Source organism: Barbatula barbatula (assembly GCF_947034865.1).
Source record: "Barbatula barbatula genome assembly, chromosome: 16".
NCBI lineage: Eukaryota > Metazoa > Chordata > Actinopteri > Cypriniformes > Nemacheilidae > Barbatula > Barbatula barbatula.
In genome coordinates this window covers 18,319,330-18,372,733 of record NC_136779.1, presented here as the reverse complement: position 1 = coordinate 18,372,733, position 53,404 = coordinate 18,319,330, and the positions used below count along the sequence as shown (strand labels likewise).

Genomic DNA, 53,404 nt, shown 5'->3' with positions numbered 1-53,404 from the left:
ATCTTACAAATGTCTCCATTGAAGTTTCAGAAGGGAACTCGACAATATCACAAAGTTGCAATCAAAATTCAATATAATTGAGGATCTCCATAAGAAACTCAAATTATGATTATTTTCCTCAACATTCCGTTTACACCATAATCTTCACATATTTCAACAATTGCCTCCCAAGCAATTAAGTAGAAACATTCGAGAGTATGCTAGTTCTTCAATAAAACACAACTAAGAACTTCATCAAATATCCTGAGCTATGAAAGAGCACCCTCTGAGCAATAACATTTTGATCTGTTACAGTAAAATAGTTATGAATGATTACAATGAGATTATACCACACAAACAGAATGCATCTTATCTGGACACCATTTCCTTGCAAAAGCAGTAGTGTTCAAATAAATGCCACGCTGACACTACCGGGTGGTTTGCCATTGTAAATGTTTATGAAAACCTCAGAAATAGTTAAGTTCCTTTCCATCCTACACTCATGTGACCTTTACCTCATTAGATGCCCGTAGTCATACAGCGCTTAACACTTGCGGAAATAATGCTGTACTGCAGGTTGCCAACAATCATTTATTCATTTCAGTTTTACAATGCCAGAAAATAGTCAGTATGGTTGACATTTCTTGCAAACAAAGAAACATTTGTTCAAGCACTTGTAACTCAAAAACCCCATTGCAAAAGGGAAAGGGAAAAAGAATCAAAATCATGTGATGTATTGCTTAAAATGGCAAAGAGTTTAATGTGGTTGTAATTAGGCCCATTTGATTACAAGCTTGCCTATCAACATTGTGAGAGGAGAAATGATTTGAAGGAGCTGTTTTATGTCTTAAGCATGGATATCAGCCTGAGACACGTCATAAAATCTCACACCATTATTAACTGCCAGTAATTGTTGCAGAGCTATTGAAAAACTCTAGTGTCTCGCCAGATGTTCACAGACTGGCCGACCACTTTGAAACCAACTGAAAATACAGACCACATTATAATACAACTAGCGTCATCCATCAACTAACTGAAATAATTTATTTACGGGCAGGTTTCTTTCTCACACTACACAGTGCTTCGAGGAATCATTTTCAAGAAGATTTTTGTTGTTGTGATTAAACAATAGATTTGCTTGTATGGGATCAGCGACTGTCAACGTTATGCCTCAGTATATCAGATGAAGAAGGAGAGGGACAGATGTGAGACAGAGCATGTCAATTCCAATGGCCTGTCTCAGTATGATTCAAAGTGTAAATGGTCTGTGCCGGTTATCATTTCGTGTTAAAACACAAAATCAAACCCTGGGGATAAAGAGAGAGAGAGATTTCATAACTTGTGATCTTTTGGAGTCTGAGACGCATTCTATAAAGATGATTTAATCCTGGCCTGATGGAAAGCATATATTAAAATGGATTAAAATAAGTAAGAATGGTATCAAAAAAGTTATTATATGATCCCGCTGTCAGTTACCAGACACATTGATAACTTTGACATCTTCTGAAAAGTCTTGAAAGTAGTTAAATTAACATAAGTATGTGAAAATAATAGGTACATATTCTTCACCCGTGGTCACCATCCAATAAAAACACTGATCAAGAATTACACACAAAGACAGTTTACAGTACAATTACAGTACAGCTTGTAAAATATAAATCATAAAAGTACATTTATTACAAAGACCAACCCTGTTAAAAATATATCCATCCGTGTATTACACCGCTCCAGATGTACCAAGTGAAATGCATGTAAACCCTTGTCTCCACCATTAGCCCAAAGCTCAAATTCCATTTCCAATCCTTTCACCTGGTTCAGATATATCCTTTTCATGTAAACTGGGCAAGTCTGCACCGTATCGCAAGTTGCCCATGTGGTATATGCCTTAAAACAACAATGTCTATATAACTGCCTTTGGCCTGGATTTTGGGGCAGTTTTTTCCTTATTTTTTTGGAAATGTTGTCTCTCATCCGGCCTGGGGAAGGCTCTCTTCTTTAGCAACAGTGCTTGTGCAATCGCAGTTGCTCAAGACTCCAGGTCGAAAGGGACAGTTAGATGTTATAATGTCTTGACAAAGGTGTAGCTGTACTCCATTGTTAGCTTTGAAACATGATATAATAAAACCAGCCATGCATGCTATGACATACATTTCAAACAGTCTTTCCAAGTTTCTCTCATATCTACAAGGTAATATTGAGTGTAGGTGTAGAATTTGGGCTACAAATTGTCATAAGATACCTATGTGAAAGAACTATCCCTCAACCACAAGCTTCCTCAGACCGAACCTTTGCCAAGTTGCAAATTAACATTGATTTAGTAACAACAGAAGCCTTTTGTTTAAATACCTCCCCTAAAACAAAAAGACAGAGCTCAGGTTTCCGTCTTGTTATTTATCCGCACATAAAAATTTCAAAATGAAATAAAACTTTGTGCTAGGTTAGGGAGATAGATCAGATTCGCTTGGGCTTGACCGAATGCTGTTGCACAAACATTGCAGTTGCTCGCATAAAGCACTCGTGCAGACTCGATGCTGAAGAATAAGACCTTTGAAGGAAAGCAAATGTCTTCACGGACATGTTTGAATATTAGATGTTTATCAAGAGAGAAACAGAAAGACGTCCATATGGACATGAGGAGCTGGAATGTTATTCATCCTCAGACAAATAAATTACAGACGCAGACTTTGGAAACCTGACCCTGACGTCTGGAGAATCTCGAATGTAACAATAATCAAATAAATAAATTGCTGCATTTTGATTCATCTTGCTGTGGATTGTATTTTACAGAGCCAATGAATGGGAACTGCAACAGTCTACATCATCCAACCAAATGTCTGATCAGCTCCACATATGCTGGCTGGGGCTTTGCTTTTGCTGGCCCCAGATTCAAAAGATTTTATTTGAGGAAAAGAGCAAGTGGAGAAAAGGAAAAGATAGAGAAGCAGAACTCTGAATGTCTTGATTCTAGAGGTGACCACTGTTTAGATCTTTGTGGTGTGTTTGAAATAAGGTGGCCTTGTCAATGTATTAGGTCTGCCTCTATTCTCTAAAGACAAATATTATATCTGTCTTCACAATAGCAACCCCTTTCCCGATGCAGACAAAGTAGTTTAATCCACAGGTGAAAGTCATACATCATATAAACTGGCACCTCTTCCTACAAAAGCCCTTCCTGGTATTTCTATTCATTTGAAAGATCAGCTACTGAGAAATGTCATTTTGCCTGACGCTTGACCCTTTAAAGAATATTTAGTGTAATGTAATAGGAACACGTATCTGAACTAAATCTGCTAGGTGCTTTCAGCTTAATGACAAATGCAGCAGTTGTCCCTGTGCGCTCATATTTTCCAGTGATTCGATGCTGGGGGTTCATCCAAGGGTCAGACATAATTCATGAAAATCAGCAAGAGCCTGAGGCAATAGCACATACCACAGGATAATATAGTGAAATAATTCAGGTAAAACAAGAAATCATTGTATTAGTTGAGTACCTGACAAAAGAGAGCTCTGTATTGTGTAAATGTAAAACTGGTGTGTTTAGACAACTTAGAAGTCCAGTGGGTAGTTTTTTGGAGGATTTATTGACAGAAATGCAATATAATATACAATGTTGTGTTCAGAGGTGTATAAAGACCTGGCATGATGAAGCATTATGTTTTTATTATCTTAGAATGAGCTATGTCTATCTACATACACTGCGGGTCCCCTTCCGCATGGAATTCACCATGTTGTTTCTACAGTAGCCCTTAACAGACAAACTGAAACAGAGCGGATTTCGTAAATACGCTATCTCCTTCGGCAAAAAAGGGAAAAACGCAACAACTTCTTAGTTCTGTGTCAGCCTCCGTAGTGCTTAGAAAGGAGGGGGTGGGAGTGAACCACTAGTTGCAATTCGCAACCTCATCACTAGTTGCTGCTAAAATCTCGACATTGATCCTTTAACAGTAAGATTTGGTGCAATTCCAGTTTATAATAAAAACATATAGAGTTGGATAGTTAAAAAATAGAAGAAGACATCTCACTTTCTTACTTTGGTGAGAGACTAAAAAGTACATTTTTATTTTTAAATATTGCATTTAAGTTCTAAATCTACGTACAGATCTTTTGTAAAAGGTAACTAAAAATTCTATCCACATATAAACTAAATAAAATAAATCTCCTTGGTTAGGATCCTGTTGGATCCGGTATGCAATTGTTTCCACCTGGTGAAGTAAATGTGGACTGTAAAATTTTGCGGTAGTTTTCCAGTAGGTTTGCCAATAAATTACTGTAGATTTCGTTTCAAATTTTGATTTAAACATAAACTTACCTAGTTCTTATATTTTCTTTCATAAAACAAGACTAAATATCTTAGGTCCATTTTCTTGATATGAAAATGTAGCCTATTTAAAATATTTTTGCTAGAAATCAAAACAAAAACCCTTAGGACAATTGTCATTTTTTTGCAGTGTAATGCGAGACCAGTCTCTTCTTGCTCATTTTGAATCGGGTTTTAATTGTGATTCAATTCAATTTTAACTCGCAATAAAACAGTAGTTATAGGAACATTTTTAGTATTAAAAAATCTACAGTAAGTTACTGGAAAACCTGCTGCAAAACTACAGCAAAGTTTTACATTGTGGGGAAAATGATAAGCTTTTAAATGGTTCTGTATTCTACAGACCAAATTACGCAACAACATTACCTTGAAAAAGTGCACCACCACAGTGATGTTTGTCTTATATATCATATTGCAATAAGAACAGTTGTGGGTTTCACAGATGAAGTTCACAAGACGAAGGTAACCATAAGTGACAGCTGCTCAGAGATCAAAGATGTGATGCTGCAGGCCGACTGCGAAAAGAAGACACAAACACCATGAAGCCATGTGATCATTTTAGCTTTTTTGATGTCTGACAATTTGATTAAAATCTCCAAAACTTCTTTACAGTCCTAAAGTGTAATGTCTATACATGATTCTGAATTATTTATAAGCTGAATCACTCTTGACTGCTATTCCTGCTATTATTAAAATTAATTTGTTAATGAATTTTATATTATTATGAATTATAGCGTGCTACAATGTCAATATATACACAAGTAAATCTTCTGCTAAAATACATAAAGCATCTTTATAGTGGGATTTGAAAGTTTCTTACAGTGTTTCAACAGTTCCACAGTTGTGCAGAGTCCAGCTTGGGCAGTAGTATGGATGATTTATGTGGAATGAAACAGGGTTGGGGTGCAAGTGGTCAGGCCATTTGGTACATTCATGTGCAGTGTAATAGTCTTGCTGAAGGGAAAACGGCCTTCCTGTTCAGGAGCCCTTGAAGTGATTGATAACAGTGAGGACAAATGACAACAGACTATGACCAGTGACACTGTATGGATAAACAAATAAGGAGGTAATGTAGTAACTTCACAGGCCTTTGATTTATTTAAGCACCTATTTCATAACCACCACTCATAACTTATTTCAGTTACGGCTGTTATGCCTAATCGATTATCTAACTAAACAAAAATGTGCCCTGTAGTTTTAACATGACCTTGCACATTGAGGCTCTAAGGCAGCTTTACTCATTGCGCGGCTCGCGAGCCTCCTGCGGCTCGCCAAGCTTTAGTTCACGGCTCGCATGTCACGCAGGTCAATAAAGATATTTCATTTAAAAAAAATCTAGACATAACCAATTAGAGAATTCTGTGTCTGCAATAGCCTATACCAAATAATTTATATAAAAATACCCAAAACAGTGGCATGACGATATGGGAATATAGACTAGAAAATATACTCTCTCTCCCGTTACGTCCATTAACGTAATACTAACTGACTGCGCAGGTGCCGGTTTTTGGCGCTCTTTCCAGCACGTAACACTTGACGTTAGGTACTGCGATTTCCAACATTTCAGGCTAGTTAGCTTGAGTTTAACACAGACTACAAATGGATCGATTTATTATCAAACAGTGTTGTGCACCAAGTGGACAGCAACAAAGCGATGCGACGGTGACAAAACAGGGAACTAAAGATTCGGAGCATGCAACAACCGCAAATCAACAGAAAGATGACGAAGACGGAGTTTGTGGAGAGTCGGCGTCTGCTAAAAAGAGAAAGGTACGAGTCATAGAGGATGAGCATAGAAAATTTCAAGAAAAGTGGACAGATGAATTTTTATTTGTTCTCCATGGATCGAACCCTTTGTGTTTACTATGCAAGCAAACCCGCTCTGGTTTCAAGCGCAGTAATTTGGAGCGCCATTTCCGAACAACGCATCCAAACTTCCGCCTGGAAGTGAAATAAGGAAAAGAAAAATAGAACAGCTTTCTTCCTCTCTTTCTGGACAACAAAGGCTCATACACAGGACAACTTCTACAGCTGAACGTTTAACCGAGGCTTCTTTTGAGATCGCGTGGATTTTGGCTTGGGGAAAAAAAACGTTCTCAGATTCAGAAATTGTCAAAGATTGTTTTCTGGCTTCAGCAGAAATATTGTTTGCCGAGTTTGACAACAAAGATGCAATTGTAAAGCAAATTAAAGGATTGCAATTATCAGATTCCACCATAATGAGGCGGATTGAAAACATCGGCAAAGATGTGAGTGACCAACTCCGTGCAGATGTGTCAGCAGCTCCATGTTTTAGTATCGCAGTGGATGAGAGCACCGATATGACAGAAGTGTCTCAGTTGTGCGTTTGGGTGAGGTTTCCTAAAGAAAAGTCTTTCCTAGAGGAAATGCTTTGCTTGCTTCCACTTGTTGGCCAAACGAGAGGTGAGGACAGTCTGAATTTGTAGAAAGTGAAATTGTAGAACTGCAGACAAAAGACATTCTCAAAGCTGAACTCGGAGCAGGTGTTGAACAATTCTGGAATTTGGTGTCTGAAGGAGATTTTCCCACTTTGAAGCCACTTGTGCAAAAAGTCATGTCCTTCTTTGTGAGCACCTACACTTGTGAGTCAACATTCTCAACCATGAACAATATAAAGAGGAAACACAGAAACCGCCTCACTGATGAACAACTTGCATGCCTCACACGCATCGCAACAACAAGCTACAAATACAATATAAGGAAAGTTAAAGAAATGCATGCATGCTTCCGCTGATCGCAGCATTAAGGTAATCCTGATTTTTGTAATTAAAGTAAATCATCTTGTTTAATTTTCCCTCTTCTATATTTGTAACATTGCATATTGTATGTTCACGGATGCCAGATTGATAAGCAGACATTTTTTTTAAGACTGGATGAAAAGTGGCTCCCCTTTTGACTTTGTCCTGTTATTGTGGCTCTCATGACAAAAATAGTGAAGACCACTGCTCTAAGGTAAAGGTCTATTAAAGAAATCCAAAGTTTTCTTTTTGTTTGACAGATCTTGTTGAATATTCCCCACAGTATATGCATAATAAAATATACACATATGAACATTGTATCACTTGTCTGTTCATATTTTCCACAGTGCTCCTTGGTCTTTCTCTTTTCATTTTAACTCCCCTGCAAAAAAGAATGGAATCCTGATAGAAACTCGGATAAATTCTAAATGTTTCCATTAAAATACAACTATGAACTATGAACCATTATTATATCACAAAATTCCTTTGTGTGGGCATTATTTCAATGGGAGTAATCTGCCAGATTAACACCCAACCAACAGAATCCATCACATAGACTCCATTAAAGTTTCCATTAAAATCCCTTCAATTCCCATTACAAGTCAAAGTAACATACTGATCACATCACACTGCATCTCTCCAATCTGTGAACCTATAATCTACCATTTATCTTCATTGTTGGTGTATAAACTGATTTTGAGAGCAAATGTATGTTTCTAGTCCAGAGCCATCACATCTTTATATTTTTAAATAAAGAAAACTTCTCACGAGGGGGCAAAACAGCTAGTCAAAACACTAACTAACCCAAACCTTGCAACCTCAAAACTAAAGTTCTTGACGGGATCTTTTTGTACAAAACAACATGAGAAAATACATGGAGAAACAGCCGTACAAAACAAACCAGCGCAGGACAGGTGCATTGACTTACATTGTTGTAATGCGTAGCATATGAAATTTAAACTGTCATCGTAGTATTTCTTCACAATAGCAACTGATGCTCGTTCTCACATCTATTTGCATGTAAATTACAATTTTGTTTTATCCAAACAGTCTCAAATGACCTTAAAATGCAACACTGTTCTTTTGTTGCCTTGTAACCGCTGGTATTTCCCTCAGGAAGTGCAAATCTGGTTCATTAAGCAGCACAGTCAAAGCTATCTTTCTAACTAATGTTATTCTGACTCTTTATTTTTGTCTTTTCACCCACCAATTGGCATGACCATTCGCGGTATGCAAATAGAACAGACAGGCCGGATATTTCTGCAAGACTTGATCTGTCAAAAAGATAGAGTCTGATGTGCACCACACAAGAGGAGGGAGGTGAGGCAAAACACTGACGGACACTGTGTGAGCTACAGACGGACATGCTGGCACAGATGAGGCGGTTAACAGAGGTTTTCATGGCCCACGGACGTCTATGACCGAATCAGTCAAAATGGTTATTTAGCTGGAGCCAGCAATATAAAAAAAGTCCAGGGGAGGTTGGTGAGGGGCCAAAACCAACATAGTGTACGCTGTCTTCTACTTTAGATGAGCACCCTAGGCAAAAATCTCGAGAATGAGCAAGAGCTTTTGGTCCAAATCGCCATTGATACACCAGAAATGATTCTGTGTCGGATTTAATGAAAGTGTCTTCATACAGAATGATTCGCATTAGCAGAGATACAAACTTTTGTATTTTATTCAAACATTGGGGGACACAGACGTTTCGGCTAATGCCGTCTTCAGAAATGAAAGTACCACAGAGGCTGCAGTGGGTTTGTAAAGGAAAGACACATTTGTCACTGTCAGACAAAACTCTGAAAATACTGATTTACTTTTAGCAGCTTACGCTTAGGCCCTACTGTAAATGGCTGAAATGAGCACATGATTTTATCAGCTACACCACAATATTATTCAACTTTCATCCGAGTTTGCTCTTTATGTTTTTCAGGCTTTCTATATGGATTATTATTGCAACACAAGGTTAAAAAACGATCACAATGATAATATTGCCTTAGGTTCAATCGATACCTGATTATTATTAAAACAGCCTTCATGATGTAGATGCATTAATGGTCTCCAAACTTCAGAGTCTCGTACTCTACGAACACAGTTTTTCTGCTTTACAGGGATTTGCATTTAGCAGATGCTTTTATTCAATGCATTTAAGGTATACAGAATGTGTGCTATGGAAATCAAACCCACAACTTTTTTCCTGCTAATGCAATGCTCTAACTACACGAACCACATTAATACAGGACTGAGAAAAGTCAAGCTGTTTTTGGTAGTAAGCATATCCCAGTGTGAAAAGATATCCATAACTGTGGTAAGCAGTGCAGCTGGAAGTGTTTAATGGCTTGTCACCACCTCTTTCACAGGGCTTGCATTGTAATGCTGTGAACCATCAAACTGCAAGCTTCTGGTATCTCTTTCCAAAAAGTTAAATTCACAACTTAATTCAAGAATGAGGAAAGTCCAGTTATCTAACCTCTCTATGAAAAAGTATTATAGGCTTTTAGGTTCTTCCAAATCTACAGTACACACACACACACACACACATATATTTGATACTTTACACTGTGATGTGCAGAAAGTTTTATTGAATACTTTGTTTAGTACAGATACTCCTTTTGTGAATGGGACTCCTTGACCTCACCCACAGATGAAGACTTTTTGTTTGTAGAAAAAACACAATTTCTTTCACAATGTCTTTCAATACAAAACAATAAAGTTATTCTATAAAATGCGTGTTTTTGACATATAATAAAGGAAAAGCTTTAGACAATATAAGATGCTTGACAAAATGCCACAAGGCAAATTGTGACTAAACTGAAGATGAATAGCCAAATAAAATAAAACGTAGTATTGATTATTTGTGATTTTCTTTTAGTCACAACACAATTCCGAGTTACATTTGTGTCATTCTATAGTTGTTCTGTCATAGGCCCTATATTGTTATTATTTTGTACTTAAGACACATAATAAGCAGCTCCTATATGATGTTAGTAATTCTGCAAGGGGTGAATAAACAAACAAACAAATACCTCAATACATTGAAATGCGACTTTAAAGCAACGAAGCTCAATTGAATTCCTTCACACTTATGTAGCAGCGGTAAGGATGAAGGTTTAATGCGTGCAGCCTCTCGTTGGCTGGCGGCCCGGCACGTCATCATCTGTCATCGCTTCAGCCGTAACAAGAAACAAGAATATGAACTTCTAGTAATTCTCATCCTACGCTGGATTCTGCAGCCTAGGAGACGGACTCCAGTATCACTCCTCAGACGGAACCAAGCTTACCATCAAAGCATCCACAGCTCTCTTTTCCACCCTTCGTCCACTTTTAACGTGATCGTATATAGCATTGTGAAAATGGCAAAATTGTGCGTCGTGGCTCAAATTTTTCTTTATCTTAACGTCGTTAAAGTAGACTTTGTGAACTCATCCGAGCTGAACGGTGATATTCCCGCGACAGAACCGGCATTTGATAACCGCGCTCCGGACATGATGACCATTAATATGTACAGGGTTTATAATAAATACAGCAAGAAGCATCACCACCATCATCAACAAAAACAGACCGCAAACACGATCAGAAGCTTCAGAGGCTTGCCAGGTGAGTAGGCTACAATAAAAAACACTTTTAGTTTCAAATTAATCTGCATTTTAATTGAGTATTTTGGCGTTTTAAACTTTCACATAAAAGTGCGCTTTTAACTTTCAAAAAAGTGACATCATATACCATATTTAGTTAAACGTTCATCTGATGAAATCTGGCGCATACGTAGACTTTGTATTACATTTTCGTCTTGAAAACGCACATGCAACCCTAAGAGAAATGTTACATTAAATTATAAATGACTAAAAGTCAGGCATAATGCATGTTCATGTATACTTTACATTATCCCGGTTATGTTGCCAAATTTTCAGAGCTGCTAGGTTTCCACTGGAGGTGCACTACTAAAAATAGTTGCTCTTAAAAGTATTAGTGGGAAAAGCAAAAAAAAACAAGAAACCTTGAAAGCAGCTCAATAAACACTACCATGTGGTCTTATAGTGATTCGGGAGCAATGTTTGTCTTTTTATTAAACTGCCTTGTAAACCATAGAACATGGTTGGATATTAAATGAAGAATGCAGACGATGTGTTGTTTATGAGAATGTTGTCTGGAAACTTTACTGGTCAATTACATGCGCTCTGAATTATAGTTATTATTCCATTATGTTTTATACTGACAGGACCTGCAGAACTACTGAATATAGCAATAAGACTTAAATTTGACTTAATTTAATCCCTTTTCCAATGTTTAATTCCAGAGATCTCCCATCACAAGGTTTTGTTTCATTTTAACCTCACCTCTATCCCTGATTCGGAGGTGATCCTGAATTCAGCTATACATTTTCCCGACCAGCAATCCCGCCACAGGTCCTGGTCCTGCCAGCGTTCCCGCGGAACTGCGTGTCGCCTCCAGGACCTTCAGCCGCTTACCTCAGCACATCTCATCATTAAGGGCGCATCACCAAACGCTGCCATGCCATCTCAGCTGTCCAACATCACATTGTCCTCTAACAGAAAGGGGCTTTGGCAGATTACGGATATATCTTCAGCTGTCAAACAAGCCCAGGTTCAGGGTGAGCTATTGCTCACTGGTGAGTTCGACTTCGGGAGCAGATCCCAGAGATGGCAGGATCGCTTGTCTCATCACAGTTTGCCGTATATTCTTGTGTACGCTGATGACATTGCCATAAACGAACCAAACAGCGTTGCCATGACTCTACAAAGATACAGTTCATCTCCTGTGCCTGAGGAGAAAGACAATAAACCTCACTCTGCCTTCTTAAATTCAAGGATCAGGAGAGGTGTGGACCATTTCCAGAGTAACTATCTACCCGATGTCCAATACAATGATCTAAAGAAGTTATGGGATAGTCCCTTTATTGCGAAAAGGCCTAAACCTTTGCCAAAGAGCCAGGAAAACCATGAGGGGTTAAGAGGGTCCCAGGAGCTGAGCTTTGACGAGAAGACCATGAAAAAAGCAAGACGTAAGCAATGGAGCGAGCCGCGAATGTGTGCACGCCGTTACCTGAGGGTAGACTTTGCCGACATTGGTTGGAGTGAATGGATATTAGCTCCAAAGGCGTTTGATGCGTACTACTGTGCGGGAACCTGTGGCTTTCCAATTCCAAAGGTGGGGGAATGATTTAATCTCAACTACATATCGCAGATACTTAAAACAACTTAAAGTGCATTCAATCTATAGATTTTTTAAATCATTTTGTATGTTCTGACAGAATGGTTTACCAATAGAGCTAAATAACAGACACACCTTTATCTGGAATATACTGCATGTAATGCTCAAATGACAAAATGTAAAACGTTGATAAAATCGTGAATACCGATGAATGCATCATTATTGGTGCAGATAAGGTTGTAGAAAAGAAAGAAAATGTCGATTTGCATAATTGTGTGGTGTTACATTACTTGTTTGGAGCTTCTCCTTTAACCTTCTCTCTGTTCTTCTCTTAATGAAATTCAGGTTGTTCAACCGTCCAACCATGCCACCATCCAGAGTATAGTGAGAGCTGTGGGGATTGTCCCCGGAGTTCCAGAGCCGTGCTGCGTACCCGACAATATGGGTTCTCTGGCTGTGCTGTTTTTTGACACAAGCAGGAATATGGTAATGAAGGTCTACCCTAGCATGTCTGTGGAGACCTGTGCCTGTCGGTAAGCTAGTCAGGTTGCTAATGGACAGTGATCCATAGACATCAGTCCAAGACTGTATATGAACTCAAGGGTGGGAGAGAACTGTAATACTGAAGCACGTCATATTTGAACTTTATTATGTGTGCAAACAAGACCTCAAAACAGTTCTAAGATCTTTGCACACAAGCATCCTATCCTGTTTTCACTCTTTTTACCTTTGAATGAATTGTATATATCAGTAATATCAATAAGTTTTGTGGAAAATAATGGGGAAATTTGTAAATAAATCATTGTTAACTGTATACAGGGCTTTTTAGTTGGTCTGCAGCTGAGGAAGAAAATGAATAATTGCCCCATTATGTACTCTATGACTTCCTTTCTTAGTTATATTAAAGGTATATTAAGCTATTTTAAACATTATCCTGACTCGTCCTAGCTTTGCAATACCATTAAATGGGGTCCAAACATTTTAAGCTCCTAAAATGCATTCATCCATAATAAAAGTATTCCATATGTCCCCTGTGGATTAATAAATGTTTTCTGAGGTCAAATTATACATTTCTGAGAGAAAATTATCAATATTTAAGGTTTAAAGGTCCAGTGTATAAAATGTAGCGCCATCTAGCGGCGAGGCTACACAGTTCCACCTCCCTTTTGAAGCATTATTGCATGCAAGGGACCCGCGGTGTATGTACTGTACATAGAAATAGCTCATTCTAAGGTTTTTAAAACATAACATTATGTGAGGTCTTTTTACACCTCTGAAGACATAGTTATGTATATTATATTGCATTCCTGTCAATAGATCCTCCAAAAAATTACACATTATTAATCACGCAACTTATCGAGTTATCTTCAAATGTGGCACACCTAAAATCTTTTTGGTTCTTGTGTGTCACAGTACATATAGCCATTTTTATTTAATAATGGGGTATTTTCATTTTCCTGTTTTACTTGCTATTAAAGTAAAAGGGTACGCTACCAAATCTCGCATGTAAATAATAATAAACCCAACACACCACTTTTAATCATTTGTGATATGTAGGGAAATGTTCAGCATACTGCTGCCATCTAGTGTCACGTGACTTTTATGGTTGCAGCATTAGTCTTTGTTTTTTTTTCCTGTGCAGCCAATACAACCATTGAGTAGCCATAGGTAGTAATAAGCCATTTGATACATTTACAAAGGAAAGTACAGTATATAATACCAATTACCTGAAATTTGTAATTATTTATTATTTTTAACTTCATTACATAATAATTGTATGCAAAAAGGTTTCTATGTGTATATAATGCTGAATCCCGGTGGAATGTTTGTGAATACAGAAAGGGCAAAGGGCAACTTCCTTAAACTCATTAAAGTCTTTCACAACCAGATTCCAGTATCTGATTTTTTTTTGGCGGTGGGGAAAATGACAACCAAAAACACTGACGGCATTGGAATCTATAATGTTAATATTTATCATAGCTGAGGCTGATTAGCTCAAGCATGATCTTATATATACACAAACATATTAAGTGACAGATCTGCTTTTCAGACAATCCTGTCTTTTCTCAAAATCTAACCCAATTAGTTTTCAAAGTTTTTCAAACTGTTTACAGAACCCTCATTAAAAACAAGCTTCCTCGCGATAACAAAGCTCAAACTAAGACATCAGTGACCAAGATAAGAATAGCCGTGCTACTATTTTGGTTTCCAGTGTGTCTGAAGCTTAGCGCAGAGCATGGGAGTCAACTTGAGGTTCACTTGAGGAACCCCAATTTCAAAAGACCCTCCACAAGTCTTGGATCAGAAAGTCGTCTAACTTTCTAAGCAACCACAAGAACATGCAAGGATTCAAATATCTGATGCTTCTGGTGTACATCAATTTCATTGCCTCGGTTGGGATGTGTGAAGGGAAGTCTTTGGAAGATGCAGCGTTCATCCAAAAAGAACAGCAAAACATTGAGGAAGAAGACAACGACAATGACAAAGTGGAACGCTTTTTGGGATTCATGAAAGAAGATTTTTTGAAGAAGCTGAATTTATCAGGTGTGCCGCAGGAGCACAGGAAGGTTCAGCCTCCCCAGTTCATGATGGAACTTTATAACAAATATGCGTCTGATAAGACGTCCATACCTCGCTCTGATGTCATTCGAAGCTTTGTCGTACAGGGTAAGAGCATCAAAAATCTCATAACCTCAGAAGAATGGGAACCAAAGAAATGATGCTAAATTTGTATCTATAATTAATTTTTTTCAACAGATGTGACATACTCTGTTAGACACGTCAACAAAACCCAACACAGGCTGCATTTCAACATTTCCATCCCAAATCATGAAGAAATGACATTGGTGCAGCTCAGGCTATTCACTCTCTGGGATGGTGATAAAACCGTCAACAAATACTTTCACACTTCTGTTAATGTTTATTATGTAGAATATGGGCACAACTCAAATATTTTACACTTTCTGGATGGGAGACAAGTAACTGATGCCATGAACACATGGGAAGCATTTGATGTGTCCAGGGCCGCCAGGAGCTGGCAAGAATACGGACACGGAGCTGGTGAACTCCAGGTGGAAATAGAACAAGACAGCGATTCTCTTAAAGATGGATGGCTTGACATAAACCTGGGTTTAGAGGATAACGCATCGGCTGTTTTAATTGTTTTTTCAGATGACCTTGGGAACAGAAAGGAAGAGTCCATGAAAGAGGTAATGGAGATGATTATTCACGAAAAGGAGGTGGGAGTTTTGAGCAATCATATTCAGGTGAACCTGCATCCCAGGAGAAAAAGAAAGGTGAAGAACAATTACTGCCAGCGGACGTCGCTGAGGGTGAATTTCAAAGACATCGGATGGGATAAATGGATTGTTGCCCCACCTGAGTATGAGGCTTATGAGTGCAAAGGGGTGTGCGATTTTCCCCTGACGGATGATTTAACCCCTTCAAAACACGCCATCATCCAAACTCTGGTTAATCTGAGCAATCCGAAAAAGGCAAACATGGCATGCTGTGTCCCGACCAAACTCGACCCGATTACTGTTATGTACCAAGAGAGGGGTGTGATCACAGTGAGACAGCTCTATGAGGAGATGAAAGTGGCGGAGTGTGGCTGTAGGTAGTGTATGTTTGCTAAAAGATCTGTATCGCATATATTTGTTTATTATTTTTGTCCAAGTCATAGAATTAATATAAAAAATTGTATTATTAATATTATTGCTTAAAATATCCGGTGTTGCATTGTATTTATGCTGACTTTCATTTTGCATACAAATTTAGGATTTCACAACATCTGTCGATTGGGTCGAAATATTGGGGGCTTGTATGGGGTCGGGGGTGTCTATGCTCTGGATTTTTTGTGTAAATTTCAAACATATTATACAAACCCAAATGCCACTGCATTGTTAAGCGCATGGTTCTCTTGAACATGCTTGAAGTTCTATTATGGTAGCAAACATTTTTCTGTATTATTTAAATTAATATTATTTATATTCTGTATTATATTCCAACAGACTCTTTGTTACCTCCCCGACAAAAAAGATTTGTATATAATCCTTTGCCTTCACTTATGTAGGCTTTTTTAGCAAAACGCTGCTGTCCTTCTATGTAAAACCATCTCCACATTTTGTAAATCTTTATTATTAGTCACCCTTTACGTTTGTCACTGAGTTTTGCAAATATCAAAGAAAAACCATATTAAAAAGTGCTTGTCAATTTTGGGAACTCAGTGCGTACTGTAATCATTTAAAAAGTACAGTGTTTTTTTCAGTTCCTTTCAGAACCTTTCAGTACTGTGTGGTGAGCGCCCCCTGCTGGAAGAGTTTAATATATCATTGTAATTTTAAAGTGTACTATTTTATCCATTTTAAGATGGATGTTTGTCACAAGCTAAATGAGTTATTTGCAAGATTTTCAAACGATAAACATAACCTACACTTGTACCAATGATAATTCCAGTTTATTCGTCCTTGTACTGTATTGCTCTGTTAGGTGAATATTACATTTATTGTTGGATTAAAAAACAATTCAGGGGCAGACAGTAGTGTTAATACAGCAACACAATGTCCAGCTCTACACGTTTTTTCTTGCATACGTAGTATTCAAGGATCCAGACATGTTAATAAGAGATTCCTAATTCCTGATTGGCCAACATGGAATCGGCATAAGACGCATGGCATTAAAAGATAAAGTAAGATTAACATTATAGCACCAATTAGGATAGAGCAAGTTTGGGGTTACATAATTTCACGTTGTAAAAAGTGGCCATGGCCAAGTTCTAAATAATTATTTGATACATTTTCATCAAAGCTTTTATTTAGTGTATGTAGAAATATAGACACACAAATGTAAAATCTTTCAGTAGATTTAAAAATTCTTGTTTTTGTGATCCTTTTTCTGAAAATAGTTTCTAATGCGTTCATGATTATACAACCAAATCTTATTATTGGTGACTGTGAAATCTCAAGCGAACACAAGAACATTTCTGTTTCATTGTTTGTTCAGAGATGACCTATTCACCTGTATAATCATGCCAGTTGGCTTGGCATTACCTTTACATGCTTGACCTTATTTTCTTCACGTTGTACTCCTGGATTGTGGCCGTGACAGTTCAATTCGATTCTAATTTAAAGTGACAGTTCACCCAGAAATCACCCTTTTACAGTCATTTCAAACCTGTATGACTTTCTTTGTGCAGTAGCACACACAAAATATATATTTTGAAGAATGTTGGTAACCGAGCAATGGCTCTCCCCTTCACTTATACACAAAACCAGTGCAAGCCAATGGGTATGACCGTTGTCCGGTTACCAACAAATAAGAAAAAGTAGGTCATACAGGTGAGTAAATTATGACAGAAATTTAATTTTTGTGTGAACTATACCTTTAATACTAAACATATCAAAGTTTCGCAAATACATTTTAGCGCACTTCATTTTCAGAACTCTAGGGCACCATTTATTTTAAAATGTTAACTGTGGAACAAAAGCCAAAAGCTGTTGGCTTTACAACAATTTGCAACCATTTTCTGTCTTCCATTATTATTATTCCATTATTATTTACACTATTATTCAAAACTAAGAAATAATTCATTCTATAATTCATCATTTCATTACAACATTTTTGTTGTTGTTGTGTAGTTGTCAAAAACCTGGCATCCGATCCGACAAAGTACATCTTCAAACAAATAACTCTAAGAACTCAGCATGCACTTGTCTTGGATATTCTCTAACAATATTTAGAGAATTTTGTTGGGATGCAGGAGGCAACCCAAAAAGCTAAAAGCAGCGCAGAGATCCTTCACATGTCCAGTCAGAAAGCATTGGCAGCTCTACCGACTGTCGCATTCAAGGTGCACTTTGATGACCCCATGCTGACCGCTTATGTTCCGATCACGCCACCTGCACTTCTGTCACTGCCCACTGAACAGCTGATACGGCTAATCGGGAATTCTTTTAAATTGGAGGTGATGGCCAACACTGTCGTTTGCCCGAGGATTTACCATACTGAAGATCAGTAGACTGCGGCAAAACTAGGGCGCCTACCTCACAACAACATCTGGTAGAAGGATCTGGTGTACCATACATGGTTTTGTATTTTTCTGATTCCACAATCTATGAGGTATGGACAAGGCAACTCTCACTGAAGGCCGATTTAGGAAAAGAAAAGACCTTATTGTCTTCAGAGGTGTTTAGCAAGCACACCGTTGGTGCGGCAGAGGCTCTAACATACATTTTAACTCCTGAGGAAAGCTCTCATTGCTGGAGAAAGGTCAGCGGGAGGGTCGATTATGCTTGAAAGGAGTGGAGGTTTTTATATCACAGTCCCTGTTGCTAGATCTGTTAACACAGTTAGTGGGCACAACTGGGAGTTAGATGGGGTACATGAGCTATGTAGTCAGACTTCGAAAATCCTCAAGTAGATATCAAGGCAATTCGAGGAATGTCTGTTAATAGATAATGGGCAAGAAGTAGATCAAATAAAAGAAGCTTATCTTTTCATTACATCCTGATACATTATTCAAGCTAGAAGTCCAGAAAAGAGCTGAAAAGAAATCTGGAAACACCTGGAAACACGTTTCCGTTTTTGACAGGTTTCCTCAATACACCCACAATATTGATGGGGCTGAAGGATCAAATGAAGTAAAGGTCTGGCAATCGATCAAAGACATACAGGAAAGAACCTGATCTTGATCTGCGCCACAAACGTGATGGATGCTCTGAAGTCTTGCCAATGCTGCTCTCCTATATGTTTGACGTCTCATCATATATTCACCTCTGTTCTATATACAGTACAACAGTATCCAAAACATCACCTTTTATTTTCACACCCTCCATAACATCAGCGGATCACCCTACGTTTCTACTAAAGGTATTTATACAGTATTTTGACAAAAGGCACCGCCATAAAGGAAATAACCTCTGGGAAAACAAATTACACAAAGACCATTCATTTTGAAGACACAAACCTTGAAATCATTATCAGCAATTTAATTGATGTAAATGGCGATTGGTGGTGGTATGGTTCTTGCTGAAAATGAAGTCGAGGGATTTTAGGATTTATCATTTATGGCCTTTTTATGCATCAAAGCAGTGTGGAAGAAGCTGTAAACAATGATGTGCTAATGACTGACATGACATGACACACCATAACACAACAAACCTTGCCAACACCATGGTTAAAACATGACAAAGGTCGTGACCCTTCTTGAAGTGTTAGGACAAAAGTACGGCTCTGAGAAAGATATTTTATCCCGACGCTTTATTCTGAAGTCACGTGACTGGATTAGCTACTGAAGGATTTCCTAGAACAATAAAGGAACTGAAAAGAGCACGGCAATTCTTAAGTGGGACATACAAAATAGGGAATAGCGTCTAATGCTTTCGTTCCCAAAAACGCGGTTTTGAGGGAAGTTACTGGAAAATGAGTGTGTCTGAGGTTGAGCCACATATAGCAGCTCAAGCAAGTGATGGACTTAATGTTGACCAGAAAATAATCGGTTTGAGGCACCAGAGGGAAAATTCAGGGCTAGTGGCCTTATTCTTTAGCTGATCTTTTTTTACAATAAAACCAAAAACGTGTGGGTTTTTTTCCTGAACATGTTTCACACATATTAAAATGCAAAAAGAAATATAATTTTATATTATATTAGGAACATTAGCGATATGTTCCTTTGTTTGATCTGACATTTATGTGACTCATTGTCACTCCCCTGCCTAAACCTAAATTTGCTTTTTTCAAGAAATGGAAAAAAACGCTGAACTTTTTAAAAGATTGCATACTGTGTTATCACAGATTAAGAGCACTTTTTAATACTTTTTATTGGCTAGATATCTGAAAAGCCCGGGGACTAATAATAATTATGATTTATGGCAAAAAAAGGAATCCCGAAATATGGAGATACAAGGTTTCAGAAGGACAGCAGAATTATGTTATTTAACATGTTCCACCTTTTAGTGCCGCATTTTTGAGGTGGAAATTTTCCAACTCAAGTGGACAGATTTGTTTAAAGAATAGGTGTTTAAAAAGTACAAATTCGGTTTTAAATTCCCCAAGTGCATCAAAAAACACATCTCATAAATTGCGTGGCACGAATTGCATGAAAGGGCAAATACACGTAAGCAATTAGGTACAAGAGGCTGTGTTTTACTGTGAAGAAGTCGGCTGAAAGGCAATGTTAGGCACAATTCGAACCGGAGTACAAATTTTGACACAATAGCAACAAATAGCAACAGAATGTTTAATTTACGTTGCTAGGGGTGTGTAGTGATATAGAGTGAAGTGGTCTTAGCTGTTTTATCTTGAATAAAATACACATATTGACCAATCAGAATCGAGGACTAAAACCGTTTTATAAGTGAAACTAACATTTCATTTTCTAAATCCAGACTTGTAAAATTAAATCAATATATAATATTTAAATAATTGTATTAAAAGACAAATCCAAATATGAATAAATGATGTACATGACCAAAATACGGTCTTTAAATGACGTGCTTTGCATCAACATTGTATGGTCGTATGTAACTTGCATTTTCAGCTTGTTATTTTCTTACTGAAGAACTTTGGGTAATGAGATTAAGGTTTTATTGTAAGGAAAGCCTCTTATGCGTGTGTTAACAGAAACCCGACTGGAAGCAGTCTCAGTTCACAAAACTCTCTGCAGGAGGAGAGTTCAGCTGCATTAGCACTTGGAGTCACTTGACGAAATGGCTCAAGCTGTAGTTCTCCTCACATGGATGCTGATCTTCAGCAATGTGGGACACTGCGTTTTCTCCCCCACACTTATTGTGGACATGGCAAAAGTTCTCATGGACAACTACTGCTCACCAGAAAAACTCACAGGTATGGAAGAGACAATTGATGCCGCCAGCAGTAACACAGAGATCCTCAGCATCCCGGATCCGGCCACCCTTGCCAGTGTTTTGACCGAGGGGGTTAAAAACACAATCGGTGACTCCAGAGTGAAAGTCACATATGAGCCTGAATATGTTCCTGCCGTACCCCCAGCCATGCCTGACATCCCGCCTGAGCAGCTGGCCGGCATGATCAAAGCCACCGTCAAAGTTGAGGTCCTGGACGGCAACATCGCCTACCTGAAAATTCAGCACATCATCGGAGAGGAGATGGCTCAGAAGGTCGGTCCCCTCTTGCTGGGATACATCTGGGACAAAGTCCTCCCAACCTCCGCCATGATTCTTGACTTCCGCTCGGCAGTCAGCGGTGAGCTGTCTGGAATTCCGTACATTGTGTCCTATTACACTGACTCTGAACCTCTGATACACATCGATTCTGTGTACGATCGCCCCTCTGACATCACCACAGAGCTTTGGTCCATGCCCACTCTATTGGGAAAGAGGTACGGAACCTCCAAACCTTTGATGATTCTGACTAGCAAAAATACAGTCGGGGTTGCAGAGGACGTGGCTTACTGCCTTAAGAATCTCAAAAGGGCCACCATCGTTGGCGAAAACACAGCTGGGGGAACAGTGAAAATCGATAAAATCAAGGTGGGGGAAACTGACTTCTATGTGTCTGTGCCTGTTGCTAAGTCTATTAACCCCATCACTGGCAAGAGCTGGGAGATTGATGGAGTGGCACCAGATGTTGAAGTCCCTGCAGAAGACGCTCTTGAAACTGCCATGGCGATGCTTCAACTTCGTGCTGAACTCCCAGGGTTGCTTCAGGCTGCGGCGTCACTAGTTGCAGACAACTATGCCTTTCCAAGCATCGGCGCTGATGTAGCAGAGAAGCTGGTGGCTGCTGTGGGCGGTGGAGAATACAACAGGATCTCGACGAAAGATGAAATGAAAGCAAAGCTCTCAGCTGACCTCCTGAAGTTGTCGGGGGACAACTGCCTAAAGATCACCAGCAATATCCCCGCACTACCTCCAATGGTAAGACGTCCGATAAATGCTTATGAAGTTCAGGATAAAGTTCTGAATTTTACTTCTGTACATTTCCTTTTTGTTTACAGAATATCACGCCGGAGATGTTCATTGAGCTTATTAAAGTTTCATTCCACACAGACATATTGGAAAATAACATTGGTTACCTTCGCTTCGACATGTTCGGAGATTTCGAGAACGTTGCTGCCATCACTAAGATCATTGTGGAACATGTCTGGAACAAAGTGGTTGACACAGATGCTCTGATCATTGATCTGAGGTGATTATTATTTGTTTGTCAGTTTGTTTGAACTCAGCTACAAAAATGATGCAGTAATGCAAAAAAAAAAAACTCACAAACGTCATCCACCTCCGACCATTTTGCTAACAACATCAATATGTTTATCTGTTAAAATGTTCTTTTTAAGGAATAACGTTGGCGGGCCTACTTCCTCCATAGCTGGATTTTGCTCGTACTTCTTCGATAGCGACAAGCAGATCGTGCTGGACCGATTGTACGACGGACCCTCTAATACCACAAGAGACCTCCTAACCCTTACCCAACTCACAGGTATTTATCCTGCGTTTATGCTTCGTAAATTTTTATCATGTAAAAGTGGGCATCACTGCCAAGCTTACTCTGCCTAGGCAGGAGATACGGCAGCAGAAAAAGCCTGTTGGTCCTCACCAGTGGTTTGACCGCCGGTGCGGCCGAGGAGTTTGTCTTCATCATGAAGAGGTTAGGACGTGCAATGATTATCGGCGAGACAACCCGTGGAGGATGTCATCCCCCTGAGACCTTCCGTGTCGGCGAGAGCGATATGTTCCTGTCTATGCCAATCGCTCATTCAGACACTTCACAGGGCCCGTCCTGGGAGGGGGCTGGCATTGCCCCTCACATTCCGGTCCCTGCGGACGTTGCCCTCGACACAGCGAAGAACATCCTCAACAAGCATTTTTCTGGACAGAAATAAGTCGCTCATATGTTCCTAGTATGGAAGCCAAGTGATATAGGATGTGCTATTTAGGGGGATCAAATATTGTAGAGGGGCTGTTATACATGTATTGGTTATTATGATTTAACGTTTAGAACGCCACAACCAAGCCTTCTGTTTCTAGTTTGAACATTTATATTTTCTCCCTTTCATTTGTTTGTACATCTACTGTTACTTTGAATTGAATTGTAAGCAACCTAGTTGAGAAAAATGTGACAGCAATGATCTTCTCTTGAACATTATTATTGATAGTTAATAACATAAAGTAACACTCAGATGAAGCCTGTTTCAAACTTGAATACTTTGTGTACTTGTTTCCAGTGTGTGCATTAAACTGTTGTATGTTTGTATTAATATCTAAAAATGAAATGCAGTGATGCATCACATGAAACTGTAACATGTCTATAAATGTATAATAACTAAAACTTGGACTTAGGGTTGTACTGAAACCAAATGATTCTGAATAAAAACAACATTGAAGAAGTTCTTATTGTTTTCTGTCTAAAAACAGTCCTGGGAGAGTCCTTAAAATGAGCAAAAATAAGTTTACATACAGCACATGAACCAATTCCAAAAAGCCTTGTTTGATTTTCACAGACGTTTCACCTCAACTTAGAATAACTGCTTGAAACTCAACAAACTTCCAAGAACCGATATGACACAAACAAAAATCTACTCGTTCCCAATCTGGTTAGTCAACATTTTACTCACTGCCTTGTTGGTCATTCCCAAACTATTTTATACACGCCCACGTTTCTCTCCTTCTTCCCAGAAATCAGCAACAAACAACTAGTTTAGCCAGAAGATGGCAGCACATCTGCTGGTAACTAAAACAAGTATCAGTTAGTTATTTACGCACTTGGATGCTGCTCGGCTCTAATTGTTGTGACTGTTTAAGTGGCTGACACTTGGGTCTTATGAGGAAGAGAGGCCTGGGCCCCCGTGGAAAGAGTCGCCTCTGGTCCACACCTGGGGTGACCTCAATTCACTACCAAGCTTGTTAAACTAGATACAGTCTCATTCAGCTCTTAAAGGCTGCAAAGTAAACAGAGATTCTATGTTTGTTCAAATATCCCTGCGGTCAAAGCTACCTCTCTAAGCTCTAGGAGTCTACAGCGCCCCCACTCTGCAGGCTCTGTCATAACACTCTGTCATTTCAATTCGTGAAAAATGAATTGCAACACATCTACAGGCAAAATGCTAAAAAGTAGCTTTATATTAGCTTAGTTTGTGTGTTAATAACATATTTAATTTGGCCACAAAGAAGCCTAATATGCCACTGTTTATTTCTTTGAGCATTAAAATAAGGCAATGCCACAAATTAACAAAAAAAACATTATACTCACACTTTTATACAAACGTTAGACGTTACGATGTTACTTTAAGGAAAGCAATCAATTGTATTCAATTATTTAGGAGCAGCCTACAAACATCAACAATATGTAATTCAAATATAGTCTAAAGTCTCCTGTGCTGTCAGATCCAGAACCAAGCGTGTAGGCAAAATTCAACTAAGCATCCTGCAAAGGGCAGAGCCCTTGAGGTTGGAACTGTCATTGTCTCATAATGTGGTCGTCTGACATGCCATGAGAAAAAGACCTTATGTGTGTGGCGCCCCCTTCCCTCGATGCCCTTTTTTATCAGGCAAAAAACAGCCGTGTGCGATTCGCACCGAGATGTTCAAAAGAAAATGTATCTTTGCCCACTTCTGTTTGAACTCCAATAATATAAACTCCAATAGATGTCCCTATTCACGCGGTAGCCTAAACAGAAGTAATGAGTTCAATTAAACATAAACAGACTGTCTAAATACTAATAAGTCAATACGACAGAACAATGTGATTTTTTATCAACATACATAATGAATGTAACTATGATTTTCTCCCAGTTTTTACGAATAAAGCGATGAGATAAGAGCGCAAAAACACATACTCCGCCTTTTCAGAGGAATGGAAGGGAGGAACCCTTAAAGGAGCAAAAGAAAAACTGGCCCCGTTTTTCCAAAGGGGTAGAAACATGACACCGCAGCCCCTCTGCCAACACTGAGCTCGTGCTGCTTTCCAAAAGACTCGCTTTGCACATTTATTAAATATCTAACACTCGGAAAATACATCTGGCCGATACGGGGCATAAACAATTTATCATTCATGCAGAAGACGGCGTGTGTTTTTGTATATACCAAAAGATCCGAAATTCGGTCGTTTCTAGGCTCTTCACTTGTATTTTTCCTGGTCACCAGTCTTGAGGTCTAAAAAAGTTGGGGATAGTTTAAACCGAGACCAGTTTTAAAGGGAAGCGCGTGCAGATCGAGGTTGGAGTTACCCGTTTTTCTGACTGATGCGAGCAAGGGCTGCGTCAACATCCGCAAAACTCCTTCTTTGTGTGCGACTGTGCATCCTTTCCTCCGGATCTCAGCTGTTAGGCTTCGTATTGTGGATCATGTGAATGGCCGTTTGCTTCTTTTCGGATTGACGTTTTTGCAAACACAAAAGGATGGCACGTTCTACAGCACAAATGTGTCTTGGCATACTTTTCCTTGCACTTTTGTTGTTCACTTTTCGATCTGCGAAAGCCGAAGAAGATGTGGAGGAGAGGTCTTGTCAAGGCGCCTTTGACTTGTATTTTGTTCTTGACAAGTAAGTACTTATTACGACAATAATTTGATTTCCTTTCTTTTTTCATTTGGCTGAATTGATTTATGAACAAAGAATCGCATTTCTCTCTCTCTCTGTTTCTCTCTGTTTCTCTCTCTCTCTGTTTCTCTCTCTCTCCCTCTCTCTCTCTCTCCCTCCCTCTCAACATCGAGGAAAGTTATCTGTAATCTATTTGGTTTCACAGCTGGTAAAGTGTCTGGCATTCAACATAAAACTGTCGGTCAGTTATATGCAAATAAAAAAGCAACCTAATATGTAACTGCAAATGGCAGAGATGCTTTTGTGGTCTGTCGGCCTGATGTTTTCCACACTTAAAGATGCTGCCCGAATAAAGTAGGCCAGTACATTTCCACTCACATTCTTAAACTTATTCTCAAACATTCTCGTACTCCCGTATTCACCAGATTCACCAGATGGTCCTTTGTTTAGTTTTATTTGGCAGGGTTCAGTTAGAGTTCAAGAGAGTACAGGAGACAATACTGTACTCTCAACTACAATACAGTCTATGGACAATAGGCAATACCATCAACGAGTCAAAAAATTTGTTTTTCTTTTCTGCTATTTAAGCCCTGACAAAATATTATTTGTGTCATGTGTGTGTGTGTAATGATGACCAGACGGATGGTACATGTTGCGACTGCTGAATAAGCAGTTAGGATGGTCACAATTCCATTCCTTTGTGGTTTTCTCTTCCTGTCTTTTCGTATCCTCAAGGAATACCTTTGTTCAACAGGTCCAGCAAAACAACTTCCTTTCTCATTGGTATGAACAGCGATGCGTGTCATTCCTGTTCATTTGTCACTATGTGGTCTGCACACAATTTGCCGTGCCAATATTTTATGGTTCTCTAAAAACGTATGACGAAACTCACATGGACATGTTGTCTGGTTGTTTAAAGACAACATTCTGTAGAGTGCGTCTCATATGTTTTTGTTTAGTTTGTTTTTCTGGATGGTTTTGTCCGCTCTTGTAATAGACTTACCCCCTTATTGCTTAACCTTGAAACAAAGAACTGTCGCTGACAGGACGATGATAGTGTGCATGACATGGGATGTCGAGCAGTTTACTTCATGTTAAACTGAACTGACCTTTAGATCGTGCAAGAATAACCAAAAAATGAAATGCCTGACAGTGTCTGCCAGTGATCCTATCCAAGGCCACCATCCACCCAGTTCTTTTCATGATGGCATTCTTTCATGAAGACATAGCCAACCTCCTCCCGCCCCGTCTTTAAAACTTTGGAAAAACTGACATTTAGTAAAATCGCATGCACTCAAACATCTGCAACCCTGTCGGAACATTACAAGCCTTAAGTTTGCGCCATTAAAGACTACGTGCGCATGCATTTTTCAATATGTTTTTTATGAAATTAAGTAAGTCAAAAAAATTGAGTAAACAGTGTTTGTTTAGTTGTTGAAATTCACGAAGAATATAGAACAATTTGAACATCAAATGTAATTGTAGACTTGTATGCATTGCACCTTTGTTATGAAAAAGTACACCGATCTGTACTATGACTATTGGCTAACACTGAAGCCAAGAAAGCCTGACCACGATGTGTTTTGAATTCCTGATTAGTATTTCCTTTAAGCAAAACTTACTGTTGTATATTAATCATTTTGGTAAATCCCACGATATCAATAGAATATTGGCTAAACAAATTGCATAGATGACACAATAAGCCAGACATATAAAAATGATTACGCAAATCCACCTCCACATAGCCCATGATGTCTAGATTCACTTCTTTCAGTTCTGCTTTATTGTGTTACTTTCTCAGAAATAGAAGCCTGTAAATATGTATATGCTTTAGAAATACATGCTACACTTCCTTATTGAAGAATTGAATGTTCACCCCCCGAACCTGTATGACTTTATTTGTAAATGTATTTTGATGAGTGTTTAACCAAACGCCCTTGGCTCCCATTGACTGCCATTGTATGGATACAAAACCACTAAGAATTTCATGTTTTGTGTTCCAAGAAGGAATTTTGGGGTGAACAATCCATCTCATTCTGTCTGGAGAGCAAAACAGACATTGATCGTGGGCTGATTTAGTCTGTTCTACGCCAGTGTGTTATGCACAGTTTTGGTGCCTATAACTGTTGTTTAACTTAAGATAACCCAGGCATTAAGTCATCAGTTTCGAAACAGCCAAAATAACAGATGTACTTATTGAATGATCTGCAAATGTCCAGCTTCTCTCTCAAAACAATGTTGTTTCTCCCTTAATGCTCACCATTTCAACTTTACCTAGCAGTTACATTTCTGGATAAGTTTTAGGAGACATGCGTTCCTGGTTCAATGTTATCACACACCACAAATCAGTTTTTTGGATGCTAACAAGACTACTAGGAAGTTTTCATGGGGTGTAAAATGTAGTCAGCTTTGCAGAAAGCCTGTTCTCAATGGGCATGAAAACTGAAAGAAAAAGGACACGTTTGAGGAATTTTGGAAGCATATGCACAATGGCCCTGCTCAAGACTGAAGCAAAAAGTAGGTTAGTGGTTCTTAACACTTAAAGACGTTTTCAGAGTTTCTTACAAAAACCTAGAGATCACTTTTACCTGCTTTCTTGGGTTATATGGTCATACAAATAAAACACAGAGGGAGAATTCACTCATACTGTAGTTCTGTTTATTTGCATGTGTTTGTCTGTATTTCTAAAAGGGATAGTTGGAAATTCTGTCATCATTTCTTGTCATTTCAAACCCGTATGACTTTCAGTATTCTGCAGAACACAAAAGAAGATATTTTGAAAAATGTTGGTAGCCAAACAACAACAGCACCCATTCACTTCTATTGTAAGAACACTAAACCAATGCAAGTTGATGGGTACCATAGCATTCTGTTTTATGCAGGACGCAAACAAAGATATGTTGAACAATGTTGGTAAACGAACAATTCATTCATAAATTAGAAGTGAATGGGTACCAACGTTGTTTGGTTACCAACATTCTTCAAACTATCTTCTTTTGTGTCCTTCAGAAGAAAGAAAGCCATGCATTGAAATGACAACAGGGTGAATAGATGAATCTTTGGATGAACTATCCTTTTAAAGTAAGCATAATAATTTGTACTGAAAGCAAACAAGCTTCAAATCCTGATGTTGTGGGTCAGTGGTGAGTTATAGGTTGTTGAGGACGCACGCAGGTTAACATGATCTTGTGTACTTTAGTGCAAGAGCACTTGCAACCCAAGCATCTGAATAATTTCTAAAAAGTACGCTCAACTGCGCCACTCATCTGGATATATAGCCAGTTAACATTTTATTAGTTAGTCATTTGATAAATTGCTGCAGTCAACACCGTTTCTCACTATTTTACTGTCTTTAACAACTATTTGAACTGTGAATACGGCACACAAAAGTGACACATGAGTTCTACTTCAGTTTGCCACTGTTTATATACCCTGAAGGATATGAGGAACATCGAGAGATGTTCTGCTAAACTGCTCACAGCCTAGAAGATGTTTGCGTTCCCAAAACAGCAGTAAAACAGCACTGTCAGGGAAATGTCATAATAACCTTACCATGTCTCGGCCATTACAAACGAAAGGAAAAAGAAGTTTGCATGTGTAATGCTGACTTAACATAATCTTAAACCTTAAATCACGTTTTCTGCTTCGCTTTGTACTGGCAGACAGACTTTGAACGTAATCATTTATATTTTCAAAGCCCCTTTAATATGAACTGTTGACTGGGAACTGCAGTTGGCAGAAGTTTTATCAGCAATGCTTTGGTTTTGGCTGAAACACAGATCTGTTTGGGATTTGTTCAGTATTTCACTTGGGCGATTCCTTATGGACCAATACTGATCTCAGAGCAGAAAATACATTTAAGAGTTACACACTTTTCCAATTATCTCTCTTCCTAAATATTACCCCAATTTGCCTTCCTTTTATGTCTCTCGTTCCATTACACCGCAACGACTGTCACATGTCTTAACATATGTGTAGTGACCCTTGTATATAAACAGTTAGCAGATGACATCACCGTTCGCTCGTGATTCGTTTTGCTATCACTGAGGTTCATCTTCAAGATGACTTTTACGGTTGAAATCCCGCTGTAAGACATTATATGGACCTTATGTGGTTTAGGATAACCATTAAAGTTAGATCAAAGAGGGGCACCACAAAATATCGTATAAAGGATCTCACTGGAGAATAGACCGCTTCCTTTTCCAACGCTGTTTTCACAGGTGAGAAAACTGCAAGCTAGGCACCAATCCCATGATTGCTGTTACCTCAAGCAAGTCCTGCTTCCAACACAAGCAGAATTCATTGTAATGTTAGAAAATGTGAAGTTGAACTGTGGCAAGCCCTCAACGTGACCTGCATATTCGTGCCAGAATTACTTTATCTAACTCTGTTTTGCAGCTTCTCAACATTCCAGCTATACTGTATGCCAGCCCGTCTTTGTTGACTTTGTTATGACAACACTTTCCTCCTAGGCCGTTCCAAAAAGAGGTTTTTGAGAAGATCCAAGTTGACATCGAGAAAAAACAAAGCCATTGCCCTGCATGTCTCCTGAGCACACAATCAGCTTTTCAAGATGGAGACTTCAGCTTAACCAACAACACAATCCATCCAACTCTCTTGTTCTTTTGAAGCCCTTGTCAGACAAAGAGTCATTGATCATTGGCATCGGCTAATGTTATGTCTGGCTCTCAGACTAAATTAGTTACATCAGCCCGCGAGGAGCTTCATGCGACCCAGATACATTTCTGTTGCATGTTTCATGTATTAAAACGGACTCACAGACCAGAAGACTCAATCCGCTCATTTCCCATTTGTCATCCAGCACTAATGTATTAGCACAGGGTGCCCCTCTGGGACTGAAACAGGAAATGACCAGAGTCACACAGCGTTTACAGCTGACCCTCAGGGGGGGGAACAACTAAGAAGTCTAAATTAGATGGCTTGCTGTTAAGAAGCTGTTTCATCCTTTTTGGAATGACTGCTAATGAATTAGCCAGTTGTATTGATCACTTCTAGGGGTTAAAGAAGGACCTGGTGTTTATTAATCATTTTACCTCTTTCTCAGGTCAGGAAGTGTCAAGCATCACTGGCAGGAGATCTACTCTTTTGTTGAACATTTGGCTGAGAAGTTTATCAGGTACAAAGACATTACCAAAACCCTGGAAACACTTAAATCACACTGAATGGCATGTGTTTGCTGACATGATCCAGTTGCCCCAAAAAGTATTTGGACACATTTGCAGATTTAAGTCACACTTGAAAATGTCTAATTGTCGAAATATTAAAGGAACCGTTTTCCCCAAAATTAAAATATCATAATTTCTAACCCTCAAGTTTTTCTTGATACAAATCTGTATAAATGTTTGTTCTGATGAACACAGAGAAGGATATTTGGAAGAATGCTTGTAACCAAACAGTTCTTGTCCACCATTTTCTACCATAGTAGGAACGTAGAATTCGTTTTATGAAATCTTTTGTTCTGTTGAACACAAAAGAAGTTATTTTGAAGAATGTAGGAAAGGACAGTTGTGGGGCACTTTTGACTTGAATTTGGTGGTAATGGTGGCCATTACTTTGGTTACAAGCAATCTTCAAAATATTTTTCTCTCTGTTCATAGGAACCAAGAGATTTATACCGATTTGAAACAACTTGAGAGTAAAGAAAGGATGACAGAATTTTCATTTTTGAGTGAACTGTCCCTTTAAGTCAGTTGGCATATTGGCAACTCTTTCCTTTTACTTGCTTTTAATAAGCCGATACCAGTGTAATTTTAAAATGTGTAATAAAAGTTTACCTGTGAACATGTTCTACTAAGCTTGACAACCAGAAGGTGAACAAAAAGTTTTTTGTTAAATCTTGTGCTATATGAAAATGCATCCTATTGTGAGACTTGAAGAAACTGGCTGACAAATTGCCATTTCTGCTAATTCAAGGCAAATGCTAACAAAGACACTAAAATAGAAACGCTTTGATTTGTTTAAGTTTTGAATCAAAACATAATTCTAATCTTCGCTTTACAGTTTCGATACGTTTTTTTATTATTCTTCAATCTGATTTTTTATATGAAATGAAAACGTGATGCTAAACTTTTGAACAGAAGTGTTAATACTCATAGATATTTTGGCGCGGCCTACTTTTGAGAGCATGTGCATGTCACAGATCATCATGCAAAATCAATATTATAATCAAGTAAGTGTACACAGCACTAAACTGTTTTTCGTCCTGCCACAGCCCACTGTTGCGGATGTCTTTCATTGTGTTCTCAACCAGAGGAACAACAATCATGAAACTCACCGAAAACAGGTGCAGTGACATCACACTTTCTTATTCGCATTGCGCATTTTGTATTTGTCATGACTTGTTATTTGTTCATTCATTTTCTTTTCCTCAAAGGGAGTACATAAGAAAAGGCCTTAATGTTTTAAAACGAGAGATTCCAGGTGGAGATACATTTATGCATCTTGGTTTAGAACAGGTAGAAAATATGAAAAAGTCTTTAAATTTTAGTTTAATCGTGTTTTGATTGTATTCTAACAGTATTAAATATATTCATTCACAGGCAAATCAACAAATACAACGGGAAAACTTTGGTAAGCTTTCAATAAATATAAAAAAATTGTTTCCATTACAGTTTCAGTATACTATATGGCCAAAAGGATGTGGATACAGAGCTTCTGTACTGTAGACCCGTTACTAAAACAATATGACCTATTCAGACAAACACTTTCAGTGGAAGGGGTAACTCTGTTTATCACGCATCATATGCACATGACCTTACTGGTGCCTACTTAAATAGTTCAATCCCCATATTTTCAGAACAGTGAAAGCTGAGGACTGGCTCACTGTTAATAGCCAGTTTTTAAATCAAACGCTCAACAAGCACAGACAGATGGGATGTCCACATACTTATGGTGAGGTTATGTTTGAGTCATCCTCACCTGATTATTTGACCTTCACGTTGCAGGAACTGCAAGTGTCATAATTGCCTTGACCGATGGTGAACTTCAGGAACATCAGCTGGCGGACGCTCAACAGGAGGTAACTGATCAAACCATGTTCAGCTTTCTGCATTCACATATTGAAAGAAACAGCACCTTGACTATCCGGTTTTGTAATCTTTGTCATTTCTGTGCTCAATATCTAACTAGGCAGCACGAGCTCGAGCGTTGGGAGCAATTGTATATTGTGTCGGTGTTAAAGACTTCAATGAGACACAGGTGAAGAAGCCAACAATGTTCTTTTAAGTATAGTTGTGAAGCATTCAACTTATTTTAGCATCAATAAATGTCAGTGTAACATACAGTATGTTTTAAGCAGAGAATGTAAATCATTGAAAACAAGTTCTTTTTAGGGTCAAAACCAGCCAATTGAAGCGTAGGCCAGCAGTAAATAAACTTGTGTTTGTGTTGCTTAAGCTGGCCACCGTAGCAGACACCAGTAAGCATGTGTTTCCTGTCCTGGGAGGTTTCCAGGCCTTGAGAGGAATGATTGACTCGGTAAACTAAACCCTTTTTGCTACTGCATATGTGGAAGATTGATTAAAAACTGTTCTTAGAGAAGCATGCCATATTCAGCTGACTGGATTGAAATGTCATTTTGTTTATCAGATCATCAAAAAATCTTGTATCGAGATCCTGGCAGCGGAACCATCTAGTGTGTGTGCTGGAGGTATGAAAAACAACAACAAAAAGAACTGTGTTCATGTATGATACATTTATTGTATATACTGTATTTATGATTGATATATTTATTGTAAATTTGTCAGTGTTTTTTATTATTTTGGATTTTCATGCCGTATTCTAACTCAAATCTGTCTAAAGATTTGTCAGTTTCCACAATGACTGTAACACACAATCTTTGGAAAAATGTTTTGTAGTATAAGACCATCTGACAAACAGATTATTGTGGTTTTCTATTTCCCTGTTATTTGATCTCTGATTATTTCAACAGGAAGACACTGACCAATGTGCCAACAGTCCGAGAAGCGAATATTTTTGATGGAAATGACATAAAGAGATGTAATATTTGAAGATTCATCGTTGTTACTGTAAGTGAACACTGTGGGAATCTGTGTTTCAGAGTCATTTCAAGTGGTGGTGAGGGGTAACGGTTTTCGACACGCCAGAAACATAGACCAGGTCCTGTGCAGCTTTAAAATCAATGACACGTTAACGCTCAGTGAGTTTCTTTCTAACATATTTCCACAAACAGCCTAAGTACTTCTGCATAATAAAAACTACACATGGCTGCATTTATGTCAAAATAATCTCTTTTTGAACAAATTATTTTTCTGTTACCAGACGAGAAGCCTGCGAGCGTGGAAGACACTTTCTTACTGTGCCCAGCGCCTGTTATAGATGAAGTTGGAAAGTAAGTGTGCTTGTTATGAAGGTGGACAGATAGGTCTGCCATGCATTAGTCCATGTTTATGATCTCTGTCAAATGTCACATTCCGCTTCCTGCCAAACTCTCTGTTTTCCTATGAGGAGTCATAACTGCTGATGGTTCTTCGGAGTCGTTCACGTCATTGTGTTGATACAACCCACGCCCCCTGATTCTCTTTGTTCCTCATGCAGTATTTCATTCTGTCCATTTACTGCTCCCCTAGAGCAGAGAAGTTCCATATTTTCTCCCACACTGAGTTCAAGAACATTTAAGCACAAGTACATTTTACTTTAAAAGCGGTGTGCAACAACATGACACAAATGTAAGTAAAATGTACTTAAAAAATCAAGTAAATCTTGTAGTTGTTTTTTGGAGTGTCCTGTAAATTCAAAGCCCACTGTGTCAAGAGCCATTTTGTTTATAAAGTTGGCTGGTTGTTTGGAGACTATAAAGTGCAGGTGAACTAGTAAACTAAAGTTGTTAGTTCTTCTCAAGTTCTAGTTTCCTATGGAAGAACAAGTAACATCATATAGCATCCGACTGTAATATTTGATAAAGCAACAAGAGGGTGTGCGTTACACTGACTTTACTGTTGGTAAGAGCTTAAAGCTAGGATAGTTCCTCAAAAATAAAATGTTTTTTGCAGTGTTTACTCATCATGTCATTCCTAGCCTGTATGACTTTCTTCTATTTTGAGAAACAGTGGTCTATGTGTCTATAAAATAGATGTCAATGGGGTCCAATGCAGTTTGGTCACCAACGTACTTCAAAATATCATTTTTTGTGTTCTGCAGAACAAAGAAAGTCACACAGGTGTGGAATGACACCTGGATGAATAAATGATGAAAGAATGTTCATTTCGACTGAACTCTCTCTTTAAATCTCTTCGATATATCCATAGTTGCGTTGTTTTAATGATCATTTACGGTACATCTCTATTCAGATAACTTTAAATTTGGTGAAATATCCTAAAGCCTAGTCACCATTACCCCACTGGACCATCAGGTTTTCTCACTGCATCCTGCATTAAATGGTCAGCTCATTCTTTTCTTGTGTATTTGCCCTACCCCCATTCCCCCCCGGCCCCTATTTCTCTCCTTTGATCAAAGTAGTCAAGCGCCTTTGCCTTCCCTTTCATCTAGCTGGATTTACAGATGTCAAATATACAACACTTCCTCTCAGGCGATGTCTTTTAAAAAGAATGTCACACAAACATATTGGGCTTTTAACAGCGACACGGACATTTAACAATTCATTGTAGTTAAATCTTTATGGAGGCGACAGACTTTGGACCAGAAACTAATACATTTGATGTCAGGTTTCAGTATAAAGTATTTGTTTACTGTGAAAATAGTTTTCCAAAGTCGGGGAGGTCCAGTTACATGTAAACATACTTGAGTGAATAGGTGGTCTGAGGTATACGCGTTCAAGTGAACTCGGGTATGTTTCACAATTAACGAAACCCATCCCAACTCTCAGAACTAAATTACTGGGATAATTCACCTAAAATTGAAACTTCTTTCACCATTTTTTCACCCTCATGTCAGTCCAAACCCTCTTTTGTGTTCAACAGAAGAAAGACTCAGAATTAGGATTTTTGGGTGACCTTTAATGATGTACAGTCGTGAATCTGTGATACACTGACAATACAGAGCTTCTCATTGCTACTGTCTTTTTACGATGATATATTGAATATTTGTAATATACTTTGCCACACACTTAAAAGCAACAAGACTCAATAAATGCTTTTTTCTGATTCAGGAGTACTGATAAGAGTTGTGATGGTCTCTTGCGTCATTCTGCTCAAATAGTTTTGTATATTAAATAAACATATTTCTGGATCTTTTCATATTTCATACACTGTTGCGGTTTTGTGTTTCTCAGGCCACGTTTACACGATGAAAAACGGAAAAGTGTTTCTTTTGCTTTTTTGAAAAGTTTCACGTTCACACGACAACGTTATCAAAACAATCCGCGTTTACACAGATCCGCAAACAGCGCCGCCGCTCCCACCATGCGCATCACGCACTGTGCGTAGGGCACCAAGTGCTGAGGGAGCACCAAAAATAGCCTGATGAATTTTAAAAATTATAAGGCATATCTTAGCCATGTACATGTAAAAAAAAAACGGCCGAACAATCCCATATCACCCCATCCACACCACGGCAGTGCCGGTTGATCGTGCGTGCGCCTGACGCAGTTTGACAGAGGCCAGCTAGTGAAGAGCTATGTAGTGTGTAAACCTCACTATAAATCAACAGAGACGCTTTAGCCTCCTCGTTAGAGCGCTCGTCTCCCAATCGGACCGACGTCGGTTTGAAGCCCGTGTTGAGCGGGGCGAGTAACTTTAATTTCGGTGCAGCTTGCAATCTGAATTGACATTTTGCTGTTAAACATTGATATTTTTTGTTTTACTATTCTGTTTACTTAAGAAAAGTTTGCACCTTTAGGGGGGGGGGGCATCATAATGGAATTATGCTTAGGGCACCAAAATGGCTAGCAGCGGCCCTGTCCGCAAAAATGACTAAAACGCTGTATTTACGCATGCCATGAAAACAGTCTCGTGTATCACAGTCTCTTTCTTCTCACGTTATCTTGTAACACAGTATGTAAAATATGTTTCTTACTTGTGCAATAGCAGGCATAATGCTAAGTCAGCTAGTCGTCATCGTAAAATAAACCACCTTAGCTTACCAGGCTTACATTTTGTGTCGAGTGTTTATTTTGTGATAATGACTCGCCGACTGTACATTATCCCATGCTTAGATACATATACAAACATGCAAACTTGGCAGAGTGTGTTTCAGTCATTCCGTCCGACAAAAGTCTTTCGTTTCAGTCTGTTTTGGAGCCCAGAGGAATGTGGACCTAAGCTAAAGTAGATGCTCTTCATCAGGGAAGGATGAGCTTATCTGTCAAAAGAGCAAACTTGGCCTCTGTTTCATTTCGTACGCTGTTTTGTAAAGATAGAAAATTCACGGGGAATGTTAAACATTTGGAATTCAGCTTTTTTTATCGAATGTTTGGAACGCCAGACAGCTGACTGCTACAAAAGTTAACCAGCACCCTGCTGAGCTCTGTAAGAGTGCTTATTATGGCCTGGTAGTTTTTCCCCATAACAAAAGATCTGCAAACCCTTCTAATTATGAAAAGCTTTGCAAAAATGTGGCACATTTGTCTAACACTCTGTAAATCTTTTGGGCTTGTGTTTTTCACTCTTTGCAATGTTAAAAGATCCTGCTAACCAGTGACTAATGTGGGTATAAAAATTTATGTTTGGTCTTTTGCATTTTAGGGTGGTGTACCTGCAAGTCAGCATGAACGAGGGTCTGTCATTTATCACCAGCTCCGTACACATAACCACAACAGAGTGTGTAAGTCTGACTACAAACACATTCAACACACGCAGCTCATGACATCAGCAGACAGGTGAATGTTTTAGATGTCACATTTAAACGTTATTTGCGTCTGTGTATTTAATTAAATATAATGTTATTATGTAATTTTATCATTAGATTTAAAATCATTGTTTATGTAGTCTGACATGTCTAGAAGCAGTCTTCTGTCATATCAAGTAAACTACATTTCCAAAAGTCTCCGAAAAATACACAGTATATGTTGTTTTAGTACAATATAATCCGTCTATGAGGACTATAAAATTTGCAGAATATTCTATTCCATATATACTGTATGTTATTTTTTTAACATGTATTTTCTTGTGAAGCTGATTTAAGATAGTGTGACATTGTAAAATAAGCACTGTAAAAATAACTTTTGTGTAAAATTGTATTGAATGTACATTTTTTGTGTTAGTGAACTGAGTTCACACACCATCCCCCTTAGCAACGCACACACACACGGTACACCGAGGGCCAAACCGCAAGGGCTTAGCCTGTCCCCGGCCAGAAGCCTCAAATGTGTCTGTCTCTGATTTTGAAGCAGCAGACTTTTTGCTCACCCCACAAAAAAAGCTTCTTTTCGAGACATTTTAAATATTCAATGTGATCTTCCCCTTTTCTGTAATATTACACTATACTGTGGTATTCCTGTGGTATCATGGTACTTTTTAAAGGAATACCCCCCCAAAAAGTCATGAATGACATGAATTTAAAGGTTGTCCTACCCCAAAATTGGTACAGTGGTATTACCATGGAACTTTCTGTTGATAATCTCTGCCTCTCTCTTCGGTTTCTCTCTCTCAGTTTGATGGCACTATCCTCCTGATCACCCTACTGGTTTTGTTTCTGTTATTGGGTCTGTTGTTCATGTGGTGGTTCTGGCCGCTTTGCTGCACTGTAGTAAGTCTTTGCCTCATTTATCATTTGAAAAACTGCTGTCGTCTGAAAAAAACTTAATGTATCCTATAGCAGATCTTCCAGTATTGTGACAATAAGCCAGGGCCTATAGATTTGTGGTAAAGACTTAAGTGGAGTGATTTAAGGTGGAAAATTGGTCAGATGATTTGAATGAAATGTGGCTTGCTATTTTGAATATGGCATATAATATTACTTGTGTTTTGGCAATGTCTATATGCCCGCCTGACTAAATAAATATGACAAATTTCTTTCCGCAGGTGATCAGAGAACCTCCTCCTCCTCCACCACCAGAGGAGGTAACAGAAACAGTAATAGTTTCACCCATTTGAAGAAGATTTTTTCAAAACAGTTTTTTATGTATAGGTTCCATCGTCCCAATGTATAATGTGTGCACAGTAGATACTGTTAGTGAGCACCACCTGCGAATTACTTTATAACTAGAAAGTGCTCTTATGACCTATGCTGTGCTTTTGATGCTGGTGGCTTCTTAAAAAGCTTGACCAGCAGACATTGAAACATGTCAAACAATAAGTATTACAATGTATTATCATCAGGAGTCAGATGATGAAGATGGAATGCCAAAGAAGAAATGGCCGACAGTAGATGCATCATATTATGGAGGTCGAGGAGTTGGAGGAATTAAAAGAATGGAAGTGGGTATTTCTTCACAAGAACAAAAAAAACTTGCTTTTATTTTACTATAACAATTTATCAAAGGGATAGGATACTTCACCCATCATTTCTTACGAACACAGAGAAAGATATTTGGAAGAATTCTTATAACCAAACAGATCTTGACTCCCAAAGTAGGCAAAATTGCTTTATCTTTTCTTTTGTTCTGTTAAACACAAAATAATACATTTTGAAGAATGTTCTGGGGCAGCAAACAGTTCTGGGGCGCATTTGACTACCATTGTATTTTTTCCTACTATGGTAGTCAATGGGGGGGGGGGGGCTATGTATGGTTATAAGAATTCTTCCAAATACATTTCTCTATGTTCATCAGAACAAAGACATTTATACAGATTTGGAAAAACTCGAAGGTAAGTAAATGTTGACAGAATATTTTTGGGTGAAGTATGGCTTTAACTTCTACACACTACTTTCATCATTATTTGATCACAGCTCAAAATATTAATTGTTATTTCTTGATATAACTTGATTTCTAAAGACACATATTCACACACAGGAGTCCTTTGGATTACGTTTTTTTGAAGCTTCGCCATCTTAAAGAGACAGTGTTTAAATAATTTTTTGTTTGTTTTTATTTAACCGAAGTAAGTCAAACACATCTGGGATGACATCATAGTTGATCAATTTTTATAGTTGGTTAAACTTTTCCTTTAATAAACTATTACAGTAGTTCTAAGTAATTACAGTATGAGTTTTTTTATGAAAGCAATTTCAACTTTTTCTTTTTTTTTTTGAAAGGTCATGGAAACTTTTGCCATGCCTAAACCATTATTTTTTTCAAATACCTTTCGTGCACAGACTTAATCAGACAAAGCTGTTTGTGTAATACAAAGAGTAAGAGCATTGACAGATGTAAGTCAAGGGGACGGTTGTGAATTTTAGAATGTATATGATGTAGACAAGGATTCAACTGATGTAGTGTGAAAGATCCTTCCACAAAACGGTCTAACCACATATTTCCGGAAGGGAATTTAGGTTTGCAGAAGCGTGTGGAGACCGAAGCGTGCAGCACGATACTTCCAGATGTCAAACACTATCAGTTCAAACTTCTAGAAATGACCAAGAAATGAAAACATCTCAGGAAAAAATTAAAAGCATTCTTTTGGCGCTGATTAAGATTCCTTGATCTGTTTTGAGCTTTTCTCAAATAAGATAACTTGATGTTTGTGTCATATGGTCCAGGTTCGATGGGGAGGGAAAGGATCTACTGAGGAAGGTGCTAAACTCGAAAAACCGAAGAATGCTGTGATAAAGATGCCCGAGCAAGAGTTTGAGCCATTTGAACCCAAGCCCAGAAAAGCAGAGGGCAGAAAACAAGTTCAAAACAGGAAGTGGTATTCTCCCATTAGGGTAAAATTGTTTGGTCATTTTCACACCATCCCTTGTTCATTTTTAAAGCATGTTTTTTAGTGCAGTGTTAAATGACTCGATTTTTTATGTTTAGGGTAAACTTGATGCAATTCTGGCTCTTTTCCGCCGTGGTTATGACCAAGTTTCACTTATGAGACCTCAACCAGGAGATCATGTAAGTATCGAAGACTAAATCACCAAACACAATTAAATACTACAATTGATCCATTATCTCCAAAATTACACTGTGAGCATATAGCAGGCTAAGTTTTGTTCTGTGGATTTTTGACTCGTTCCACCTTCTACTTCGCCTTGACTACATCATACTTGGCCAGACATTTCTTTACCTCTTATTTGTTAACCCAGTCCAATATCGCCCCATCTGAGGCCAAACTCCTGACCTATGCCAAGAAACATCTTAGGCACAGCTCGCCACCTGCATCAAATCAGTAGTCGTAGAAAAGAAATACATTTTGAATTTAGACACTTTACAGACAGCATTTTTAAAGTAACTTTGCTTTTTCAAAGAAACCACATGGTCAAACTTGGTCATGACAAATCACAGGCTAGAGTTTTCTGTACTGTTGGAACAAGTGGTCCATCAAAATGTTTTTTTAATGGCCGATGCTGATGCCCATACTGTAGAACTGTGGTCGAATGGCCCCTAAGAGCCCGGTACAACATGTGAGGCAAATTGGTGAAACAAAGAGGCTGTTTATACTAGACCATAACTATGCCGTTTTCGTTTCCATGTAACCGCAGGCATTTTAATATTTTACTTTATTTCACTTTTACTTTCGATAACTTTGAATGCGCAGCTAAGGGAAAGAACGGCAAAATTGTGGGAGTAGTTAACTTCGGGCCTGACGCTTGCGTCCGATTAAATAATGTCTATAGGCATGAGCGGCATGTGTTCAGTATGCGCGTCTACAAAACAAGAACAAACATATCGATGGCAAATTACATGATTGTTTTGTGCTGATCAACAGTTTGTTAATGCTTCCCATCTTCCAACCAACCGTCACTTCTCTGAAGGGATTCTGGTAGTGTTTTTTACAAAGTGATGTCGCCAACTACTGGTATTGCACGCTTAATGAAGTGGTTTTTACAGTTTTCGTGTATCTGTGTAAACGCAAATCATTGGGACACCATTGTATTGTGTACGTAAAATAATTGAACAATTGTTGTGTATTATGTGCTAAGTTAGCAGCTTGTAGCTTTGCATTGAAACAGAAAAGGTCCATACATGAAATGACGTTATTCATAGGCAGCGAAACATTTCTTAATATAAATACAAACTGGCTTTACTTCTGAGTGGCCATTTTTAGAACAAAATGCTAACAACATATGGCGGCTAAATAGAAATATCAACAGATTTAAAATTATCGGACGATGCAGATAACAAAAAAATTCTAACTCTGATAACTGTGAATTTTTCCCAAAATATTCGTTTTATCTGCCAAATTTAGCAATAAAGGAAGTGTGACATTAGACCTTCTGAGTATTCGGTTTCACTCTAACTTGAAATGACACATGACGTATTCATAATCCCACACAAAACCAGATGGTTCCCGTCTTCAATTATTTTTAACCCAGTTGTTTTTAATAACCCTTTAGCGAAAGGTTGTATGTTGGGAAGTTTGTCTTGCAGTGGAATGGTTCTCGCCTCTTTACCCTGTAATGCTGTGGCCCTCTCGACTAATTTGTGGTTTGTGACGAGAGGACTTAAAAATGCCCAGACAGACTATTCTCTCACTTTCTCTTTTTTTAAGCATGGAAACAAACGATGCAGGCGTTATCCAGCATTGCTTATTCTGTAACCTTCCCTGTGGGATAATGTTAACTGATTAAACAAGCAACATCTACAGAAGTTGAAGACAAGGTCACGGCAAGTCTTTTCCAGGTTTTACCCCCTCAAGTAATGCATTTGTCCTCAATTTTTAAAATAAAACGATTCCATTCCTGCTGTAGTTTCCTGTGGCTGTACAACGCTGTGCATTCCTACTGTTCTTTTTAATACGATGAGGTTGTTTCGTTTGAATTCCTTTGGTTAGGTTTTAGCTCAGCAGTACATAAATGTGTGTGTGTGAGTGTATAGGTTTGTCTGTCTTCCATAGTGTATTATTATCTCTCCTCAGTCTGGTTTTCTCATCTGCGCTATGGCTATGCCTTCATCATGTTTCTACATTCAACCCCACAATGCACTGGGATCGGTTTTCCACAGGCTTTTTCAGCCACTCTGACGTGAATCCTAGCGGGTCAGAACTCGGGGGTTTAATTACAGTTTTTTTTTTACCACCCCCTGCCCCAACAAAACGCCCACCCCCACCCCACACACTCACTCTGGTGGAGGAGTGTGAGGTCATAAACGAAACGGTTTCAACAAAACGGCCACATCAAATGGTTGAAACATCGTTTCGAGACTCACTTCAGACTGCTTTATGGCTCCAGCTATAATTACAGATGTTTCAGTAGGTCATTTACCTAAGCCTTGTTTCTTTGTCGTTGGGAGGGCTTTGAAAACAAGCAGATTCAAAACACCTACCTCATCAGTTCATTCATGTACATTTTAAGGTGGGTAAACATGAAATGAGATATTTTACACATTTTTACTTCTGTAATGTTGTGTTATCTCATGTTTTTCGAAGACAGATCAACTTGAGTGCCTTGAGTTTATCTCTTGGGTATAGTTGGGATTGTTAAAAAGGGGTTTCTAGGGCTTGATGACATCATCCAAAAGAAAAGTGGTTACTATGGTGGAGCAAGGTATGGTGCACGGATGGTTCCAAACATTTTTGAAGGACCATGGAAGTAGAACTATTGGAGAAGATGCAAACGTTCATAGTGAGCAGTGGCTCATATAATGTTGTGTAAATAATGAAAGACATTTATGAAATGATCATATATTTATTAAATATAAGAAAATGTATATATATATTTAAATGGCTTTTGTGTTTAAAAATTGTCCAGACAGACTCGCCAGAGCAGGATTTGTAGAGGACTTTAGACTTTCCATGATGTTTAATTTACAATTCAGTGTGATTTCATCTGTGGTTTTCACAGGGCTTCAGCCAATAAATAAGTGTGTGGGTGTGGGTGTGTGCGCATGCGTACATGTGTGTGTGTGTGTGTGTGTGTGTGTGTGTGTGTGTGTGTGTGTGTGTGTGTGTGTGTGTGTGTGTGTGTGTGTGTGTGTGTGTGTGTGTGTGTGTGTGTGTGTGTGTGTGTGTGTGTGTGTGTGTGTGTGTGTGTGTGAGGGATAGAGAGAAAGAAATTAGTTGAGCAGCGAGAGAAAGTTTTGGGTGTCATCTACACAGCAACATTCTGGAAAATATGACAAATTGAATTCTTGTGTATTGGAATACATCCACGTTCAACATAGAGGGTTACCTCACTGATGTGAAACTCTCTTTTTCTTCTCGTTTTCCCCTCAGGGCCGATGCATCAACTTTACACGAGTGAAAGAGGAGGCGGCCAAAGCACCACCACGAGCTCAAAGCCCACCTCCACCCCCGCCAGACTATCGCCCAGTTCCTAGCCCTGTTACCCCACCTCCAAACAGCCCACCCCCGAGAGGACCGCCTTTGGCTCAGACTCCACCAGGTCCGCCACCTGCACGAGTTCCCCCAGGACCCCCCTGTCCCCCTCCAGCACGTCCCCCGCCCAACCTCGATGGCAGACCATGAGATAAAGATGCAGCATGCTTATCCAGTGCATCCATCAATACAGCCAAATTAATCTCTTCTCTCGCCAAAGGATAACAAAAAAAGCACATGGTATTTATCAGTCAGGTTACATTAAGATGCAGTGTGTAGTTTGTTGCTGGACAGCAAAAAATGTAATAAAAGCAAAAGTAAGTTACTGACGTGACAAAAATTCAACTACTGAGTTTTCCATAAGCAGACGAGTAAAGATTAAGACCATTTTACTTTTACAATGACTGTAATACTTCATATTATGTAGGCTGGACAGCTTAAAGGACCCCATTTGTTTTAAAAGAATATGTTCAGTTGAACATGAAAAAAAGTGTAAAAGACTGAAATGCTACGAGCTTCTGATATCAGCCAGAGGCCAACATGTCTAAAATAACCAGTATTAGATGCTATGTTATATTGTTCAGCATCCTATGCCTTATGCTTGTTTTTTGTTCACAAAAGTTGTTGGGTTGCAAGCTCTCTCAGGTGAGTCTCTGGTCGGAGACAATGTGACCAAAGAGGAATTTTGTTGCACGTCAAAATGTAAGATGTGAGAGTAATGAATGTGCAAGTAATGAATGTGCAACGGTTGGCTTTTAACCATTTTTATCATCATGAAATGTATAAGTAAGTCATTTGAGATAAAACTATTGTGTAGGATTTGTCTCAAATCATTCAGATTGCTGGAAGTTTGACAGATTTTAGAAAGTGCCGCAGTTGGTCTAGATTTGATTCCTGGGTGAAATTGCATTAAAGGAACGTCAGCAAAAACGTCTGTACAATAAATTCCACCATGATGTATAAATAGTTTTACTACATTTAAATACCTTTTGTTTACATTATTGTTACCCGAAGTTAATGGAGACATTTTGGCGTCATGGTTAAAGTGAATAGGAGAGAATACTCTTAGTGGTCATAAATATAATGACACAAAACAAAATCTCATAATGGTCTCAATTAAAATGCTCCAATGCTTTTAAAGGGGTCATATGACGCGAACACGTGTTTTATGTGTTTTGGGTGTGTTATAAGTTGCCCATGCATGTATTAGACACGTAAACTGACTATGTCAGTTTGTGGTATGATTTGACTAAGACCGCCCAAATGTATATGCAAGTAAGGTGTGCGTACGTGTCAGGACAATTGCTTTGAAACCTAATATGGTAAGATACGTTACATTTCCGTCACACACTTTTAGTATTCGACCAATCACTACGCACTGGTTAACTGGCCAATCATAGCACACCTTGCTTTTCAGAGCGATGAGCTTTGTACAAATTCTGTGCGCAAAGAGGAGATACTGCTTTTTTGAACGAACCTGCATTACATCTAAAACAAACGATAATATTAATTTTAGCCGTGTCACATGACCCCTTTAAGCAAAACATGAATCTATTTCTTTTTGATTTGGGCCTAAAATATGACCCAGACAGGTTTATTGAGATTCTGTTTATACTGTATGTTTGTTGGTTTATTTGTTGTACTGGTTGAACCTCTAAGCATATGCAAAGTCAGGTCAGTTTTAGTCATGTTTTGTTGTATTCCACACCTGTACTGTATGTTAATATTCATCTTGTTTCCTATACATTTCATCATCAAACAAATTGCAACTGCAGGGCAGTTCACAGCATCTAATTTATTATCCCCACGCCTGAACGAAGGTACTTGAATACGACAAGGTGTCCTCTGTTGAAACAGGATACTGTGTATGAAGCCAAAAATACAAAAAAAAAAAAAGAATCGGTCTCAGATAACAGCCAGTGCCTTCTGTTTGTCTGTTTGTTTTTATAACCCTTTTTATACTTCATCAAGTATGATACAGTAGCAGTGTTTGTACTTGTTTTACTGACAAAATCGGTGCATGCATTTTGTTTTCCCATTCATTTAATTTTGTCCTTAAAATGCTAAATGATACAAGTGCTCAGCTGTGAACAAGCTAAAATTTTCCCCTCACACACAAAAACCGTTCATGTCGGCTTTAAATGGACATTCAGATCTATTAATGGCAATAAATGCAGTATGATGCTATTGGCTTGTCTGTACTTTGTTTTGTTTGCTTGTGGCAATTATCTGAAACATTGTGATTTGTACTATTTCACAGAAAAAAAACGTCGATACCAGAATTATAAAATCACAATGATGTTGTTACGATGTAGTAAGTATATTAACAACAATACTGAAGCATCCATTGAAAGGCTCATAAAAGTTTACTTTTTCACACTATTAATAAAGGTTGACTTTCAAGCTTTTATCGCCCTTTGTCTAGTTATTGAGGCTTTGGTCCTTTGATTCTTCTTTTAAGAAATGTTGTTTTTCTGTGTTTTGTATATTCAATAGCTTTTTCAATGGTAATTGGTTTTATAAAAAGGAAGTCACACACCTTATAATGCAAACACACTTCATGGTTCTGTCCCACCTTGTCTTGCTTTTGTTGACCTAGTGGCAGAACCATGACAGAGCCTCATGTTTTATGTGTAGACTTATGCTCATGTCTTTGACTTGTTGAAAATTGAATTGCAAGTTGGGCGAAAAATAGTCATCAATATTTATCAGCAATCAGAATGTAGTGTATGTGAGTATGTCAGTAGGCATGCTCTTACAACCTTCATAGATGCTTCCAATGTCTTTTCTCTTTCGAAATCAACTGAGGGAGCTGTCTTTGCTATTGTCACATCTGGTTTATTCACTTAGGAATATATATAATGTAAGCTGGTTTGGATAATACATTTGTAAAAAAGTACTATAATTGATCTACCCCAAACATGAAAACTAGACTACACTGTAAAAGCACACGTACAAAAAGGCTTGTGTACCAAAAGAATACCTTAAAATACCTTTTATTTACAAATTTATTCACAAATCATGTTTTTATTGTGAATTCCAATTAATATCAACCAAACTTTTTTCAAAGTTTTGAAAAAAGTAGATATTTAAGTATATATACTTAATATAGTAACTAACAGCTTTTTTGCAAGTAAACTAAATATTATTTTTTTGATATAAAAGATTCAAAAGGTCGTAGCGGGGCAGATGGTGGAAGCATCAATCTCCTGCACCAAAAAGATTGGGTTACAAGTTACCACCCACAGAAGGAAGAGGGTCGGCAATGGGAGGTATTTTCTGCTGTGGAATTATGGGAACATGGGGTTGGACCAATCACGTGCTGTGTAGGCAGATATAACTGAGACAACACAGGTAAAAGACCAGAATGATTTAATGAATAAAGAATGACAGTACATAACAAACACAAATCTCTAGAATAGGAATGGCATTTTCACAAATTAAAATAATAGCCTATATGAGTAATAGATTCCATCAGTTTCATGGCTTGTAATGTTGTATCTTCGCTGTTGATAATTCATTATCATATTGTAGAACAGCTAGTGGATAACTGGTGAAGTTTATTTTTGTAATTGTTGCACCAAGACACCAAAAACAGCACCAGAGACTGCTGTGCCATCTCATTTTGCCTCACACATACTGAATAAGATGATAGTATGTGGGAAAGGTTGTTCTTTCTGTTAGTAATCACATTGCAAAAATAAAAAACAATACCTGCCTTTCTAAACACAAACCTCACATACGATGAAATATTTCATTCCTTATAGTTTTCGAAGGATTTATGAGCAGATATAATTTTGGATAAAAATTAAAGAGTTGTACCGGGTAACACAACAGTATAAGACATGACCACAAGGTATTAAAGCCACACTACTGAACGTTTGCCCACGGGTCCCCCGTCTGGTTTATAAGCGCAATTGTCTGTTACCAGTGTCTTAAATAGCGTGGGCAGCGCAATTGAGTGGCTCAAAGATTATGTATTTTTGTAGGCTGAAGTTAACCCGGAAGTTTGCTCTGCGCTGGTTCCCTCAACCGGAAGCTTATGCACTTTTCCCATAGACTTTTGGAAGATCGCAAAAATAAGATCTTTTACCAACCGATGTTCATGATGTTTAGACGTTTTGTCTATCAAGATGATATTTACAGATTAACACAACGTTTGCTATTTTTGAAGCCTACAATCGGCAGAAGTAAAAAGCTAACACGATGCTATAAACAGACTACACTCGATATCAACGTCACCATCACCGAGCCTCCGACAACTTTTTCAAACTTTTTAAAAACGTATTCCCTGGTAAGTAATTACTTTGGGAATGACATTTGTGCCCATGTTGCATTATTTGTGAGATTTACATGCGTGATGACGTCTAATGTCCCCGCCAAAGGAAGAAGTCGCTTTTAAAGACACAATAAAGGTTTAAAAAATCACAAAGGGGTTATAACTGGTGTGTTTTATTTCATAAATTAAAACGTGAAAATATTTAGAGGTTTGGTTAGCTACAGACCTATTTTCAGGCGATATACCAAAATCACATTCAAAAACCCCAATGACTTTGGGGCGATGGAACCGGAAGTCTTAAAATGCTTACTCGTTTTTTGGTGTACAAAAACACGTTATCTCTGAGCCACTGCATACACGTGAATTTGTTGGCAAACCTGATGAAACTGGCGAATGCAGAAACGTTTGGAATCCTTTTCGCACTTCCTCTGCAGGAAGGGAAGGGGCGGGGCTGTGTGTACCGACCCAAACACAGCACTTACAGAGTGTGGTTGTAGCCGCTATGTGGCTGCTCAGATAGCAGTGTGAGTAGAATTCATCCAGTTAAGAGTCGGTGTACCGCTAAAATAATTTTAGAGACATTGTCGAAAGGTCAAAAAAACTACAAAGTGTTGCTTTAAAGTGATATAAATGACAAATGAAGAAAGCTTCCTGGTGATTTAACAACCTAAAATTAGTTTCAGGGCACAATGGCAAACCATGATGAGGTTATTTATCTTGGTTCTTGTCCAAAATCAGAGGTTTATTTTTGCAGACGCCAATGTAATAAGGTGGCACGGCGATGATGAAACTGAGGTAAAATGTTCAAGACGGTGGTCTTACTCTCTCTCCTCCAGAGAGAGCAACAACCAGAGCTGTAAATCCCCCCCCCACCCCTCCTTCCTTGTTTATGCACGGCCTGACCGCGTCCACCAACAGTCAGAGATATTTTTCTGCTCAAAAACCCCGGGCCAATGGAATGTGCTGATTCTCAGTGTTTTTGAAGCCATTCTCACATTGCAGCCCCGTATGAACTTCCCTGACTGATTCTTGCTTGCGCCACTCCTGCACTCCTTGTTCTGACTATTTGGATAGCCTTGTCTCCAAGGGAACACACAAAGACACAGATGTTTCTTGGTTAGCCAAAGCACTTTGTCAGGACAGACAGAGTACAGAGGACAAGTATAGGTTTTTGCCATGACCAAAGTCTGACTAAAACACTTTCAATGAACTGTCACATGTTACATAGACATTTGCATAATGTCTGGGCTGTTTCATGATCTTTTGAAAATATTGAAGTCTCTGATTTTTGGGGGAATAATTCCTCTTACGCTCAATAAAAGTGTGTGTTTAAAGTATCTTTAAACACTTTAAACAGTCTGGGTAGAGGCTCGGGAGTCACCAGATTCAAGTTAAACAATACAAAATATTGGAAAACTGAATAGAGTGAATATTATTCTTTCATTTTTGGGTTATGTAAATGAGCATATAACACAATATCAAAACCATGAGGAAATGAACTGCAAGGTTGCATATTCCAATGTGTGATAGTGATAGTTCAACCAAAACTGAAAGTCCTATCATGATTTACTCACCCTCATGTCATTTCGAACCTGTATGACTTTCTTCCTTCCACAAAACACGGCCCCCATTTACTTCTGTTGTATGGAAACAAAACCAATCAAAGTGAATGGTTGCCAGTTAAAGGGATACTTCACCCAAAAATGAAAATTCTGTTATCATTTACTCACCTTTGAGTTTAAATGTATTTGTTCTGATGAACAGGGAGAAATGTATTAGGAAGAATGCTTATAACCTATGACAGATTTTGCCCCCGATTGACTCCCATAGTAGGAAAAATCAAATGATAGTCAAAAGTGCCCCAGAACTGTTTGCTGTCCAACATTCTTCTAAATGTCTTCTTTTGTGTTGTGTTCAACAGAACAAAAAAAATATACAATTGTCCTACTATGGGAGTCAATGGGGGGCAAAATCTCTGTCTGGTTATAAGCATTCTTCCAAATATCTTTCTCTGTGTTCATCAAAACAAAGACATTTATAAAGATTTGGAACAACTCGAAGGTGAGTAAATGATACATTTTTGGATGGAGTATCCCTTTAACAACATTCTTCAAAATATATTCTTCTGTTGTGGAAGAGAGAAACTCATACAGGTGAAATTACACGAGGATGAGTAAATAATGACAGAATTGAGATTTCCTTTAAGGGCAGTAGGATGTGGTCAGTCCATCGCAGCATTACCACAGTTATGTAAGCATATATTGAAATCGTTTGATAAAACTGCTAAAATAAGCTGAGTAAACAGGTTTGCATCATCTGGCAGGAAATGCATGTGAGGGTAGGGCTCTGTTGCGTGGCTTCTGGGCTATCATGCAAACGTGGCACCCTCCTCTGCCCCCTCCTCTCCTCCCGCTCTCTCTACCCCTCCTCTGCTTCCCTTTTACTGGCAGTGCCAGACCGCCGGGGCCCTGGGGGCGAGAAGTGTGGCGGGGCCTTGCTCTCATGTCACTGGACTTGGAGAGATTACGCTGACTCCTGCTGGTGAGAGGAGGCGAGGTCTGGCCTTCTCCAGATGTGAACCTCAACACCAGTCTGAGGTCAGTCCCAAGGTTTTGGGGTTTGATGGGAAAGAATGTTAGAAACAGCAAAGAAATCTGATCCCGGAACGGCAGCGTGCGTGTACATGAGACGATTTAGATTAAAGAACAAAGTGGTTTCAAAAACCAGTGTTTAAAAGCATAAGAGAAGAAAAGAAGACAATAAAATATTTTTTTATTAATTAATTTGCCATTACATTTGGAGTTATGTTTAGAAAACATATTTTATAATTAATTATCATTCACTCCGTTATTATAGACAACATCAAAGACTACAGAATAATAGTGTATGTAACATGTCAACACCAAGCGCACAACCTAGCACTTACTCATTAAAGGGCAAAAGAGGAAAATTTTGGATAGTCTGGATAGCCCACATCTAAAGGTTTCTCCCATGGGAAATCTCCTACATCTGTTTTCAGAACTTCACTTCTTCATGTCAAAACTCTTCGAGGTAATTTATGTGGTTAAAGTGAAACTCAAAAAATTATAATTTACTCATCCTCTTGTCATTTCAAACCTGTATGACTTTCTTCCGCAGAACACAAAAGAAGATATTTTGAAGAAAATTAACACATGCAGTAACTAACAGGACGAGAAAAAGCGTCTTTGCGCACAATAAGTGTTGTGCGTGGAAATGTGTGTGGTTCTGCATCTGCACTTTTAAAAATATATTTTAAAAAGAAGTATATATGCTGTTGTTTCATTATTATTATTATAATGACGTGAATGCACACAAATGGTATATAAATGACTCTCAATTGTAATCTATGTTGTAAATAGTTTTTTCAAATCCTGGGACACAATTATAAGGGTTGGGAGTGCTTAAAAAACTCGCTCCATTGGTCAGGCTGAGCTGGTGATGCTAAACTGGTTGGGATTAAAACACTCCAACTTCAGTCGGTAAATGGCCTAAATATTTGTTTTAAAATAAAAAAATGACAAAAGCTCATTGTGCTCCAAGATGTACCTTTGTTATTACCTCAAAGGTACATCTTTGTGCCAAATGTATACATATTTTCCCATTCTCAAAGGGTACCGTCCCAGTGATAGCTTTTCTTCTGACAGTGTTTGTGTCATTCGTTCATTTTGTCTGAGTTTAAACCTATAGGAGGAAGACCAGCGTGTGGCGCACAGTACATAGAATGCATTTAATCTGATTTAGTAGGCTTGTAAACCACACAGACATCTCTCTCTCTCTCTCTCTCTCTCTCTCTCTCTCTCTCTCAGACATCTCAGACCACAGAGACAGAAGGCTTGATCCCCTGCAAGCTGAGATCTCCGGGGCCCTGGGGGCAAGATGCCAATCTCTCTCTCTCTCTCTCGATCTCTTCTCTCTCTGCTTTTTAAAATGTCTGTACTCCAATTGAAGCTGAAGCTGACGTGCCAAGTCTGTTGTTTACTACATAAGCTTTTAAAAGCTTTTTGAGACTAATCTCATGATCATTTGTGATTTATCTGACAATGAATGTTCCTGGCGAATTAATTTGATCAACAAGTTTTGTAACTCTCTACAACATAAACAATGATTTTGTAAACACAACGGTTTTAAATGTTTTATTTGTTGGACCATGGCTATAAACTATGGTAATTGTAGTAAGAACAAAGTAAATTTGTGGTTACTATGGTTTTACTTCAAACGGCATGATTTCTTCAGTAAAACAAGGATTCATTTGTATAAGTGATGGTTAGGGGTTGTTCAAAATGACAATTTGCCGTATCTTGTGGTTGATAACATCTGGACCAAAAGGTAGGTCTTGAGATTTGGTTTGATCTTTGTATGTGCATTCCTGTCAACCGCTGCGACTTTAAATGACCTTTTCTCTTCTAAACAGTGTATGTATTTACCATAAGTCTGCCCAGATACGAAGGAGATGGACACATGCGTTATTAGCGTACAAAACAATTGTCTTAGACTTTGAGACCTGGTGAGCAAATGGCCGTGTGAACCTGCTGTCCAGCAAAACAATCTGATGCAATTTAACAGAATTGTTTTCAGGGCAGGAACATGAAACCCGCGATTTTTTTATCCCAAATATTTGATTCTCTGGAAAGATATGAGCCATGCATTTGGAATTCTCAAGCAGTTCCAGAATGAGAAAGTGTCTTTGGAAGTCCTCGGAAAGGAGGCTTGAAAATAGCGAGGAAATCAAAGCTACATTACTGCAAACTCGTGCAAAACATTCTCTGCCAGCCACACAGATGTGCCCATTACATAGCAGCGGGCTATTGGCTAGTGTTTCAAGCACATGCAGAAGGTTTAGTTAAGTGTGGGTAAGAAGATAGTCATAATTTCCAAAGAGGAAACAGAATAGCTCTGTTACAGCAAACTGAGGGAGCTTTTAACGCAGCTGTTGTACATTTCTGATTTGGTGCAGCCCACCATATACATTATCTGCCCTTGCAGAATGCAAATTCTTGTTTATGTCGTCGATGAGAAAGAACTAGTGACATCTGATAAGAATGAATTTTACTGGCTGCCTTTTAATAGCTGCTATTTCGGCACG

The 53,404-nt window shown here is 38.5% G+C and overlaps 4 protein-coding genes across 4 annotated transcripts; all 4 read left to right on the top strand.

Moving 5' to 3' along the window:
* The first annotated feature begins 10,201 nt into the window (after positions 1–10,201).
* gdf10b (growth differentiation factor 10b) lies at positions 10,202–14,116 on the top strand. The gene is made up of 3 exons (XM_079477191.1): positions 10,202–10,653; positions 11,354–12,225; positions 12,574–14,116. Exons 1-3 carry the CDS (start codon positions 10,410–10,412, stop codon positions 12,763–12,765), a joined length of 1,308 nt encoding a protein of 435 aa, XP_079333317.1. The 5' UTR covers positions 10,202–10,409; the 3' UTR covers positions 12,766–14,116.
* Positions 14,117–14,567: 451 nt separating this feature from the next.
* gdf2 (growth differentiation factor 2) lies at positions 14,568–15,848 on the top strand (the record flags this gene model as incomplete). The annotated part of the gene is made up of 2 exons (XM_079475795.1): positions 14,568–14,895; positions 14,986–15,848. 2 exons carry the CDS (start codon positions 14,568–14,570, stop codon positions 15,846–15,848), a joined length of 1,191 nt encoding a protein of 396 aa, XP_079331921.1.
* Positions 15,849–20,849: 5,001 nt separating this feature from the next.
* On the top strand, positions 20,850–23,593 carry LOC306905580 (retinol-binding protein 3-like). The gene is made up of 4 exons (XM_079476280.1): positions 20,850–22,121; positions 22,202–22,392; positions 22,541–22,683; positions 22,761–23,593. The coding sequence occupies exons 1-4, from the start codon at positions 20,934–20,936 to the stop codon at positions 23,084–23,086; spliced, it is 1,848 nt and encodes a 615-aa protein (XP_079332406.1). The 5' UTR covers positions 20,850–20,933; the 3' UTR covers positions 23,087–23,593.
* Positions 23,594–25,075: 1,482 nt separating this feature from the next.
* On the top strand, positions 25,076–46,429 carry antxr1c (ANTXR cell adhesion molecule 1c). The gene is made up of 18 exons (XM_079476398.1): positions 25,076–25,743; positions 30,806–30,877; positions 31,973–32,044; positions 32,135–32,216; positions 32,301–32,331; positions 32,706–32,779; positions 32,890–32,958; positions 33,157–33,237; positions 33,349–33,409; positions 33,821–33,919; positions 34,042–34,111; positions 37,422–37,500; positions 38,329–38,424; positions 38,700–38,738; positions 38,997–39,095; positions 40,318–40,485; positions 40,580–40,660; positions 43,920–46,429. The coding sequence occupies exons 1-18, from the start codon at positions 25,601–25,603 to the stop codon at positions 44,169–44,171; spliced, it is 1,668 nt and encodes a 555-aa protein (XP_079332524.1). The 5' UTR covers positions 25,076–25,600; the 3' UTR covers positions 44,172–46,429.
* The last annotated feature ends 6,975 nt before the right edge of the window (positions 46,430–53,404 follow it).

Bases quoted from the DNA above. Each gene is read 5' to 3' on its own strand.
- gdf10b (XM_079477191.1), top strand. From the start codon at position 10,410: ATGGCAAAATTGTGCGTCGTGGCTCAAATTTTTCTTTATCTTAACGTC. The intron at 10,654-11,353 runs GTGAGTAGGCTA...GTTTAATTCCAG, and splicing joins AAGCTTCAGAGGCTTGCCAG to AGATCTCCCATCACAAGGTT. The intron at 12,226-12,573 runs GTGGGGGAATGA...AATGAAATTCAG, and splicing joins GTGGCTTTCCAATTCCAAAG to GTTGTTCAACCGTCCAACCA.
- LOC306905580 (XM_079476280.1), top strand. From the start codon at position 20,934: ATGGCTCAAGCTGTAGTTCTCCTCACATGGATGCTGATCTTCAGCAAT. The intron at 22,122-22,201 runs GTAAGACGTCCG...TTTTGTTTACAG, and splicing joins TCCCCGCACTACCTCCAATG to AATATCACGCCGGAGATGTT. The intron at 22,393-22,540 runs GTGATTATTATT...GTTCTTTTTAAG, and splicing joins GCTCTGATCATTGATCTGAG to GAATAACGTTGGCGGGCCTA.
- antxr1c (XM_079476398.1), top strand. From the start codon at position 25,601: ATGGCACGTTCTACAGCACAAATGTGTCTTGGCATACTTTTCCTTGCA. The intron at 32,217-32,300 runs GTAGAAAATATG...ATTCATTCACAG, and splicing joins TGCATCTTGGTTTAGAACAG to GCAAATCAACAAATACAACG. The intron at 33,238-33,348 runs GTAAACTAAACC...TTTGTTTATCAG, and splicing joins TGAGAGGAATGATTGACTCG to ATCATCAAAAAATCTTGTAT.